At 48.1% G+C, this 72089-nt stretch overlaps 1 protein-coding gene across 1 annotated transcript; it reads right to left on the bottom strand.

Moving 5' to 3' along the window:
• Positions 1-300: 300 nt before the first annotated feature.
• Positions 301-31669, bottom strand: LOC115385517 (glycogen debranching enzyme-like; the record flags this gene model as incomplete). The annotated part of the gene is made up of 19 exons (XM_030087581.1): positions 31616-31669; positions 30148-30358; positions 29857-30026; positions 29170-29373; positions 28080-28261; positions 26575-26686; positions 17831-17954; positions 17229-17331; positions 17054-17151; positions 16828-16961; positions 16554-16741; positions 10883-11006; positions 9835-9989; positions 9024-9125; positions 6104-6229; positions 3662-3731; positions 1540-1676; positions 728-861; positions 301-443 (listed from the first exon to the last, which is right to left on the bottom strand). Coding segments are annotated over exons 1-19 (2557 nt in total), but the record flags the coding sequence as incomplete, so codon positions are not given.
• Between the last annotated feature and the right edge of the window lie 40420 nt (positions 31670-72089).

Here is a 72089-nt window from a genome sequence, read left to right on the forward strand (position 1 = left end):
GCAGGCGAAGGCGCCGCTCCGACCAACACGGTCGCAGAGCTTCCAGCAGACGGAGCTTTAGGATGCTGCTTAGACTCGCCCCGTCGTCTTCAAGCTTCAAGCTGTACGTGAGGAAAGGAGCCGGACCTGGGGTTGGAAACCACAACGTGTTGCTGCTCCTAGGTCACCCAGGGGTCACCCAGAGGTCACCAGGGGTCACAAGTGACATTGCTGGAAGACACACTCAAACTGCGCAAGTGCAAAGGGGAACATTTATTGCTTTGAGCAGCGCCATCTGGAGGGAGGACACAGAACACCCACCTGCTGCCAGGGACACGCAGCTCTGCAGCTCCACCTTCAGGCCAGGGGACAGGTTGAGCTGAGTCCAGCTGTGACCTGGTCCACACATCTGCACCGAGCCCAGAGCCAGCTGTTTGACCAGGCTGGAGCCAGTCTGCACAAAGCTGTGGGGCGGGACAGCAGAGGACAGGAGAGGACAGAAGAGGACAGACGTCATCGGTGCTGATTCCCACACCTCAGCACATGAAGCCAGCCATGGATCCTCACTGAGCTCAGTCTGATTTCAGTTCTGTTGCTGTTTTAACTCATGTCTTAAACATGTTGTTGTCAGATCTTGGTGTTCTGTTGGAGTGTTAATCAGTGGACTGCAGAACAAAGGAATAACCAGCCACAGGTGATGTGAGTGTAACTCCAGCAGGTCATGGAGGGAGTGAATAAAGAGGCCCACCTGGACATTCTGGAGAACACGGCGTTGAGAGCAGTGGTGTAGGCTCCCTGGACAATGGCGTCAAAGTACGACGGCACCAGGTCACGAGGAAGACGCTTCAGGTAACCAAACATGGCCTCGAACCAGAGACCCACCTGGAGGGGAAGACAGGTCCAGCACAGTGAGTCCAGCCAGACCTCCAGACTGAAACCATCACCTCTGCAGGGTCCGGGCTGGACAGGACCGGGTCTCTGATATTTAAAACGTGAGCTGCCAGAGGAACCCACAGAGACAATAAATGTACTTTATGTGTACTTTAATGTGTTTGACTTAAATCGTCCCAGACATGATAAACTGGTATCCATGAATTCCCTCGTGTAATGTTTATTTGATCTCCATAGCCCCAAGCTCCACCTCCAGACCAATCAGACAGAAGAGGTTCTCACAGGGGAGCTGAGCTTCAGAAGATCTGGACATTTAAAACAGTGGAACTCAAATACAAATCATGAATTACTCTCGTCATTCAGACCACATTTGATACACCATAACATCCAAAAGAAAATGTCCTTCTTATTCAAAACAGCAACAAAAATAGAAACTTAATCCATTTAAATTTTGACATAAATTAAAGCAAAATAGTTGAATAAAACAAGAAACGATGGTAGTCGTGTTTCCTAGTCCAGGGACCTGGTGAGTCTTGATTTTGTCGAGTTGTGTTCAGGCCGTGATCAGTCTTTATTTGATTTGGACAAACTCTTGAGTCTTTATTTGATGTGTTTAGGTCTACACATGATGGATTTGCCTGACTTGTTGTGACTGTGGCGTCCGCCCACCTCCGCCACAGGGCCCCCCTTGGCCAGCAGCCTGCTGACGGTGTAGTCCAGAATCCAGTCTCCTCGCCTCAGGTTCAAACAGAACGGATGATGAAGATCATTGTGAGGACGAATCTCTGCCATCACAGACATCAGCCCTGAAAAAGAGGAGAAAACAGGATGAATGACTGCTGGAGCATCCTGGATCCGGTCTAATCACATCTGATCTCAGTCCACAGGTGGTCCTGGACCCAGTACAGAGACTGAGGAAGATCAGCCTTCTCTATGAAGTCCTCCACATGGTCTGCTTTGACCCCAGGCTCCTCCCACACCAAAGCAGATGTAGAGTCTTTGCAGCAGGTCCTGGACCCGTCTATAGGCCTGGACCCAGAGAGTCTACCTGGTAAACCTCCAGTGGAGACCAGCTGAGGGCGGAGATGACCCAGAGTCCATGATCAGGTGGAAGTGGAGCAGAGTGGCAAACTGCTGGACTGGTGAAGAGCACGTCCTGATTAAAAGTCTTCTCTCTTCAAACATCATGATCCACCTCCCCAAAAGTCAAAGCCACCTGAGTCCTGTACCCAGAACAGGAAATGCCCCAGACCCTGTTCCTATATGGAACAGGTCAGATTGAGGTGAACCTGGCCTCCATGAAGTCCCAGTCTACCTGCGTGAACCAGGCCTACAGAGGATGCTGATCATCTGGATTTCAGATATCTGCCCACAGCTGTATGTTCTGATCTTTAGATTTCTAGAAAAGAGATTCTGACCAGAAAGATCCGTCTCAGCGATGAAACCTTTGAGGATCTTTATGTAAAACGAATCTCACAGCGTTACTCCATCAATTACAACTCGAATAAACTGCTGTGTCATTTCTTCTTTTTCAGATTACAGTAAGTTATCAATGATTGAAAATGGAAGTGTTTCTTAAGTATTTTTAGTATTTATGTCAGAAATTTTTGTTAAACAACACTGAATTTTCCTGTTACTGGGCTATAAGACATTTCTCTGAATCCAATTCTCCTTCCTTTACTCCGACTCCATCGCCTGTAGGGTCAAGTCAAGTCACATTCAACTCCTGGGCAAGGACAGGGTCCTACTGGACAGGTCTGCAGTCCATCACAGGGTCCACCTGGACAGGGTCCTCCTGGACAGGTCTGCAGTCCATGCACAGGTCCACCTGGACAGGGTCCTCCTGGACAGGTGCTGCAGTTCATCACAGGGTCCACCTGGACAGGGTCCTCCGGACAGGTCTGCAGTTCATCACAGGGTCCCCTGGACAGGGTCCACCTGGACAGGGTCTGCAGTCCATCACAGGGTCCACCTGGACAGGGTCCTCCTTGGACAGGTCTGCAGTTCATCACAGGGTCCACCTGGACAGGGTCCACACTGGACAGGTCTGCAGTCCATCACAGGGTCCACCTGGACAGGTCTGCAGTCATCACAGGGTCCACCTGGACAGGTCTGCAGTCATCACAGTTCCACTAGACAGGTCTGCAGTCCATCACAGGGTCCACCTGGACAGGGTCCTCCAGGACAGGTCTGCAGTCCAATCACAGGGTCCTCCTGGATAGGGGTCCACCTGGACGGTCTGCAGTCCATCACAGGGTCCACCTGGACAGGGTCCACCTGGACAGGTCTGCAGTCCATCACAGTGGTCCTCCTGGACCGGGTCCTCCGGACAGGGTCCTCCTGGACAGGGTCCTCCTGGACCGGTCTCTGCAGTCCACTCACAGGGTCCAACCTGGACAGGGTCCTCCAGACAGGTCTGCAGTCCATCACAGGGTCTCCTGGATAGGGTCCACCTGGGCCGGTCTGCAAGTCCATCACGGGTCCACTGGACAGGTTCCACCTGGACAGGGTCCACCTGACAGGTCTGCAGTACCATCACAGGTCCTCCTGGACAGGGTCCTCCTGGACCGTATGCAGTCCATCACAGGGTCCACCTGGACAGGACTGCAGTTCCATCACAGGGTCCACCTGGACAGGGTCCACCTGGGACAGGGTCCACTGGACAGGTCTGCAGTCCATCACAGGGTCACCTGGACAGGACTGCAGTCCATCACAGGGTCCACCTGGACAGGACTGCAGTCCATCACAGGGTCCTCCTGGTCCCTGGTGGATGACGCGGTGCTGTTTTTACCTTGCAGGCCTGCGTAGATGAGGGGGGGACCAGCAGGGGACGCTGTAGCATCCTCGTCCGTCCTCCCTCTCTCCAGCATCGCAGCGGTACAGCAGCATGTTCATGTCAATCAGACTCAGCCTGGACAAGATCCTGAGGAGGGACAAACACGGATCCGGTCCAGACTCAGTGTCCTCACTGCAACATCCTTCCTGACTGTGCTGTTAGGGTGAAAGAATCGATTGAACTGAAACATCCTCCAGCATTCATCAGCTTTAGATCAGATAAAGAGCGAGAGGAACGGCGGTGGCCTGACTGAAGAATCATCGGCTATTCAGTGTGGAGCCAACAAAGCTATAACACAACGATAAACAGTGGATATGCTGTCCAGAGTGTGTTCTACAGAGAACTGGGCTCCCTAGGAGGAGGATTAGCATTATGCTCTTATTCGCTTCAGTCCAGCTGACCAAAACTGACTCCAAACATTGATGCTGCCGTGAAAGCTACTGACCTGGTTTCTTTCAAACGAGCCTCAAAGTCGTGCGTTGTGCGTGTGTGTGTGTGTATGCTACCTGAACATAATGAATTTAAAGGTACACTCACGTCCTCAGAGACTGGGACAGCACAGACGGGGGGGGTTCTGTTCAGGCAGACTCTCAGTCTGGTACTGAGGACTGAACTGAACCAGCTGGTGTCTCAGAGCCTTCACACACTGTTGGATCTTTGAATCCAGAGCCACCCTGGAAAGAACAGGCCCAAAACAGGTCAGATGAAACAGGACAGCAAAGCTCAGAGTCCTGTTCAGTCATCTTGATATTACCTGAAGATGATCACATAACCTGGAGGTAACTTCTCAAAGTTAATCTCTTGATTAGAACTCTGGTGGTTTCTCGTTCTTATCTCCACTCTGCTGTCCTGCAGCTGTAAGAGATCACAAAATACTCTACCATGTAATCTGGATTAGTAAAGATTGTTTTAAACCTCACATGTGATCATTTTGAGGAGGATCACTGAGACCCCCACGTTACCTGATGTGCTCTCTAATCTCTATCTTCCAGTTACTGAATCCGTTCTCTGTGCCAACGTTGTGGTCGACGGTCACAGCTTCTATAGCACCTCTTGGATTTGGCCTGTGACCAGGAGGTACAGAGGAGGTCAGTAAAGCAGATTTCTGATGGTCGAGGACCAGGATCTGTTTGTTGGACCATCACCTGGGATGGAGATGGGTGGAACGTCAATGCAGTGCTGCAACTCTGGACTCCTGTCAGCCCTCCGAACCACAGCAACCACAGACTGATGGGAACTGGGACAGTGTCTGGTCACTACGATCACGTCTCCACCCAGCTGCCTCACATCCACCTGCACATCCACAAAGATGACACATTGGACAGAAAATACCAAGAGAACCACTGAGGGTAAAGCCTCAGCACCGAGGGTAAGCCCTCAGCACCGAGGGTAAGGCCTCGACACCAAGGGTAAGGCCTTGCACCAAGGGAAAGGCCGTGGCACCAGAGTAAGGCCTCAGCACCAAGGGTAAGCCCTCAGCACCGAGGGTAAGGCCTCGACACCAAGGGTAAGGCCTTGGCACCAAGGGTAAGGCCTCAGCACCGAGGGTAAGGCCTCAGCACCGAGGGTAAGCCCTCAGCACTGAGGGTAAAGGCCTCGACACCAAGGGTAAGGCCTCGACATCAAGGGTAAGGCCGTGGCACCAAGGGTAAGGCCGTGCAACAAGAGTAAGGCCTCAGCACCAAGGGTAAGCCTCAGCACTGAGGGTAGGCCTCGGCACCAAAGGTAAGGCCTCGACATCAAGGGTAAGGCCGTGGCACCAAGGGTAAGGCCTCAGCACCAAGAGTAAGGCCTCAGCACCAAGGGTAAGCCCTCAGCACTGAGGGTAGGCCTCGGTACCCTCAGCACTGAGGGTAAGGCCTCGGCACCGAAGGTAAGGCCTCGACATCAAGGGTAAGGCCGTGGCACCAAGGGTAAGGCCTCAGCACCAAGGGTAAGGCCTAAGCACCGAAGGTAAGGTCTCAGCACCAAGGGTGTAAGGCCTCGGCACCGAGGGTAAGGCCTCGACATCAAGGGTACGGCCGTGGCACCAAGGGTAAGGCCGTGGCCCAAGGGTAAGGCCTCAGCACCAAGGGTAAGGCCTAAGCACCGAAGGTAGGTCTCAGCACCAAGGGTAAGGCCTCGGCACCAAGGGTATTGTTCTCCGTGTTCTCCATTGTTAGAAACTCTGTGGTTTCATTACTAAAAAAAAAACAAAAAAAACAACAGCACCAACCAGTCCCCCACAAGGAAACAAAATTTCTTTCCAGTGGTTCTGGAATCTTTGTAGACACAGATAATTTTTAGTGTTGCCATGGAAACGAAAACTTTAAATATGAAAACAATGCATTTCCAGGAGAGTCATTGTGGTGCAGGAGGTCTGAACCAGAGACCTGAGTGAAGCCCTCAGCAGAGAGCTGCTGGTGCAGGGTGTTCAGAGCCAGTCTGGCAGCCAGGATCCCGGTTCCCAGGTGGGTGTGGTTCTCTTTGGGGGCAATCACTGCTCCAGCAGGCGTAGTGAACAGCTTCTCTCCTCCCAGAGTCCTGGAACACAGACAGAAGAAGGACACAGCTGAAGGATCTGAGGGTCGATGAGGGAAGCATGGACTCAGAGGTTAACAGGAAGCCTGTCATTCAGTGTTTTCCACTGTCACAGATGTATTCAAGTATAAACTCTGAGCAAACACCAACAATGCTGGGAAATTTTGGCCTGATTGAATTTCTTGAAAGACATTTCACTGGAGGAAGCAGAGGTGGACTCATCCATCTACAGGCTCAAATCACTGGTTGGACCTCAGTACCTCAAGTCTCAGGATGTGCAGGAAACGTCTTTGGCTGAAGTATCTCTGAACATCGCATGAGGGACATTGCATTGGTGACAGTACCTCTGCTCTGGTACACTGGGGTGGTGGGTCACCTTTTGAAAAGGGGTGACCGCATGGTGTGCTCCAACTACAGAGGGATCACACTCCTTAGCCTCCCCAGGAAAGTTTCTGGAAAGGGTTCTCGAGAGGAGGTTTGAACCGATAGCCCAACCTCAGATCCAGGAGGAACAATGCAGTTTTCATCCTGGTTGTGGAACCCTGGACCAGCTCTATACCCTCCATATGGTGCTCGAGGGCTCGTGGGAGTTTGCCAAACCAGTCCAAATGTGTTTATGGATTTGGAAAAGGCGTTGTGGGGGGTGCTTCGAGAGCACAGAGTCCGGGCCCCTTGTTAAGGGCCGTCTGTTCTCTGTATGACCAAAACAGGAGCCTGGTCTACATTGCTGGCAGTAAGTCAGACCTGTTGCCGGTGTATGTTGGACTCCAGTAGGGTGGTTCTGTTCATCATTTTCATGGACAGAATTTCTAGATGTAGCCAGGGGCCTAAGGGGGTTCAGGGGGGGGTTCAGGGGCCAGAGGGGTCCAGTTCAGGGACCAGGGGCTTGAGGGGGTACGCTTCATGGACCAGGGGCCAGAGGGGGTCTGGTTCAGGGACCAGGGACATGAGGTTTGGGGACCACAGGATTCCATCTCTGCCTTTTTCAGATGATATTGTCCTGATGGCTCCATGGAGCCTGGACCAGCATGCACTGGGGCGGTTAGCGGAGAGTGAAATAATGGGGATGAGAATTAGCACCTCCAAATCCGAGGCCATGGTCCTGGACCACAAGAAGGTGGTCTGTCCTCTCCAGGTCGTGGAGAGACTCTGGCTCAAGTGGAGGAGTTCAAGTATCTGGGGTCTTGTTCACAGTGGGGGGACGGATGAGGTGAGATTCACAGGCGGATCGGTGCAGCGGCTGTAGTGATCAGTCATTGTATCGGTCCGTCGTGATGAAGAAGGAGCTGAGCTGAAAAGCGAAGCTCCTAATTAACCGTTAAGCTACGTCCCCACCCTCACCTATGGTCATGAACTTCGGTTCAAGACTACAAAGGACAAGATCCCGGATACAAGTGGCTGAAATGAGCTTCCTCCGTAGGGTGGCTGCGCACCTCACTTATGCCGGGTTCACACTGGATGCGTTCCAGCTGCGGTCCGGAATCACCGCAGCACTGTGATTGACACCACCTCCAGTCCCTCTGCAGTCCGCTGGAGGAGGTTGCCCGATCTGTCGCTCTCCCTCGCAAACAATATGAAACCCGTTTAAATGCAATAGAAAGCAGCCCAAACCGCCATCTCACTTGAAAAAAGCATGTTAAAACCGAAAAAAACTGTATTTGTATGATAAAAAAACTCGTCATAAACACAAAACCATTTCATCAACTCGTCCGACGTGTTCAATAAAGAAGTTGATTTGGCAGAAACCCGCCCAACCTGGCAACACCGAGCCGCTCTGGTCATAGAGCTGTTTTGTGGCATTTTGGTGTCGTTTGACTTTCCTGCAGTGATGAAGTACAAAACCGTTCATTCTTCTAAAGCGTATGACTACATCACGTTGTTTGTTCTGTATTCTACCAGAAAGTAAAAAAAAATAGAATATTAAGGCAAATACACAACTCAGATTTTATTTTGAAATCACTTATTTTGGAACACGTATCGCATTTCCTTTCGGCACCCGACTTGCTTCTGTCTGGATTGACGCGGTAGGGCTGTGGCATGCCGAGAAATAGGATCCTTGTGGAAAGTTACCCGAGACCCGAGCTTCCCAAGGGCTCCGCAGCCTGACCGCTGCCGGACCGCAGCTGGTGTGAGCCTCAGCATTGATTTTAATGACTACAGATTAGCTGCGGTGTCCGTTCCGCAGCCGGACCGCATCCTGTGTGAACCCGGGGCTACATCACCAGGGAGGAGCTCATAGTAGAGCCGCTACTCCTCCACATCCAGAGGAGCAGCTGAGGAGGCTGAGCATCTGTTTAGGATGCCTCCTGGACGCTGCCCTGGGGAGGAGTTTTGGACATGTCCCACCCGCAGGATTCCTGAGGAAGACCCAGGACATGCTGGAACTGGCCTGGGAACACCTCAGGATCCTCCAGGAAGAGCTGGAGGAAGAGTCTGGGGACAGGAAGTCTGGACAAGCGGTCCCAATAAGCGGTTGATAATGGATGAACGGACATTTCACTATAGTGTGTCTGGCATGTAAATCAGCGTCCGCACTAAAGAGAGATGCTTCTACCTTGTAATCATTGTTTTTCTTCTCAGTCTATTGGGGAGAAAAGTGTGAACATACCATGATCATAACTACATATGCAAATTTATCCAGAGATGGAGAGACCCTTCTGTTCCAGAAAACCCTGACCAATCAGTGCATCACGCAATTTGTTCTTTCCAGTCCTCTGCATAACAAATCTCCAGAGGACAGATCGGGATGTCTCCTCACATCAGTTCGGTGTAAACTCAGGTGAAGAGCTGGTCTCACCTGGTGGAGCAGCAGCTCGTCGTATCCTCTGGTGCTGCCTGTAGCGCAGCACGCCATAGAACCCAGGGTGGAGTCCACCATGATGTTGTACACGGAACAGTCCTGAAACAAACACGGCATGCCAAAACCCTCCATGAGCAGCCAGCCTTGATGCTGGACATGTGCACTCATTGTTCATTACATGTTTTCTTTGGCAGTGGGTTTGAGTCAATCAGCTATTTCTAGCTCAGCACCATTCCAACCACGTGAGCACGGTAGAGCCACCCTGTTCAGAGTCCTGAGCAGTCTGTCCCGGGTCCGTTCCCGTCTGAAGGTTCACAGCTTTCACAGAGGGGAACCGAGACCCGAGCCGAGTGCTGCAGCAGAGGAAGCTGCTTCCTGCCAGCAGCATGGCGAGAGCCTCATGAGCGGCGCTGACAGTGGAGGAGGTCTGAACCAGGCCTACTGGGATTTCTGTTTACAAAGAACTTATTTCTATTTTTAATGTTATGTAGGAATGCTGCCTTATTTCACCCTCTGCATTCAAACAAAGGGGATGAATCATCATTTTATGTTCAGAGGTTTCGTCCGGGCCACTGGAGAACAAACCCAGCTGCACTGAGCTTCAGGCTAAAAAGACTTTGATCCTCTGCAGAACATTCTAAACATCTGATGTTGGTTTGACATTTGACTGCGAACTAGACCGAGCCACCGGCGGTCGGCTGCCAAGTTTAAAAAGGGAATCACGAGTCTGAGTGTCTGGATGGAGAGCAGGGTGACGACAGCCCGGCACATGGCTCCGGAGTCATCCTGTTACCTGAAACACTCCTACCTTCATGGGTCTGGAATAGTCCGGGATGATGTCCTTGAACATGCTGTGAGCGGCAGCCGGGGTCAGAGGTCGAAGGCTGGGCTGGACAAAGGCACCGATTGGCTCTTTACCGAAGCAGGAGAGCCAGTCCTCCTCACTGTGCCGGTCAGCCACACCTGCAGAAGAGGTCCAGGACCAGAAACCCTCAGGAACGTTCATGAAGACGAAGACACACGAGGCTGCAGCGTCCCCGAGACCACAGACACCTTCATCCACGTTCACAGACTGTCTTCATGATCTCTGCCTTCAGCCCAACATCCACACAGCTTCTCTTCGCCCAGAGGTCAGATACTGTGAATGTGTGATTTCATGCTGTCATCACCGGCTGGGCTGACTGGACCAGAGCTGAGTACCTTCAGGGCCCGTTTACACCGCATGATTTCAAGTAAAACATCAAGCTTTCACTGTTTGGCTGACATCAAGCTCAGAGTCACTGGAAACTGAAATGTCTGGACACACTCTGTCAACGGAGAGACCAGAACCTCTGCTCCTGGTCCCGTTCCTGGTCCCAGTGCTGGTCCTGCTCCCAGGTTCTCCTGGACTTGTGGACAGTCAGCGTAATGACAGTTCAACTTGGTGTTGTGTTCATGAGAACATCTGAGTTCTCCACTGAGAACATAGAGCTTATTGTTCTCTGCAGTGTTTCATTACAGAAACCAACAGCACCATCCAGTGGAACAACATGAGAACTACACTGTTCTCAGTGTTTCTGTGTGAAGGTGAATCTTTCTGACTTGCTGTGTTTTCTCCTGAAACCGGGTGTGTAAACGAGGCCTGGACTCCAGCTGCAGGGTAGCTGGCTGGATGTGCTCAGTGCTGAATGCATGAGGCAGCCGACAGCTCTTCACACTGCACCACAGCCAGACTGAGTGTTCGCTGCAGCTTCAGGCGTGTTGCACACAGCAGAGCGGCGAGGCGGCATGCTTCAGACCGGCATCACCGACACACACGTCCACGTCAGGCACGCCAACAACCCGGCGAGGAGACGGCGGCGGGTCGGAGTCGGTACCTCGCACCACGCTGGTGATCCCCAGGCGGTTCACAAAGACAGAGTCAGTAAGCTGACTGCCAGCCTGCAGCTCAGCCATCACATAGAAGTTAGGCCTGAGGGCTCTGGCTGCTGCAAGCATCGCCTACAGGGACAAAACACACACACACACACACACACACACACACACACACACACACACACACACAGAGTGAGCAGTTAGCGAGGAGGAGGAGCAGAGCGGCCCTGCTTCATCCTCACACTGATCAGAGGGAATGAGCTGTTTCCACGTCCCAGAGTTTGTTTTTCGGTGGATTGAAACTCGACTCAGGGCCGTTTGTCTGACAGCATGACGGAGCTGGTTTGGAACTATGAGTCCATAAGCTCCAGTCCCCGTTCACCGGGACTCAGTGAAGATGGTTATCAGACCAGGTTGGAAGTGCTGCCATTTCTGCATGTGCACCAGGGAAAGGTTCTGAAACATCTGACGGACTTTTCTCTCCGTTGGTTTGGCTCATTTCCTGAAACAGAAACTACATTCTCAGAGCAGCATGGACACAGTGCATCACATTGGAAATGTCTTCGTCTATGTCTCAGTGTCTCAGAACACCTCTGCCAATGATGGAGCACAGTGAGGCTGGATTTAGCTCCAAGTGAAGAGATCCAGTTGATCTAAAGTGATCGAGTGATTCTCAGTCTCATGGTGGTTCTCTCCTCATGTTAGCTTCATTTCACTGTATCAGTCACCACCTGATCAACAGTCTGACCAGCTGTCAAAACCAGTCAAGAACACACTGCAGTACCATGGAGACCGAGACCAGACCAGGAGGACCAGGGGGACCAGGGGACCAGGAGGACCAGGGGGACCAGGGGGACCAGGAGGACCAGGGGGACCAGGGGGACCAGGAGGACCAGGGGGACCAGGGTGACCAGGGGGACCAGGAGGACCAGGGGGACCAGGGGGACCAGGAGGACCAGGGGGACCAGGGGACCAGGGGGCAGGAGGACCAGGGGGACCAGGGGGGGCCAGGAGACCAGGGGGACCAGGGGACCAGGGGGACCAGGAGGACAGGGGGACCAGGGGAGGCCAGGAGGACCAGGGGGAACCAGGGGGACCAGGGGGACCAGGGGGACCAGGGAGGACCAGGGGGACCAGGGGGACCAGGAGGACCAGGGGGAACCAGGGGGACCGGGACCAGGGACCGGGGACCAGGGGGACCAGGGGGGCCAGGAGGACCAGGTGGGACCAGGAGACCAGGGGACCAGGGTCCAGGACCAGGGGGACCAGGGGGCCAGGAGACCAGGGGGACCAGGGGACCAGGGGGACCAGGAGGACCCAGTGGGACCAGGGGGGCCAGAGAGGACCAGGGGACCAGGGGACCAGGGGGACCAGGAGGACCAGGGGGACCAGGGGGGCCAGGAGGACCAGGGGGACCAGGGGGACCAGGAGGACCAGGGGACCAGGGGGGACCAGGGGACCAGGAGGACCAGGGGGACCAGGGGGGCCAGAGGACCAGGGGGACCAGGGGACCAGGGGGACCAGGGGGCCCAAGGATGACCAGGGGACCAGGGGACCAGGGGGACCAGGGGGACCAGGGGGACCAGGGGCCAGGAGACCAGGGGGACCAGGGGGAACCAGGAGGACCAGGGGGACCAGGGGGGCCAGGGGACCAGGGGACCAGGGGGACCAGGGGGCCAGGAGGACCAGGGGGACCAGGGGGACCAGGAGGACCAGGGGGACCAGGTGGACCAGGGGACCAGGGGACAGGGGACCAGGGGGACCAGGAAGGACCAGGGGGACCAGGGGGGCCAGGAGGACCAGGGGACCAGGGGGACCAGGGGGACCAGGAGGACCAGGGGGACCAGGGGGCCAGGAGGACCAGGGGGACCAGGGGGACCAGGAGGACCAGGGGGACCAGGGGGACCAGGAGGACCAGGGGACCAGGGGACCAGGGGGACCAGGGGGGCCAGGAGGACCAGGGGGACCAGGGGGACCAGGAGGACCAGGGGGACCAGGGGGACCAGGGGGACCCAGGAGGACCAGGGGGACCAGGGGGACCAGGAGGACCAGGGGGACCAGGGGGGCCAGGAGGGTGAGGAGGAGGATGACGTCAGCAGGAGATCTCTGGTTTTGAGCTGAACTGGAAGACTTTTTGACAAAATCTGAGGCTACGTTCAGACTGCAGGGCTTACAGCTCATTCCGATTTGTTTTGTGAAATCCGATTTTTTTGCGAGTTCGTTCACATTTATAATAAACTGTGACTTGTATGTGATCTCCTCTGGACTTAAATACCATCCAAAAGTGTCCCGCATGTGCAGAAGAGGACAGAACGACGTCATGCAGCTTTTCCAGTATCAACTATTTATTTAAGAACTGATTTTTTTACAATTGAACACTGAGCAATCATTTGAGCGCTGCGCTTCTAATCAGCCACTCCTTCTGTGTGTGTGTGTGTGTGTGTGTGTGTGTGTGTGAGTGAGAGAGAGAGAGTGAGAGAGAGAGAGAGAGAGAGCACATGTGGATATTTTCTTTCCTCTCCGTTGTCCTGGGTTGCAGAGTTTAGCGGGGCGGGGCCCCGGACTGAAAAGGTCTGGCAGAAACCCTGTTGTCCGACCGGAGCAGCACATTTACAACCTGATTTTAAGAAGAAGGTTGAGAAGGAAGAGAGCCAAGTTTTGGGCCATGGCGTTTTGTGGGGCAGTGGCAGCAATGTCCGTCCAGAGAGACGCAGCCAGGACGGGTGGGACAGTGATGTGAGAAGCTTTAAGGATACGGAGTTCATTAATAATTTTCGAATGGCAAGAACTACCTTTATGTAGGTCTTTATTAACACTCTTACGGAAAGACACGTCTTCGGCCCCATATTGTGACCTGTAGGTTGGATAAATGCGACCTGGCCGTTCAGACTGAAGTCGCATGGCAAAACATCAGATACGTATCGGATTTAGGACCGCATGTCCAAGTGGCCTGGGACGCATTTGAAAAAAATCGGATCTGTGTCGTTCAGACTGTCGTGAAAAGACCCGATCCAGGTCGCACGGGGCAAAAAAATCACATTTGGGTCACTTCAGCCTGCAGTGTGAACGTAGCCTGAGAGTTTGATGGAGGAACAAACCAATGCAGGAAGGCTGTAATGCTTTCAACCATGAAGGATGGAAAAGAGAAGCCAGTCTGTCTCCTACGGTGGAAGAAAACTGAGCTTTGGTCAGGCTGGACGTTCCGTCCTACAGCGTCATGCGTCAGTTCTGATTCATGTTTCTGCTGTGGACACGTACAGCATCGCTGCGTTATTAAAGGAGCAGTGGAGCTGATGGACAGTCAGCTCAGAAACCCCGGGGTCCTGTCCATCAAACAGCTCCTTTGAGACACCATCGTCCTCCATGCAGCAGACGTGTTGACCATAGATGAGGGACGTTCTGTCCCGTGGTGACCCAGGAAGAGGGACGTTCTGTCCCGTGGTGACTCTGGATGAGGGACGTTCTGTCCCGTGATGACCCAGGATGAGGGACGTTCTGTCCCGTGATGACTCTGGATGAGGGACGTTCTGTCCCGTGGTGACTCTGGATGAGGGACGTTCTGTCCCGTGGTGACCCAGGATGAGGGACGTTCTGTCCCATGGTGACCCAGGATGAGGGACGTTCTGTCCCGTGGTGACCCAGGATGAGGGACGTTCTGTCCCGTGGTGACCCAGGATGAGGGACGTTCTGTCCCATGGTGACCCAGGATGAGGGACGTTCTGTCCCGTGGTGACCCAGGATGAGGGACGTTCTGTCCCGTGGTAACCGAGGATGAGGACGTTCTGTCCCGTGGTGACCGAGGATGAGGGACGTTCTGTCCCGTGGTGACCGAGGATGAGGGACGTTCTGTCCCGTGGTGACCGAGGATGAGGGACGTTCTGTCCCGTGGTGACCGAGGATGAGGGACGTTCTGTCCCGTGGTGACCCAGGATGAGGGACGTTCTGTCCCGTGGTGACCCAGGATGAGGGACGTTCTGTCCCATGGTGACCCAGGATGAGGGACGTTCTGTCCCATGGTGACCCAGGATTAGGGACGTTCTGTCCCGTGATGACTCTGGATGAGGGACGTTCTGTCCCATGGTGACCCAGGATGAGGGACGTTCTGTCCCATGGTGACCCAGGATGAGGGACGTTCTGTCCCATGGTGACCCAGGATGAGGGACGTTCTGTCCCGTGGTGACCGAGGATGAGGGACGTTCTGTCCCGTGATGACTCTGGATGAGGGACGTTCTGTCCCGTGATGACCCAGGATGAGGGACGTTCTGTCCCGTGGTGACCGAGGATGAGGGACGTTCTGTCCCATGATGACTCTGGATGAGGGACGTTCTGTCCCGTGGTGACCCAGGATGAGGGACGTTCTGTCCCGTGGTGACCGAGGATGAGGGACGTTCTGTCCCGTGATGACCCAGGATGAGGGACGTTCTGTCCCGTGATGACTCTGGATGAGGGACGTTCTGTCCCGTGATGACCCAGGATGAGGGACGTTCTGTCCCGTGATGACCCAGGATGAGGGACGTTCTGTCCCGTGGTGACCGAGGATGAGGGACGTTCTGTCCCGTGATGACTCGGGATGAGGGACGTTCTGTCCCGTGGTGACCCAGGATGAGGGACGTTCTGTCCCGTGGTGACCCAGGATGAGGGACGTTCTGTCCCGTGGGGACCCAGGATGAGGGACGTTCTGTCCCGTGGTGACCCAGGATGAGGGACGTTCTGTCCCGTGATGACCCAGGATGAGGGACGTTCTGTCCCGTGATGACCCAGGATGAGGGACGTTCTGTCCCGTGGTGACCGAGGATGAGGGACGTTCTGTCCCGTGATGACTCTGGATGAGGGACGTTCTGTCCCGTGATGACCCAGGATGAGGGACGTTCTGTCCCGTGATGACTCGGGATGAGGGACGTTCTGTCCCGTGGGGACCCAGGATGAGGGACGTTCTGTCCCGTGGTGACCCAGGATGAGGGACGTTCTGTCCCGTGGGGACCCAGGATGAGGGACGTTCTGTCCCGTGGTGACTCTGGATGAGGGACGTTCTGTCCCGTGATGACTCTGGATGAGGGACGTTCTGTCCCGTGGTGACTCTGGATGAGGGACGTTCTGTCCCGTGGGGACCCAGGATGCGGGGAGCGTCCGTCCTTCCTGCTCATGGCTGAATGTTGCTGCTGGGACCGTCTTTCCCAGCCGTCCAGCCAGACAGCCGCTCTGCAGCTCTCGGTATGAAGAGACGCTGCTGCGGCTGAGTTCTCGGTGGAATGAAACACTGAAAGCTGCTTCATGACGGAATTAATCTAAATTCCTGGATTGTAAATACTGACTTTACTTCGGAGAAAAGACTTATTTATGAGCTTTCTTACATTAGTAAAAATGTAGTTTATGATGCTTTTCTTTTCTTTCTCCAGAGTTGCCTCAGGGGAAGACTGTACTGAATTCAGTCCATCCAGACGTATTGATCAGCAGCACCATGACGAGGGGCGTCTGGCCCAGCTCCACCCGTCTGGATTCCTCTCTGGTTTTCTAACTTCCTGAAGGTGAATTTCCGCCTCTAGTTTTGAGCGTGGATCAGCAGAACTCCAGTCCAACAGGAACATTTACATACAAGCAAAGCCATTGCTCCGAGGATGGAAGCTGAATTCCCTGTTCGCCATGCTCAGCGGGCTGCGGGCAGTGAGCGGGTACCTCCGTCACGTGCAGAGGGGTGGAGGAGCAGTCGACCACGCAGACGCCAGAGAAGACCCTGGCAGTGAGCTCGGCGTAGGCCCTCATGCGGGCCCACAGCTGGGGACAGTCCTCGGGCGTCTCTCCGTAGCGCAGCTTCACGTCGTTGCCTCGAACCTCCAGCTGTCGTCGCAGCAGCTTCTCTGGGTCTGCAGCACAGAGACAGGACAGATCGGCAGCGTCTCAGATCCTCCGCGGTCTGAACCCGGGTCGGCGGACGTCCTCGGCTCAGTACCGGGTTCGGCGGACCTCCGCAGCGGGTCTCCCCTCAGGAAGGTGTCGTAAGCCAGGACGCGGCCGGCCGTCTCCGTCTGCAGCAGCTGCTTCTCCTCAGCAAGGCTCAGCTCTCCGAACGGGAAGGTGAAGTACCTGCAGCAGGGACCCGCCTCAGAACACACCCAGCCTCCCCTTCACCCCATGCAGTCCTCACGTCCTCCGCAGGGACGGCGCTGTAGCGCTACCTGGGACAGAGGGGACGCTCCCTGGAGACCACGGCCAGCCGGGGACCGTCCACTGCAAGACGCTCTGAACGCACCTGATCCAGCACGCTGTCCAACACCTGGAGGAAGGATGGGGTCACACACTGGGACAGAGACACACACACACACACACACACACACACACACACACACACACCTGCTCTGTGCAGAGACTCATCTTCCTGTATTCTTCCCAGTTCAATTCTTCCAGTTTCTTCCTCAAGCGGCAGCAGGACTCTTCGATGTCTGCTGGCTTGGAGCTGAGGCCAGGAGACAAACAGTCCCTTCAGCAGGACACTGAGACATGCAGTGTCTCCACAAGGAGCATGAGAACTGATGTCTTCGTTTGTCTATGTGGACAAAACCTTTAAACCAGCTAAAGTTGTAACAGAAAGTCAGACGAATACACTGAGGGATGTTTCTTTTTGCCTCTTTAAAGCATTATTTTGCATATATATAAATACATAATGAGATATATATATATATATACATATATATATATATATATATATATATATATATATATATATATATATATATGTATGTATGTGATGTTGTTAGATATGCTGCAGCCCTTTGTGAACATCAGAAAGAAGCAGCTTTCAACAGGTCTTTCAGAATGGAACAATGCTGACATTGTTGGACAGTTGTCCATTATTAGACTGTCTTGAAACACAGAGTATCAAGAACATGTCCCTGAGAAGCAGGTTGTGAGACTTCCAGAACGTCTCAATCGTCCCGTCAGGACCGATGTCTCACCTGAGAGGTGAGAACGCGAGCACGGCCGAACCCAGGTCCACCGTCCGTCCAAAGCGTCGGCACTGTGGATCCTGGAGCGTCTTCAGCTCTGTGGAACCAGCCGGAGGACGGATGCTGACTGCACCTGTCAGAACACACACACACACACACACACACACACACACACACACACACACACACACACACACACGTTTGTATTTCTATCCTTGTGAGGACACTCATTAACATAATGCATTTACTTTTTTTTTTTTTTTTTTTTTTTTTTTTTCCCCTTGTCCTGTTCGGTAGCTGGGGCGTGCAATATTGTATGATTGTAGCCTTTTACTATCCGAACAGATTTTAATATTAGCAGCAGGATGAGACTGAGTCTCCTCCTGCTGCTGCCTTTATTTAAAGCTGGCATCCGGCATGGCTACCGGACAGGACCGGGACGGAAACGCTCAGAGAGCAGGGACAGAAAGAGAGGAAGATAAAGAGAGGGAGAACGGAAGGGGGGGGGGGGGGGGTGGGGGGGTGGGGGGGGTGGGGGGGGTGGGGCGGCACAACCTATGTACAAAGTCACAATACAAAACAGTGTTGTCGACGCACCACACGCAACCTAGAACAATCCCAAACCCCAATCTAGACAACACCAAAACAGAGCCGACAACCAACACAGAAAATTACAGAACCATACATACATTTTTTTTTTTTTTTTTCCCCCTTTTTTTCCAAACCATATTAGTGAACAGACCAGGCCACAAAAATAAAAGGAGGTGTAGGGGAGGAGGGAAATGCAAGGACACCACAAACCGTATTTTTTTTTTTTTTTTTTTTTTGAATATAGCTAGTCGTAACTAGTAGTAAACTCGGGGCGTGCATCAAGAGAGGTCTGCTACAGATCACCATTATTCTAACCACCACAGGAAGACAAGGTAACCCAGTATGTAAAGAGTGATTAAAGATCAACGTGATCATGTGAATATGATGGTGACAGTGATGGTGATAGTGATCATGCATATATGACCTCTGACCTCTGAGAAGGCCAGAAGCAGGCCAGAGAGGCCCTCAGAGCCCAGACAGCCGGCGGACATCACAGAGCCCGGATCCAAGCCGCCCCCCCAGGCAGACGCCCACGCTCCAGTCCAGAAACGGGGCAGAGGAAAGCCCCGGCCGGGGACCCCGGCAGTCCCGGGGCCCGGGCCCCGCGGAGCCATGACCGGCAGGAGCCGGTCCACCCCGGGCGCCGGACGCCCGGGGCGGGCAGAGCCGAGAGCCCAAGGCCCAAGAGCCCAGGAGCCAACCCCCCACCCAGGCGAAGGGCTATGACCCACCCGGGAGAACCAGCCCACACGGGCGGCTACCCACCCCGGGCCAGTACACCCCCCAGCGCTCCGGCCACGCACCCCGAGATCCAGGGCATCACCCCCCCCCCCCCCCCCACCCACCCCACCCCACCCCCCCCACCCCACCCCACCCCCCACCCCACGACCCCCACCCGGAACCCACCCCCCCGCCCGTCCCCCGCCCGGCCCACCCCTCCACCCCCTGTCCTCTCCCGCCTCACTCCCCCCCCACCCCAACCCAACACTCATACCCACTCACTCATACTGACACACACACATGCACACACGCACACACACAACCACTCATCCCTAAACCAAACGCACACACACACACACTCACATTCCAACACACTCACACCCTCTCACGCACACGCACACGCTAACAAGCACGCGCACGCACACGCACACACACACACACACACACACACACACAGACACACAGACACACACACACACACACACACACACACACACACACACAGTCCATCCTACCCCAAACACACTCACATTCCCGCGTCATCCAACTGTCACATCCTGTGGGAGACACCCCCGGAAGGCAAGGGAACACCGAACCCCACATCCAGAACCCCCCGCCACCCACAACTGCCGCCCCCACCCCCCCACCCCCCCGATGCAGACAGGTATGCACCCCCCTGAGCCAGCAGCCCCCCAAACCACAGCCGCTCCAAACCCCCGGCCTGTGGGGAAAACAACAGCCCCCCCCGCCCCACCCCCCACCAGAAGGAACCTGGAAACGGGGCGCAGAAGACCCCATTGCCCTCCCTCCCCCCCCTCCGTCTCTTGGGTGTTGATGGGAGTATATGTTGTTTGCGATTAAAATTTGAGGGTCAGTAACCACACCGTGCCGCGAGTGAGGCCAAACGAGCAGTCTCATCCACCTGACCAGCCCCACCCCCGACACAGCGCGCCAAGACCCCCCGATGTGTGTGTTTGTATGTATTTGGTCGTGTTAGATGACTAAGTGCAATTAAGACTGAGAGGCGAGCCACTGAAGGGTGCAGTGATTGGGGCCACTTAGATGGCCCCCTCCACCACACCCAACTTGATAAGCCCGCCTCCCAAAGCCCTACGTGTGTGTGCATGAGAGCGGGGGGGAGAGGGGGGTCCGGGGATGCCGCAGCACCCCCGTCACCCAGGAGCCCCCCGATGAAGGACAGGGCCAGGAGCGCCACCCCCCCCCCCCCCCCCCCAGGACCAGGGCGGACAGCGACCATGGCCAGAGAACCACCGACCCAAGAAGCACACACCCATCATGCATCAGGAGGAGTGAAGGTGAGGACAGACAGGGGGCAGCAGAAGGACCCAGACCCAGGGCCCACCGCCCCCAGGCCCACCGGGGCCACCCCCCACAGGACACCGCACTCTCTCATACATAGCTCCAGTCGCCCACACATATACACACACGTACAGACATACATACATACTTACAGATACACACCCTCACACACATACATACCCCGCTCACAGATACATACCCACACACACATACATACATAGTCATACACAAACATATCCAGATACACACCCACACACTCACATACACCTACATAAATACCCACACATACAAAAACATATATACATACTCACACATACACACCCACACACATATACACATACACGTACATGCACCTTCCTCAACCCCCTAACCCCCACAGCCCACCACCCCCCTATCTACCCCCCATCCACCCCGCCCTGTCCCCCACCACCCACCCACCTCCCCCGCCACCCCCCACCCATCCACCCCACCCCCCTGTCCCCCACCACCACAACCACCCACCCCGATGCCCTGGATTCCGGGGCAGCAACCAGACACCAGGGCGTGCACCGACCCAGGCCGCGGCAGCACGCCCGAGCCGACCGGCCCCCCCAGCCAGGTCGACCCCCCCACCCTCACGGAAGGAGAGAGCCCCCAGGCACCAGGGCCCAGGGCCCCCAGCCACACCCGCCCCAGGACACCCCGGCCGCCCGGACATGAACCGGCACCCGCCGACCCCGGCCCCCCGGGGCCCCCGCCCCACCGCCGCCAGACAGCCCCAACAACCGGCGGCCCCCCCACCCCCAATCCAAACCAAACACGAAGACAGCCCCCAGCGAAGCTGCCCAGATCCCGACCCCAAGACAGTGCCAACCACCTGCAGCCATCAGGCCCCCCCACCAACAACCGACCCTCAAAGTGGAGAGGCCCTCATCTTCCCCTTACATTAAGTGATGGAGCTGATCACAGGGGACCAGAGGGAACCAGATTCAGCTGATTGATCCTCTGAACAGACAGACATCGTCTCCAAGCTGATATGATCTAATAGAAGATTCTTAAACTGCCCGTTACTCAGATTATTTCTGGATTTCCAATTTACAAGGATAGTTTTCTTTGCGATGCACAAGATGGTGAGAACCATGTAGACAGAGTTTATCGACATGTTAATTTCACCCAGATCACCTAAAAGGCACAGTGTGGGAGTTGCAGGGATATTGCAGTGAACCATGTTGACAGGTCTTCACACACCTGAAGCCAGAACCTCTGCACTGGTGTGCAGGACCACAAGGCATGGAGGGAGCTGTCAGTCATGTTATCATTGCAATGTGAACAGATATCAGATTGTGATAGACCCATCTGGAACATCCTTCGTCCTGTGTAATGAATTCTATGCAGAATTTTGAATTGTATTAGTTGTATATTTGAATTCTTTGTCATTTTGAAAGTATTTAAACATATTTGTGACCACGCATTTTGGTCAAAGTTGTTAGATAAGTCAGCCTCCCATTTTAAGGTCGGAAGGAAGATTTCATCTTCTACCTTTGATAATATTTTATATATCTTTGATAGCAACTTTGGGGAACTGAGGTTTAAGAATTCTTCGACCCTGAGAGGTAGCTGTCCCTGCAGTTGATTAAAGGTATACTTTTTACCTATGATAGATTTAAGTTGATGATATTCTAAAAATGCTGTGCTGCTGATTCCATATTGTGAGATGAGAGTATTGAATGATAGAAAGTTGCCGTTTTCAATGATATGTTCAAGCTGGCTGATTCCTTTATTTCTCCACTGAGTGAAGTTGATCATCTTTTTGTTTTGCACGATGTCCGGGTTGTTCCAGATGGGTGTGAGTTTACACGGGATCAGAGAAGATTTGGTTAGCTTTAGAAAGTCCCACCAAGCCATTAAAGAGGAGCTGATGTTGACACTTTTAAAACACCGATGGGATTTGATGGTGGGACTGATGAATGGCAGGTCAGAGATAACTAGATCCTCACATAATGCTTGCTCTACATCCAGCCATGGCTCATCTAAATTGTTCGGTTTAAGCCATTTGGAGATATATTGCAGCTTGCTGGCTATAAAGTAATTACTGAAGTTAGGCAAGTCTAGTCCACCTCTGTCTTTAGTCTGTTGTAGCGTCTTTAAACTGATACGTGATGGTTTATTTTTCCAGAGAAATTTAGATATGTATGAGTCCAGTGATTTGAACCAGCCAGACGATGGTTTGGTTGGTATCATTGAAAATAAATAGTTAACCTTAGGTAAAGTCATCATTTTAATGGTGGCAACCCTCCCCATAAGAGATATAGGTAAGCGTCTCCACCGTAAGAGGTCATCCTCTGTTGATTTCAGTAACGGAACGTAATTTAGTTTTAAAAGTTCTGATATCCTTGGAGAAATGTTTATGCCTAAATATCTAATGTTTCCAGACTGGATTGTAGCGTTGGGTATACTTTGTAAATCACAGTTTATAGGCATGGCTGTAGTCTTAGACCAGTTGATAGAATAGTCAGATATTAGTGAAAATTTGTCAATAAGTGTGATTGTCTGGGAGATAGAAGATGGAGAGTTCTGCAGGAAAAGCAATACATCATCTGCATAAAGACTTATTTTATGTTCTATCTTATTGTTAGCCAGGATCCCTCTGATGTCTTTATTTTGTCTTATAGCAGCTGCCAGAGGTTCGATAAAGATGGCAAACAGTGAGGAGAGAGTGGACAGCCCTGTCTGGTTCCTCGCTGCAGACAGAAGCTTGGAGAAGTCTGCTCGTTAGTCTTCACACATGCAGCTGGGTTGTTATAGAAGATTTTAATCCAATCTATGAAAGACGTTCCAAACCCAAATTTGGTTAATATTCCAAATAGAAATTTCCAATTTACTCGATCAAAAGCTTTTTCAGCATCTAAAGAGATAATTATGGATTCCAGATTGTGTATTGTAGCGTAATCTATTATATTAATTAATCTGCGCATGTTAGTGGATGAATGTCTACCTTTAATGAACCCTGTTTGGTCAGGATGTATTATGAGCGGGGTTACCTTTTCTATTCTTCTGGACAGGGCTTTGCTGATTATTTTGAGATCTACATTTATTAATGAAATAGGACGATAACTGGACGGAAGTGTGGGGTCTTTCCCTGGTTTAAGTATTAAAGTTATTTTGGCTAAGTTCATATTTGAGGGTACTGTTCGTTTATTTTTTATTTCCATTACCATTTTATGAAAAGTGGGAGCCAACATGGTCCAGAATTCTTTATAGAATTCTGCTGGATAGCCATCTGGACCTGGAGCTTTATTGTTGGGCATATCCTGCAGAGATTTATGGAGTTCATCCACTGAAAGAGGAGAATCCAACACTATTCCATTTTCATCTTTCAATTTTGGAAGGTTAATCTCATTAAAAAAAGTATTAATTTCCTCATCTGTTGTGTCTATTTGTGATCGGTATAATCCTTGATAGAAATCTCTAAAGATATTATTGATCTTGTCTGGGTCATGGCTGATGTTTCCTTCTGAATCTTTAACAGCTGAAATCGTGTTTTTCTCCTTGTTTGTTTTTAACTGATTCGCCAGGAATCTTCCAGATTTATTACTATGCTCAAAGTTCTCTAAACGGAGTCGTTGGATCAGGAATTGAGTTTTTTTATCTAGAATTTCATTCAGTTCAAGTTTAGCTTTCCTTATATCCTTCAGTATGTTCTCTTGTGGGGAGACATGATAAGCCTCCTCCAGCGATTTAATTCTTAATTCCAATTCTAAAGTTCTTGAAGCTTCTTTCTTTTTCTTGTGTGAGGAGAAGGAAATTATTTTTCCCCTCATCACTGCTTTCCCTGCCTCCCAAAGAACACATGCTGAAGTATCTGGCAAGTCGTTATTTTCTAAATATATAGACCATTCTCTTGTTAGATAGCTAATAAACTCTGGATCTTTAAGTAATGATGTATTAAATCTCCAGTTTCTAGTTGGTGGTTTATTCGTCTTATTTCTGAGAGTAAATGAAACTGGTGCATGATCACTTATGACGATGGGATGAATTTTGATTTCTGAGATGTCATTCATCAGTGTGCTGCTAGTTAAGAAATAATCTAATCTAGAGTAGGAATGGTGAACTGAAGAGAAGAATGTGTATTCTCTTGCAGTGGGGTGGTGAGAGCGCCAGGCATCGCAAAGACCAGAATCCTTCATGTACTGTTTCACAGTTTCTGAGGATTGCCAAAGTCGTTGTCTTCCTGTGGTACTCAGTCTGTCCAATTGCAGGTCAGAAACCATGTTGAAATCCCCTCCTATAATCAATGTGTGACCTGAATGATCATCCAGTGAGGAGAAGAGGGAGTGAAAGAAGGAGGGGTCGTCAACATTAGGTCCATACACGTTAGCAATGCAGAATTTAACATTCTGGATAGATAATGTGATAATAACAAATCTGCCTTCTGGATCTATGATTGAACTGTCAGTAGAGAAGTTTAACCTTCTACTGATAAGAGTTGCTACTCCTCTTTGCCTGGAATTGTAACAGGCTGAGTACACGTGTGGAAACTGTGTTGATCGGAGAAGATCTACTGATGAGTTTGTTAGATGAGTTTCCTGTAATAAGACAATGTCTGCCTGCAACTCCTGAAGCCGATGGGTAACTTTTAATCTCTTTTCCCTTGTACCAGCCCCACGGATATTCCAGGAAACGAAACTGAGAGTGTTCATGACTAGACAGCTATGAGTGTTACATGCATTTCACTAAACCTGGTGTCTGAATGGAGCCCGTTGTTTACTGGTGTGCACGCGTGCATGTCAGCTGAGTGTGAATCTGAATCTGTCTATCAACATGCTGAGAGTGCGCGTGAACCTGTACAGTGATGTGTGTCAATAAGCCGATGTCCCGGTGCGCCCCGCGTGTCGGGTTACTATGGTAACGGGTGCAGCTACAGTGAAGCGTGAGAGGGTGAGAGTGAAAAAGGGTGAAGAGAGAAAAAAGTGAGAGTGAAAAAAGAAACAAATGCTTAAAAAAACACATCCACGGTGAGCAGTGCAGTGGAGACGGGCAGTGACTTACTATTAATTAATTTATGGCTGATTTATGTATCAATATTTACGGAGTGATTATGGGACAGTGAGAATGCAGCACCTGAGATCAGTAGAGCCACGGAGTGATGTTTGGGTCACGGAACATAATGCATTTCCTAGCCCCTAACCCTGACCCTGACCCTTACCCTGACCCTGACCCTGACCCAGACCACAACACAGCCTAACCCTAAAGAAATAATTTTTGACCTTTTACTTTTTCAGTAACAACATGGTCAAGAAAACACTGTTTCCCCTCATTAGAGCCGGAAAAAGGTCCCACAAGGCACATCGTGCAGGTTTTCCTATCCTTGTGGGGACTTTTGATCCCCACAAGGATAGGAAAACGTGCGCGCGCACACACACACACACACAAACAGACACACACACACACACACACACACACACACACACACACACACACATGCGGACTTTATGTGAGGATTCTCAACATCCTGAACCACCTCGCCAGTTATGTATCTTGTCACTAGTTTCCACTGTTCACATGTTTTTCTCTTCTCTTCCACCAGAGGATACAGTAGGAGACACGAGACACCGAGACACGAGACACGAGACACGAGTCCTGCTGATGAACGAATGAACGGAGCATTTCGTGCACTGGCATTAAAGACGTGGTTCTAGCTCCCGCAGTGGGACCGGTCAGCTGATGAGTGGACAGGGGGTCCCAGACAGACTTCGGGATCTGACCGGCATCCTGACTGGTCTACAGGGAGGCTCTGCTACACTTCTCCTCTCTGCCTGTGGGTGGAGCTAAAGGGTCGAAGACAACCAACCTGTCACTTTCTTGTGTGGTTGGGTTTGTGGATGAAGGACCAGAACCCTAACCCTGACCCCCTCCTCCAAGACTGAAACAGACCTAAAGATCCAAAACCGAAGACTTCAAGGTCAAACCAAACGGTCAAGGACAATGAAGGAAAAACAAGCAAAGAACCAGAGGGACAGCAAGGACACAGCAACAAGACACGAGAGACCAGGACAGAGCGTTGTCCCTCAGTTATATTCCAGCAGCTCTTCCTGTTCTGTTGCCATGGCGGCGATGTCCTGGGTTCCGCTGTGTGGTCTCACCTTTCTGCAGAGCTTGTCTGAACTGATCCACAGCCTCGTCCACATTCACCTGCCCGAACTCCCAGAGGCTGAGCCTGGAGAAGACCTGCTGCCACAGGACGCCTCGCAGAGCCTGAGACACACACACACACACACACACACACACACACACACACACACACACACACAGAGCAATACATAAAGTGATTTTACATGAATAAATATTCTTTACAGGTTCTTTTATGATATTTAGCTTCAGTCTAAGAGGATCTGCAGTCAGGTGACCCGGGAGCAGGCAACCTGAGGACCGCCGCCATGTTGGAGTGAAAACAACCAGTGAGACACGGTTTCATCCATAGAGAGCAGTGCACACTCGGTGTTCTTTAACGTTGAAAATGTCGACTGATAAGGAGAGCAGGGATGTTGTTGTGTTGTCAGATCAAGTGGACAATCTGGACGTAACACACAAAGACCGGTACCGGGAGGAACTACGGATTTCAGGCTGCAGCAGGACCCGTATCCACAGCTGAGACACAAGAACTCCTCGATCTGGACTTGTTCATCCTGGAAGTCATTTAACCTGTTCGGCCCGACGGACCCGGTACCGGGTCCAGCTGTCTGCTCCACTTGACTAAAATGCTGTGAGGATGATTTCTTTACATTGTGTCTCAGACCAGAAGCCTTCATCTCACTGACTGAGGCTCCAGCTGCTCTTTGACCACCGAGTCTTTGTTTTAGAACAACTTTAAAATCCAGATGCAACAATTGGACACGCCCCCCTCACCCGAACCTCCAGACACAAAACACTACAGAAGCAGACCCGTCTGCTCCAACATGCTGGGTCTCATGAAACTAGAAAATCTTTAAGAGACACTTGAAGAGACAGCAGGCAGAATCTTCTCTGAGCCGACCGCCTCCCGTCAGCGGCAAAACAAACCCAGAACTCACTCATTTCACCGCAGCAGCTCAGATCATGTTTCTCACACACTTCTTCACCAAATCTCAAAGCTGTTCACTCCAAACACAACATGTTTTATGTCCTTACCGTTTTGTGGTCATTTTCCATCTATTCGCGCTCCTCTGACCAAGATTAACCTCATAATCCTCCAGAATAGTGAAAGAGCGTCAAACGCCTGAATGTTTGTTTTCACTCCAACATGGCGGCGACTACCCAGCGTGCATTGTGAGGCCGGGTGTGTGACGCCAGCTGTAAATATTGTCTTGGCGAGCCGGTGCATCTGGTTACCATGGTAACGGCCGGGGGGCACGTGATCAGCGCTGAGGGAAAAAGTAGGGAGCTGCGCGTCTGAATTGCCAACGGATTCAGGCTCTATAAAGTCCACTATGTAGGGACCGAGGGGTCAGGGGACAGGGTGGACAATCGGACACAGCCCGTATGTTTAGCACTAGCTTGTGGCTACTTGTTTAGTATTCACGTTTGAAGGTGCTGATGTGTTCACAGTGACTTCCTGCTGACAGATTGGGAGAACCACTTTGTGGTTGAAAGGAAGAACATGCAGACTCACGGTCATGTGGCGCTCGTCTTGAATGAGTGCTGGTAGTCCTTGTTTGGAGAACGTCCCATCAGCCATCTGGCAGCTGAAGTGCCACAGGGCTCGGTCCAGGAGCCACGCCGGCCTCAGCTCCGGGGAGTTCACCAGGTTGTAGCCACATTCAGGGTGCAGCAGGATCCAGGCTCCGTCAGCCGCTGTGGGCCACAAGAGGATCAGCACAGGAAACCAGAGCAGCGCCGGGTGGACGAGCAGCAGGCTCAGCTGCCAGGAGGACGGACATGGCTTCAAACAGATGATGCACTTCTTTGTTGGCGGTTAACAACATGTAGAAATGCACAGGATTCATATTTAAAACATTGTTTCCTGAGTTCAGTCGCTGGCAGACATTAGTGATGAATGGGTGAAGCTCCAGCTGACTGCGGGGGGGGGTTACTGCTCCACAAAACATTTGACCTTCAGCATGGAGGGGGCTAAATGTCAGAGAGCAACCAGGGAAGGTGATCCAACAGACAGAGCGGTGTGTGTGTGTGTGTGTGTGTGTGTGTGTGTGTGTGTGAAGAGTGAATCAGTTTTGTTTTGTTTTTGGAACATTCTTCAGTTGTCAGTGAGTGTGTCCCCTGTCTTCTAAAAAGGTTCTTTGAGTAAAGTTTGCTCGACTTCACATTAATTCAACCTTTCAGGAAGAAGATGCAAACTTCAGATCATCCAATAAAACATTTTCAAGCACACTACGTGGAACTCTGTCTGTTTTTATCAAACATGTCAGGAACACTGGAAAGAAAAGAAAATCAAACCAAAACAATCAATGACAGTCAAAATGTTGACAAAAGGTGTGAAAACAGACGAGTAGCCCGACTGAAGACTGACTGCTGTCCTCAGAGACCCTGTCCAACAGAAAGACTACAGCTAACAGGAAGGATTTCCACAGGACAGAGTAAAACTAATCAGTTTAATGTAGTCGACTCAGAGTGACATGAGCTCAGTCAGCATCACTTTCAGAACATCACCACGGAAACCACACATCACGGTCCTGGACCTGAAGGAGCAGGCCGGGAGCACACAGCTGCTCCCCCCATCAGTCCTCCATGGGATCCAGGCCTACCTGTGTGATCGTAGACCACGTCAGAGATGCAAATCATATTCCAGTCCCTCCTCAGCGTCTCCACGAGGCGTCCGATGTCCTCCCAGGTGCAGCTCTTCGCCCCTGCTGAGAAGGCCGGGTTCAGCTCCAGGTGGTCTGAGATGGAGTAACAGAGTCCAGACGAGCCCAGTCTCTGCAGGGGGGTGAAGTGGATCATGTTGTATCCTGGACAGATGAGAGACTGAGAGTCAGGGACAGAAGAAGTTAGAGGACCTCATTTAGACCTCTGTAGACCTGTGACGGGGGTTTTAACTGTGGGTCTATGAAACTGGTTCTGGGTCTACGGAGGCCCTGACTGTAGCTGGTTCTGGGTCTACGGAGGCCCTGACTGTAGCTGGTTCTGGGTCTACGGAGGCCCTGACTGTAGCTGGTTCTGGGTCTACGGAGGCCCTGACTGTAGCTGGTTCTGGGTCTACGGAGCCCCTGACTGTAGCTGGTTCTGGGTCTACGGAGCCCCTGACTGTAGCTGGTTCTGGGTCTATGCCGTCCTATTGCAGCTGGTTCCAGCTGTGACTGATTTACACAAAACGTTGTGGTGAGAATGTCTCCTGAATATAAGTTGCTTTTTATTCGTGTAGCTCTGGATGCGTGAGTCTCTGCAGTGCAGGTGGAGTCTGTGGAGGGTGGGAGGTGTGCAGGTTTACCTACCGGTTTCCTTTGCAACCCTGATCCTGCTGAGCCACGTGTCCACTGGACCGAGACCTTTGGCCAGGTACGTCTGGCTGCTGATGCGGTCCAGCGGCAGGATGTCATTGCTGGCTCCGACCCTCAGTACTGGATCTACCACGATGTACCCACCACTGACCTTCTCCTTGTCGCTTCAAGAAATGGAAACGTTGTGGAGTTGGACACATGAGTGAAATACGCAGTGTGAGCTGCTCAGGAGTAAAGGCGTGCTCATCTGGAAGAGTCGTGGTAAAAGCTGGTAAATCGACTGACCCACAGGAGAAGTAGTACTGGTAGGACCCGGCCACCGTCAGGTCCAGCCTGCAGTACTTATCGCAGTCATCCTTTTGGCTGTTGGGGTAAACCCAGTCCAGTGGATGGAACTGCAGGCGGTTGAACTTGTAGCCGTTGGTTGGGTAGTTGGTGTACACCCGGACTTCTCTACCCTGGAGCGTCGGGCCCAGACGGAACTGCAGCTCAAAGCCTGCAGGAGTGAACAGTACGTCTACGTTTGATACCAAGTGGTCCGACACACGGTCACAGGTGGTGGAGCCAGTTCCAGGAGACCCACAGAAACCAAACCAAAGTACCCTGAGAGAACCAAGACGTGCCCCAGGAGAACCACGTCCACGCAGACCCAGGGCCCTGCCACTATCAGACAAGGGTTAACTTTACACAGCAACTGTTCCGAAAACAATGGCTGCTCACACAGAAACTCTGAGAACAGTGTAGTTCTTATGCCAGGTCATCTGTTGGCGCTGTTGTTATATGGATGTCTACACAGAGTTGGGCATTTTCAAAAAGTTGTATTTTCAGTGGCTCTGAGCACTGCTGTTGTATAAACGGATCCCAGAAAAGCCAGAAAGCTGTATGTTTTCACGAACCCCATTCAGCGTCCAAAAATCCTCCTTAGTATTGAATCATGGGGTCAAAGGGACAGTAAAAGTCTCATATAAACCCTGAGTGGATCGGACAGAGGTCAGACGGATTTCAGATCAGGTTGTCAGGTAGTCAATCCTGATTATTTCTTCCTACAAGTATAAACAGCTGAAGACTGAGCAGAACATGAACCAACTTATTTAGCGTCCATGGATACCAAAGTAAATGTAACTGTTACGTGTTACTAACCTCTGTTTCCCCCCTAGTTTATAATATCTCTCTCCTGTAGTCTCTCTCTCTCTCTCTCTCTCTGCTGAGTTGACTGGAGAATCCCTTCCCCCGACTGATCCAAGGTCTGGGTCCCTGACAATCCTCCTCTGAGTCTGGTTCTGCAGGTCCCTTCGTTTCCACAGTCCTTATTGCTCATTTGAAACGGGTGTTTTTTCTCTGTAAAACTGCAGTGAGATGACTGTTGTACCTGGCACTACATAAAGAAAGCTAAATTCAGTCATTTCAGATTAAAATCGTACTTGTATCTTACATCATTCATCATACTTTTATTTTACAGCTGAGCCTAGATGTCTTCTCCTGCTGCAGTTTTGACATGATAACTCCACTGACACTGCTGGTGAATGAGTGAATCCCTGCTCAGCCTGCCAGACCACTGAGGTTTTCTGAAGGACTGGATCCTGTAAAGCACCGAGAGCACATGCTGGCAGAGCAGGAATGTGGACAGTCACAGACTCTGTGGAACCCTCATGGTGTGGAACCCTCATGGTGTGGAACCCTCATGGTGTGGAACCCTCATGGTGTGGAACCCTCATGGTGGAATGTGTGCGGTGCTGTTGCAGAGTTCTCGTACCTTGTTCCAGGCAGAACAGCGCTCGCTCCAGTGTGTCCATGTCGCCTGTGCTCTGTCAGCTGGCCGGCTGCTCCGGTTCTATTTATGTGACATAAAGGGAGTGGAGAACCTCACATGCCCGGTAACACGAGAACGCCGTGCTCTCCTCGGCCGGCTGCAGGGAGGAGCTCTTCAACCAAACTGACAGCCTGCCAGCAGGTGTTGAGGCAGGGACAGACCAGAGCCTGCTGGACAGGGTTCCCTCTGCAGGACCAGGGCTGGAACAGAGCCCAGAGCACTTCACACTGTGTCACATTCACCCATTCACCCTCCAGTGGAAGGTAGAAGAGGCAGGCAGCGGGAAGACACAAAGAAAAGGGTTTTCTAGAAACAGATCCAGATTTGTCACATTCATTATAAACAAACTCCCTGACAGGTCTGCAGTCCATCACTGGGTCCACCTGGACAGGTGCTCTGTCTCAAAAGTCCCTGTGAACATCAACAATAACTGTACTTGTGCTAAACGTTGAGCAGGGAGGCCCAGCTGGAGCAGGTCTCGTCTCTCTGGGTTCTGCTGCTCTCAAGGGGACAGACATGTTTAATCAGGTGCCTCGAGCAGGACCGTCATGTCCAGCAGTCCTTCAGTGAATCACCTGCTCCCAATTATCACTCCCGATGGAGCTCAAATGTGTGTTTGGACTGCGCTACGAAACCAAATGCATCTACAGGAAGAACATGCAAACCCCGGCCAGCGGAGCTCTGGCTGTGGAGCGGATCATGGAGATGGCTGAACACTGCTGGATAGATGTCTGGATGTAGAAGGCAGAAAGGCAGCGGCACAGCGACGGCACGGCGGCGGCACGGCGGCACAGCGGCGGCACACCGGTGGCACAGGCTCATGTTCACCACTGGCTGAATGTTCAGAAGGACGATGGAGACATTTGGAGGTCGTCTGTCACGATGACAGAGCGACGCTCCGGTTCAGACGCAGTGGAAGGCAGACCGTCTGCGTTGTGCGCTCAGAAGCCCTGGAGTGGTGGAGGTCTGGTGGAGGTCAGGGTGAAGCCATGGGCAGTGTTGTGCTAGTTACTGCAAAATACACTGCTCACAAAAATTAAAGGAACACTTTAAAGAAACATATTAGATACATCAGATCTCAATATGAAGTTGAATATCTAGACAAATAACGATAGGGCAATGTCTTAGGAACAAAAGGATGCCAAGTCTTTTAATGGAAATAAAGTTTTCAGCCTACAGAGGGCGCAATTGTGTAGACACCCTAAAATCAGGGTGAAATGAAGATGTGGCAGGCTAGTCAATTTTTTCTAAACTTAATTTCTGCAACTCAAAATGCTTTTCACTATTTTGTGTGGCCCCCACGAGCTTGTATGCATGCTTCACAACGTCGCGGCATGCTCCTAATGAGACGACGGATGGTGTCTTGTGGCATTTCCTCCCAGGTCTGTGTGAGGGCATCCCTGAGCTGTGGTACAGTCTGAGGAGCAACCTGGCGGCGCCTAAGGGACTAACACATAATATCCCAGAGATGTTCTATTGGGTTAAAGTCAGAGGATCGTGAAGGCCGTTCAGTTGTTTCAATTCCTTCATCCTCCAGGTACTGCCTGCATACTCTTGCCACATGAGGCCGGGCACTGTCGTGCATTAGGACGAAACCAGGACCTCCTGCACCAGCGTAGGGTCTGACAAAGGGGTCAAGGATTTCATCTCGATACCTTATGGCAGTCAGAGCACCGTCTTCTAGACAGTAGAGGTCTGTGCGTCCCCCCATGGACATGCCTCCCCAGACCATCACTGACCCACCACCAAACCTGTCATGTTGAACAACGTTGCAGGCAGCATAACGTTCTCCTTGTCTTCTCCAGACCCTTTCACATCTATCACAGGTGCTCAGGGTGAACCTGGTCTCGTCTGTGAAAAGTACAGGGCACCAGTGGCGGACTTGCCAATTCTGGTGTTCCTGAGCCAGGCGAGCTCCACGGTGCTGGGCAGTGAGCACTGGGCCACTACAGGTCGTCGGGCCCTCAGAGACTAGGGATGAGCCGAATACTCATTTTAAACGAGTACTCGTTACGGATAATGCATTTTTTCCGAATCCGAGTACAGCCTGAGCATTGTCCGTCATTATTCGTCCTCGTGCTGATGGGAGATCCTCATTGGTCCTTCATTCTGCTCCGTGCTCCACCGAGACGACAGGATCCTGGTGAGAGAAGCCAATCGGACCTGATAAATCAAAAATGCAGTATTTTATTTCTTTGTAGCTGCATTGTGCCTGAAGAACAAGGTCGAAACGTCAGGCGATTGTGCACGCTCGGGGGGTTTTTTTTCGGGGGTTTTTAAGTTTTGTTTTCCCTCGCGTTTTTTTTTTTTTTCGTTTTTTATCTTCTTTTTCATAATAATCTGGGCTTGTGCTCCACTGGGAGGCTGTGATCTGTGGGAGAGAGGAGATAACTGGACCGAGGTCCACGTCCCGGTCATGTCCTGGCACTGCAACCGCGGACAGGACCAGGAAGCTCAGCAGGGGGGATGAGAGGTTTCCCTGGACGCCGGGGAGATTCCGGTGGAGATCATGGGGGGGGGGCATTCATACAATTAAAATATTCATGTTCTGACTCAATAAAAAATACTTGTTCTGTAAATAGATCCTTTACTATTGTGACCAAAAATATTCAAACTTTATTTCTGAGGGTTTTGTGTGAATAAATAATCATTTATATAACTTCAAAAATATTCATGTTCTGACTAAAATAAAAAAAACAAAAATCTGTACATTGTATCATTGAAACGGTTCTGTAAATAGTTTTCAAATGAAGAATCAATATAGCAACTTCTGAGCAATCCATATCAATTTCAGACTTAAAGCTGGTGTCCGGAGTTTCCGTTCGTTTCCAACGTTTGTATCATTTTTCAACAGAGCTTAAATGTGTCAGTCTGGTTCGATACTACAATATGATATTAGCATAAAGCAATATAAAAATGTATTTATGAGCCCCGCCTTCGTCTCATAGACCCCCATGTTATCCGAAAAAGCGCCGGTCAGCGTCAGCCAATAGAATGCGAGCTTCCGCATTCTCGTGCTGTCAGTCAACATGTGGAGCAGCCAGACAGCACGGCCGCTCGCCCAGCAGAGGAGAGTTAGCTCTGCAGCAGATATATCCACTGTCTGCTGAACATCCACCGTAAACAGCTCAACATGGAGGATGCTGCAGGACTCAGAGGCTCTCATTTTCACCTGACAGATAATTCGCGTGCACAATTAAAGGGGCGTGGCTTGGTCGCTCATGAAAGCAGAGGGAGGGTGGAAAAAACCTCTCTTTCAAAACTCCAGACACGAGCTTTAAAATAGTGGACCAATTTCTGCCCCATCCCGTTTCCAGTTAAACCACGCCCACTTCCGGGTTAGACCACGCCCCCTCCGAGTACAGATACGGATACAGATAATTTGGATGGGTAAACAGATACAGATACAGATACAGATAGTAGTGTACTCGCTCATCCTTAGTAGAGACATTCACACCAGTGGCCCTCTGGAGGTCATCCTGTAGGGCACGAGCAGTGCTCAGCCTGTTCCGCCTTGCACAAAGGAGCAGGTATCGGTCCTGCTGATGGGTTGAGGACCTTCTACGGCCCTGTCCAGCCCTCCAACAATAACCACCAGTCTCCTGAAGTCGCCTCCATGCTCTGGAGATTGTGCTGGGAGACACATTAAACCTTCTTACTGCAGCATGTGTGGATGTGCCATCCTGGAGAAGTTGGACAACTTGTGCAACTTCTGTAGGGTTGAGGAATTGCCTCATCCTGCCAGTAGAGACAATTACTCAAGTCAAAACCAGCATGAATGGAGAACCAGCCAAAAAAGATCAAGAGGGAGAAACTTGAAATGACCGCCACATGTAAAAGCAGTCCTGTTTTGAGGGTTTCCTAATTGTTGCTGTAGTGCACCTGTTGTTAATTCCATGAACAACAATGCAGCTGAAAGTGATTAACGACGCCCTCAGCTGCTGAACCAACCACAAAATTATCACACAGCTTTAATTGATTTCATGCCAGGCCCAAGTGTGCCTTTAATTTTTGTGAGCAGTATAGTAACTAGTTACAGTTAATAGTTACTTCATGAAAAAAGTAACTCAGTAACTAATTTACTTAAACAAATCAGTAATGTGTTACTGAAAAAGTAACTTTTAGTTACTTTTGAAGGTTTTTCCAGTGCTCTCAATAAATAAAGGTTGCCTGGTCGAACTCCCCTGTGGCCCTGATTCCAGTCTGGACTGATGCTACATTACAACATTTCAGCTCATTTCATCCACATCACCGAACGAACTACTAACTATCCATGGAATATTCTCCACTGTGCACCAACACAAACACCTAAGTAATTTTTAAATACCTATTTATTTTATTCAACAACAGCCTGCACAAAAATTTAAGTGGCTTAAAGCAAATATAAACATTCTGATATAATCTATTATTCAGAATCAAGCTGAGGATGGGGTCCGGAGGGGGTCCGGTTCGGGGACCACAGGATTTCATCTCTGCTTTTTGCAGATGATGTCGTCCTGTTGGCTTCATCGAACCCAGACCTACAGCATGCACTGGGGCGGTTCGCAGCTGAGTGTGAAGCGACAGGGATGAGGATCAGCACCTCCAAATCTGAAGCCATGGTCCTCGACTGGAAGAAGGTGGCTTGCCCTCTCCAGGTCAGTGGAGAGACTCTGGCCCAAGTGGAGGAGTTTAAGTATCTTGGGGTCTTGTTCACAGTGGGGGATGGATGGAGGTGAGATTGACAGGCGGATCGGTGCAGCGGCTGTAGTGATGCGGTCGTTGTATCGGTCCGTTGTGGTGAAGAGGGAGCTGAGCCGAAAGGCGAAGCTCTCGATTTACCGGTCAATCTACGTTCCCACCCTCACCTATGGTCATGAGTTTTGGGTCATGACCGAAAGGACAAGATCCCGGATACAAGCGGCCGAAATGAGTTTCCTCCGTAGGGAGGCTGGACTCCCTTAGAGATAGGGGGAGGAGCTCAGTCACCAGGGAGGAACTTGAAGTAGAGCCGCTACTCCTCCACATCGAGAGGGGCCAGCTGAGGAGGCTCAGCATCTGGTTAGGATGCCTCCTGGACGCCTCCCTGGGGAGGTGTTCCGGGCATGTCCCACTGGGAGGAGACCCCGGGGAAGACCCAGGACACGCTGGAGAGACTATGTCTCTCGGCTGGCCTGGGAACGCCTTGGGATCCTCCCAGAGGAGCTGGAGGAAGTGTCTGGGGACAGGGAAGTCTGGGCATCCCTGCTGAGACTGCTGCCCCCACGACCCGGCCCTGGATAAGCGGAAGAAAATGGATGGATGGACATTTCAATAACGTACAGTGGTAACGTAAACAAAGTAAAGTGCTTTATAAGAAAGCTTACATTTTGCAAATGCCTCCATTGTTCGTGAAACCCAAAATGCCTGTATTCCCAAGGTTTCTCAAACCCTTAGTACAGTGCTATTAAATGTGACCATATTGTCACTGAAACCAAAATTGTAGTACTTCACAAAATGAACCCTATTGTCACTGGAGGCTCAAATTAAGTTTTAGAAAAATCTGATATTTGGGGAAAATTATCATATGGGGTAGTAATATACAATTCTGACTTTTTTGAGAGAGAGACCGTCACATGTAATGCATTCTGGGATGTTGCACATTTGCAACATTGACTGAGCAGACTGAATATGACATGAACACTAACTTTATTACAATGTAACAAAGTCGTCTCAAACCCACATTGAGAAGACCATGTCTGAAAGTCACTTTTTCATTTAGTAGTCCAAGAAATAGCTTTTGTCCTTTGTAAAGCACAAAAGTACTTTGCGCTTCAGGCAGGCCGTTTGCCTGTAACCACTCTTGCACAGTCTGCATCATCCACATTTGTCAGCATGGTTGGGAAAATAATCGAATCGGTCAAATCTGACGTCAACTGATGGTGCAACAATCCTCTGAAATGGAGGTGGAGGTGAGGTTGATGAGACATCTTCCAATGACGGTCTTCCTCTTTTCCTGCTGTTCAAGTCAGCCTGTTTGCCAACCTTGATGACGGTATCTCCAAATTGAGCACGGAAGTCAAGAAGCGGCATATACTTCTTCTCCTGCTTCTGGGTGATGGCAGTAGAGGAGCCAGCTATTCACCAGGTCAATCAAGTAGTACAAGATGCGCAGATACCAACGACGTGAGCAGATTTCAATGCGAACATGTCCGCCAAGTCTACTCCTCCCATGTTGTTATTGTACACCTTGACAATGTGGGGTCTTTCCACTTCCGCACTTCCACTCTTTTGACCCAAACCTAAACCATCTCAACGGCTTCCTTGAGTGTATAAAATCTTCATCGGCCTGCGATACTGCACTGCAAATCCTGCAAAGATTATATTCTGTAAGTATACTTTACCAAAAAAAAAGCGTACAGGCAAACAAATATCTATACTGCCATAGAATTTAGGTTACATCAGTTTTCTTCACTGCACAGTCAAATGAACATCATATTATGCAATTGTTTTTGATCAAATTTGTCTCTGAGTTTGTAACTTCAGTCCAAATTATTGTCCAAAGTCCAAAGTCAGTCCTGGAGGGCCTGGAGGGTTTTCCATGTCTCCCTGCTTCACCACATCTGAATCTCATGATGATTCATGGCAAAGTCCAGCAGACTACTTTCTGTCACTTTTACAAGGACACTTTCTAAAACTGTTCTCTGCCTTTCCTTTGGACAGCCTGACTTTTCTTCAGACGGACAGCCAAACACAACCCAGGTAGGTACGACTATCACATACACTCAAATGCCCGGTCTTTTTTTTAAAGGTTACGTGAAGCTAATAGTGCATGTCTACATTTGCAGATGACCTGCAGAGTACAAAAATGGCGAAAACTCAAAAGAGACCTAGACGTTCAGACCAGGATAGTGCTAGTGAGAATCCAAGGGCTGCTAGTGTAGCTGGAGACAGTGACTCTGGTCCTTCTGGTTCAATGAATGGTTCGATGAATGCACCTGGGACACCAGACCGCGTCGACTTTGAGACTGATTTTGACTGTACTGACTCTGACTCTGACTCTGAATCTGAATCGTTGATCGCTGACCCTGAAGTGACGAGCAGCTTTGAGGAAAAACTAAGACAGTGGGCACTGGAACACAAATTGACTCACAGAGCACTCAATGGATTATTGCCAATATTAAAGGACCTATATCATGCAAAATCCACTTTTTTAAGGTTCTTAGATCCAAAGTTGAATTTCCTTTAAAACCACCCCCAAAATGTTATTTGCCTTCATCCAGCATGTCTGAGTAATCTCTTTCAGTCTGCTGCTCTCTACAGCAGCCCCTCCCTTCGTGTAGAAAACAGCTCGTTTGAAACTCTTCAAAGTATGTCACAAAAGTTTAACTCCTCCCACCACTCTTCTCCCACCCCACCCCCGCACATACAACACCGCACTCTCCTCTGACCAGCAGCAGCTGATTGGCATTTTCCACTGAGGAGAGTTTCTAACAGGAAAAGACGTTTTCGCGTGTGTTTGTGTGTAGAGAAGCTCGCGCTAAAGAGCTAAAGCTAACCCTTAGAGAAGCTAACGTAGCTCAGATTGGTTGAAGTACGCTGTCAGTCAAAGTCCACAGGGGGAGAGGCGGGATTTCCAGTGAAACTGGAAATTTAATTTTCTCTTCCGGGTTTCAGAATTAACCTCCGAAAATCCTTTATTTAACACAAAATCCTTAGTGCCAAAAATAAACTATTATCACGTTAATGCCAATAATAGGCAATAATGAGCTAAAAAAGCATGATACAGGTCCTTTAAAGGAAGCAAGGCCACCTATTGCCTTTGGATTGCCGAACACTCCTCGGTACACCACAGACAAGTGTGACAGAACCCAAATGTGGCAGCCAGTGTAAGTATTACGGGCTGGAGAAGGGCATCCTTCATTACCTGAGACATCTGGAAGGGCATGATGTGCACCTCAGTGTAAACATCGATGGTGTACCACTATTTAAAAGTAGTGGAGTGCAGTGCTGGCCGATACTGGTGAAGTGTGGCAAATTTGATCCATTTATTGATGCCATTTTCAGTGGATCAAAGAAGCCTAGCCCTATTGAGGAATATCTTCGAGACCTCCTGACAGTTTGCTCACCTCAAACAAGATGGCATAACTTTTGAAGGCCAGACTTACTTCGTCACTACGTCACCATTGACTCCTTGGTCTGTGATGCGCCAGCTAAGGCATTTCTGAAATGCATCAAGGGTCACACTTTGTATGAGAGCTGTGAAAGATGCATCACCGTGTTGAGGGAAGAGTAGTTTTCACTGGTCATGAATGCACTTCCCGTACGAATGATGGTTTCTCAAAATGGGAGTACAAGAACCACCAGTAAGGAGTCAGCCCTCTTCATTGCTGCCGGGGCGCCTTGCATTACCTCTTTCGTCTTGGACTACATGCACATGGTCTGCTTGGGTGTGGTGAGACGCATGTTGGTGTACTTGACGGGGCCCGACAACCTGCAAGACAAAAGGATACCATTTCTGAGAAACTGGTTGCTCTGAAGGGCAAGATGCCCAGCGATTTTGCCCGACAGCCCCGAGCTTTACACGAGCTTGACAGATGGAAAGCAACTGAACTAAGGCCGTTTTTGCTCTACACTGGACCTGTCGTGCTGAAAAACGTGTTGTCCCTGGAACTGTACGATACTGCTGGAGTCAGATGACAGGATTCGCAATGGTTATCTCCAGTATGCCCAAGACCCGCTCCAGCACTTTGTCAGGAACAGTGCTCACCTCTATGGTGAGACCTTCCCAGTGTACAATGTACATGGATTAATGCATCTCCACAAAGATGTTCACCACTTCCAGTGCTGTTTAAATGAAGTGTAATGTTTCCCCTTTGAAAATTACCTCCAGAAAATTAAGAAGCATGTCAGGAGTGGAAGAACAGGTGACGAGGCCTTTGGAACACTCAGACATGAGTATGAGCACTACAAACCCTAAAAAGATTGCTTCCATCAAAACAAAGGACTGTTGCTTTCTTTTGAAAGATCAGCCTTCATTCGACAGCAGAATGCAGATGGTTCTGTTGAATGCGAAATCCTGCACCAGCGTCACACGTCACCATTGTTTAGCCAACCCTGTAGCTCTGGGCTGCTCGATATAGTGTGCACAAGAAACGGACAGGTCAGGATGAGAAATGCACAGTTGCTTGAGCGGGACCTGTTTCAGAAGGTGGCCTGCCTACCTCAAGAAGCTGGTGGATTTGTCCTCATGCCCCTTCGTCACTCCCTGGAGCACTAAAATTGAAGGTTAATTTCTTTTATTCTGTTATCTAGAACCCACCAGAGATCACTGTTGATCACCTTTTCTGTTTTTTTTTTTCCTTTCTCGGTGACGGCTACCTGCATTTCCTTCATTTTATTTACCCTAACTATAAACCACTGTTCCATAACAGGCTTCACCCCCAGTAGCCCTCATCCGTATTCTCTATAAATTCTATTCATAGTCATTCATAATCACTGGTCATTTGTGGTTTTGTTACTCCTTATTAGATTCATTGTAAGTTCTGAGTAGTCATCTAACATTTTAACAATCATCTAACATTACAATTTGTGTTTTTGGTATGTCCTGCAGTGATTCTCAATGTGTCTAAGGTTCCCTTTGAATTCTTTGATTGGGTTTTTAATTCAAAAAATTTTGACAACTACTCTATTTGTGTAAATGTAGACGATAATCTAACTGCAAATGTGTTCTGCCCTTTCCAGTCATGTATGCGAGGGCGGTGAGGAAAGAGGGTGACCGGGAGGACGAAGGCGTGGTCCCGGAGAACTGGATAGACGTGGCAATAAGAATTGTTCGAGGGCCTTGCAGCTATAATGCAACAAACACTGAAAAAGCTATAAGGGAATGGGTGGAACCAGAGGAGGACTGGCTCGTCTTCCCCTTAGTCAAAATAAAGATGACCTCAGGCAAGTTTGGTTGTGGCTGCTTCTGTTAAAGTTGATTTGTCCAAGGAGACAAAGGATAACTTCTGCCAATTTTGACATGCAGTTGTTAATGCTCACACTACCCTGGACTTGTCAGTTCCTGAGAATATTTTTTTTTTCTTCAGCCTTTTCTGAGAGCCTGGTCATTGTAATGGGGGCAGAGTATGTTTACATTGCAAAAAAACATCTTAATTTATTCCCAATAACATCCAAAAGGTTATGCAACATCGGCAGACAACTAGCAAACAGCGAAATCTTTTGGAATAATATTTGGAATAGGCCTATATTAAGAAGGTTTTTATTTTAAATGAAGTCTGCCCCCATTAGAAAAGCTGAGATCTCGGAAAGGGCTGAGCAGAAAAGTGCAGCATCACCGGGTACTGACAAGTCATGGGTGGCGGGAGCAATACAATAGCATATTGAAATTGGCAGAAGTTCTCCTTTAAGCTTGTGTGTAGCTAGTCTGTTGGAATAAATATGACCTAGATGAATTAGTTTTCACAGATTTTAATGATGATTGTTTTGGTATTGAATCACAGCAAAGTGCAGAGAAGTGCTCTTTATAACATGACGAGCCAGGCCGAGGACGACGAGGAGGACAATGAGGTGGTTGCAACACAGAGGTGGCGGAAGAGGAAAACCATTCCGGAGGGCTTTCTAGAAAATGGTATGCATTTCATTCTTGACATTCGTACAATGCATGGAAGGCAGGCATTCATATGACATAGATGATTGTGTGGCAATGGGCCTCACATTTTATACAATGGGCTATATGCACAGCTCCATTACTTCCTGAAGTTCAGACAGCACCTTTATTTCCTGTGTTTCATGATAGGATGAACTGATTAATCCAGGTGTGTCTGACCTCAGTAAATGGCCCACTGACATTTTTATTATTCACAGATACTTCTGAATCCAACCAGGAAAGCAACAGAGGTATTATCTTCAATCTACAATGATTTTATCAAATGGTTCTGGAATGAAGCATATACATTTTTATGACGTTTCTGTTTTGCATGGGTTTTCGTAAATAACTATAATAAATAATTATTATTACTACTTGTATTACTAATAGGTGTAACCGTGTCAAGCTTCCCTAAGCCTCCAGCCAAGCTGCCTCCCCCTCTGTAGTGGCAGTTTAATAAGGAGCAGTTTAATAAATCTGTAATTTGATTTTCATGTTAATATGTTGATTTAAGAATTCATCTTGTGTGTTAAGATATTGACAGAAATGTGTAGTTGCTCTTTAAAGTTTTTTATGCAGAGACAGTTTTTTTTTTTGTTTACTGCTGTGCTTCCGGGTTGTCTGCCCGTGCTAGAGTGTGAGAGGAGCATACAGTTTTCTTACCTGCTGCGTTTCTGCAAAAGATACAGTTAGTGTATTAGCCAGCCACTTTTCCTGTTTGTGGAACTAATTTTGGAACCAAAAATAAATGGAAAGTTTATATTTTTTACTTCATCTTGTCCGGAGTGGATTTATTGGATCGAGGCTGGATTAATTGGACACTGCCTGTGGAAGTATCTTTTTGCTGAAGACACCCAGCGTAAGTGATATCATTCTCTCACAGACATAAACCTCTACATTAGTAAGAAAACTCGCTCGACGTTGGAAAAGAAAAAAGGGGAAAAAAGGAGCATCGGAGAGGTTGTGTGGAAGGCGAAGCACGGAGTTAACGAGGCTCGTTAAGTCCGCTGCGTGACTGTAATGAGCGCATATGGGAGCCGTCTAATTTGTGGAAGGTGTGATCGCGGCAATGATGTCTGGGACGGGAAAGGAGGAGACAATAGAACTGAATGTGGAGGATAGTAAAAGAGTTGTTAAACCAACACAGAAAGGATTAGAGCATAATCTGCAAATGAAAATATCTTCAAGAAGAGCCTTGTTGGGCCAGCTCACTGAGAAGAGGAATGAGCTGCAGGCTTTAATGGATGATGATGCAAACGCAGAAAACATAAAAAGTGAGCTGTTAACTAAATATGAAGGACTGATAAACGAATTCAGTGAGATAAATGTGCATGTTAAAGATTTGTTTTGCCAGGCAGGATGTGAAGAGAACATGAACACAGATCAAAGGGATTGGTTTGAGCCAAGAATTCATGAGCACACAAACTCTTTGAAAGATGTAAATGCATGGTTACAGGCAGTTAACCTACGCCAAGAGGAATCCAAGAAGATCTGTGATGAGATAAAACCTGAAGATAGTGTGTCTGTCACATCAAAGAAATCGAAAAAATCTAAGTCTGTCAGCTCTGCATCAACAACATCATCAGCTCGTTCTGAGCGCCTAAAGATTGAGCTGAAAAAAGCTGAGCTGCTGGCCAAGACGGCTACATTGAAAAGAAAACAGGCTTTGGAGGAACATGAGTTGCAAATAAAGGCTGAAAAGGAAGAGTTGGAGTTACAAGCCGGGCTTGATGCAGCTGATGCTCAGTTGGCTGTACTAAGAAAATATGAAGGTTCTGAAGCGGCAGGCAGAACCAAAGGAAGTAAGGTGGATGTTTTAACATCTATTCCATTGAAGAAAGTGAGTCACAAGGGTGATGCAGTCAGCAGCGGTAGTCAGCAGCAAAAGGATGCAGGTGATTCCGTGATACAAGCCCCAGCGTACTCTGTGGACGAATCTCTTTCTACAGATAATTTGGTTACAGTCATGCAACGCCAAAATGACATCACCGAAAGTCTAATAAAGCAACAGAAGCTCTCTACCTTGCCACCTCAGAACATTCCTGTTTTTAAGGGAGATCCTACAGAGTATCGCCTCTTCATAAGAGCTTTTGAGCACGGTGTAGAGAGCAAGACTGAAGATTGCAAGGATCGTCTCTATTATTTAGAACAACACACGAATGGACAGCCTAATGACATTGTGCGCAGTTGCTTTCATATGGATGCAGAACAGGGCTATTGGAAAGCAAAGAAGCTTCTGAGAGAACGTTTTGGTGATAAATTCAAGATTTCCATGGCCTACCTTGACAAAGCTTTAAACTGGCCTGTCATAAAAACAGATGACGCCAAGGCACTTGATTCATATGCCCTCTTTCTCACAAGCTGCTGTAACGCGATGTCAGAACTCGATTACTTGGATGAGATGGAAAATGCTGCCAACATGCGCACGATCATTGCAAAACTCCCATACAGACTGAGAGAGAGGTTCAGGAGTGTTGCCATAGATATCCAGAAGAGGGAGGATCGCCGGACAAAGTTCAAAGATGTAGTCACTTTCATCAACGCGCAGGCGGAAATGGCATCACACCCCGTCTTCGGTGAAATCCCAGGGCACACGAAACGCCATTCAGACACCAAGACTGACAAGTTAAGTGGAAAGAAAAACGTCACAATACTAGCCACTGAAGTAAGATCACAGAAATCGGAGAAAGGTGTCAGCAGTGGAAGTGGGAAAACACAAGAGAAGGGAACACACAAGGCCTTCATCAAACCCTGTATTTTCTGTCAGGGAGACCATGTTATGGAACAGTGCAAGAAGTTGCAAAAAATGTTGCATAAAGAAAAGTTGGAGTTCCTCAAGAGCAAAGGACTTTGCTTCAGTTGCCTTACAGCGGGACACATGAGTAAGGACTGTGGAGAAAAGAAGAGCTGTCAGATATGTTCAGCAACACATCCTATGCTCCTACACATAAAACAGAAACCCAAAAGCTCACCAAAGGAAGAGACTTCAGAAGGGGGTTCTGAGAACGAGTCCCAGAGAGAAGAGCAAACTGTGGTCAGTGGATTTGTGGATGCAGGAGACACAAGCTCCCAGACTGGGGCTGGGGGTACAGATAGCATCCTTGCCATCGTTCCCGTGAGAGTAAAGGCAAAGAAAAGCAACAAGGTGCTGACTTGTTATGCGTTCCTGGATCCAGGGAGTAATGCTTCTTTCTGCACTAACAAGCTGGCCAATGACCTTCACCTGCAAGGAAAAAACGTGAACATTCTACTCACCACTATGGGAGAACAAAAGCCAGTATCCTGCAAGGCCGTACCAGAACTCGAAGTGAGCAACCTTGAAGACAATAACTTTATTGAACTTACTGAGGTTTTTGCTCAAAAGACTATCCCTGTGAGTAAAGAGAACATTCCAACTCAAGAAGATGTGGATAGGTGGCCACACCTGCGAGGTGTACGTATCCCTTCGATTAATGCAGACATCGGTCTTCTGATTGGAACCAATGTAGCAAAGGCTTTAGAACCAGAGGAAGTGATCCGCAGCGTCAAAAATGGGCCATATGCAGTACGCACAGCGCTGGGATGGACCATAAACGGACCCCTGCGTGACAACATCAGACGCCAGACAAAACATGGATTCCCACTGATCAAGACGAATCGCATCTCTGTGGCTCGACTGGAAGAATTATGGACTCAGCAATTCAGGTGTGACTTCCCTGAGAATGCTCAAGGAGAATGCTTGGAGATGTCAAAGGAAGATCAGCTGTTCATGGACAGAGTCTCTGAATCAGCCAAGCTGGTTGATGGTCACTACTCGATTGGTCTACCGTTGAAGAACAAAGACGTGAAAATGCCCAACAACAAAGCCGTGGCAGAGCAACGAGCGCTCAGCTTGAAGAAGAAGTTGCAAAGAAACCGAACATTCAAGGAAGACTATGTTAACTTCATGAATGAAATGATCTACAAGGGCCACGCCGTTAAGGTACCAGATGAAGAATTAAACCGAAGCGATGGGAAAGTGTGGTTTATCCCGCATCATGGTGTCTACCACCCTAAGAAACAGAAAATAAGAGTGGTTTTCGACTGTGGAGTCTCGTACCAAGGAGCCACACTCAACGGACAACTCTTACAAGGGCCCGACTTAACGAGCAGTTTGATCGGTGTCTTAACAAGGTTCCGTCTTGAGCAGGTAGCAGTCATGGCAGATGTGGAATCAATGTTCCACCAAGTCCGAGTCCCTCCAGAAGATGCTGATCTTCTCAGATTCCTGTGGTGGCCTGATGGCGACGTCTCTCAAAGGCTGCAAGAGTACAGGATGCAGGTCCACTTGTTTGGTGCCACCTCCTCCCCAAGCTGCGCCAGTTACGCATTGAGGAGATGTGCTGAAGATAACAAGAACAGGTTTGACACAGCCACAGTGGATACAGTCTTACATAACTTCTATGTTGACGACTGTTTAAAATCAGTTGCCTCGGAACAAGAAGCAGTCAAGCTACATCAAGACTTGAAAGCCATCTGTCAGTCAGGAGGGTTCAAACTAACGAAGTGGATGACAAACAGCCGGAACGTGTTGGCGAGTATTCCTCAAGAGGACCGGGCAACAGAAGTAAGAGACCTTGATCTTGATCATGATGCGCTCCCCATTGAAAGGGCCTTGGGGGTTCAACGGTGTATTCAGTCAGATGAGTTCTACTTCCGTGTTAACATCCAGCAGAAGCCTCTTACCCGAAGGGGAATCCTGTCAATGATGAGCTCAATTTATGACCCACTCGGGATGTTATCCCCCGTCATATTACTTGCCAGAAACATCCTGCAAGAACTATGCAGACTGAGAACTGGATGGGACGATGCAGTGCCAGACCATCTTGCACAACAGTGGTCGAGGTGGATGGAAGAGCTTCAGCATCTCACAGACTTCGGACTGAATCGGTGTTTCAAGCCACCAGAGTTTGGAGAAACAGTGGAGGCTCAACTACATCATTTCAGCGATGCCAGCGAAACAGGCTATGGTACTGTCACATACCTAGTCCAAAAGAACAGCAGCGACCAAATACACTGCTCATTCGTCTTGGGAAAAGCAAGGGTGGCCCCACTGAAGTCCACAACTATCCCACGGTTGGAGCTGACAGCAGCTGCCTTAGCTGTCAAGGTAGATGTCATGCTGAAGAAAGAGCTACAGCTGCCACTGAGAGAGTCAGAGTTCTGGACAGATAGCACCGCTGTGCTCAAGTACATCGCAAACGAGAACATCAGATTCAAGACATTTGTGGCCAACAGGGTCGCCACTATCTTACAATCATCAAAAGTGAAGCAGTGGCGGTACATAAACACACAGTTGAATCCAGCTGATTTCGCTTCCAGGGGGCAAAGGGCAAATGTCTTCGTTCATAACAAAGTATGGATCTCAGGGCCCGCCTTCCTCAGCAAGTCAGAAGCAGAATGGCCAGACAAGCTGGATCATCAAGAGGAACTCACAGTAATCGATCCTGAAGTCAAGAAGAGCATACTCGTTACTGCTACAACAGTGAAAGAAAGTGCCGATGGAATGCAACGACTAACAGAGTACTTTTCTTCATGGATGCAGCTCAAGAAGGCAGTGGCATGGCTCACTCGAGTAAAGGGAATCCTGCTGAGCCTGTCAAAGAAGAGAAAGGAAATGTGTGAAGTATACAAGGATCAAGAACAAGTGAACAAAGAAATGGCAAGCTTCAAGAGGAGTCTCAAACAGGCTTACCTGACGGTGGATGACTTGAGACAAGCTGAGCTGATTATTATCCATCACTGTCAGCAGAGGAAGTTTCAAGAGGAAATATCTGCTCTTCGGAGAAAAGAGTCCATTAAGAGAAGCAGCCGAATTTACAGACTGAACCCACAACTTCAAGAAGGATTCCTTCGCGTTGGAGGGAGGCTCAGTCGAGCATGTATGCCAACAGAAGCTAAGCATCCGATGCTTCTGCCGAAAGACCATCATGTGGTTGATCTGATTATTCAAGACGCACACGAACGTCTGGGACACAATGGACGCAATCACGTCTTGTCTTACATACGTCAGAGATACTGGATTATAGATGCTCCTGCAGCAATCAGAAGAGTACTGTCCCACTGCACTGCTTGTAGAAGACAACATGGGGCATCAGGCACACAGATGATGGCAGACCTACCAAGAAACAGGGTCATCCCGGACGAACCACCATTCACAAGAAGTGGTGTTGATCTGTTCGGACCGTTCGAAGTGAAGCGTGGAAGATCATCTGTGAAAAGGTACGGTGTCATATTTACGTGCCTTGCAAGCCGAGCAGTTCACATTGAAATGGCGACGTCGCTGGACACAGACTCCTTTATTCACGCTTTACGTCGCTTCATTGCAAGGAGAGGTCAAGTGAAGGAAATGCGATCTGATAATGGAACCAACTTTGTGGGAGCTGACCGTGAGCTTAAAAAGGCTATGAAGGAGTGGAACACTTCACAGATTGAGAAAAGCTTGCTCCAGCGTGACATCAGATGGATGTTCAATCCGCCCGCAGGATCACACCACGGAGGGGTGTGGGAGAGAATCATCCGCTCCATCAGAAAAATCATGGCCGCCACGCTGAGAGAACAACGCTTGGACGAGGAAGGTCTTCAAACGTTCTTCTGTGAATGTGAAGCTATCCTGAACAGTAGGCCTCTTACTACACCTTCAAATGATGTTGATGATCTGGAAGCTCTCACACCGCAGCACTTGTTGCTGCTGAAGACTCAACCCATCTTACCACCGGGACTCTTCCATGAGGATGACATCTATGCACGAAGAAGATGGAGGCAAGTCCAGTACATGAGCGATCTCTTTTGGAAGCGCTGGACCAAAGAGTATCTGCCCCAGCTTCAGACAAGACAAAAATGGAACCATCCATCACGAAACTTCGTCCCAGGAGACGTAGTTTTGATCGTTGACGACTCAGCGCCGAGGGGATCCTGGCTGATGGGAAGGATCATCAAGACCATGGAGGATGAGCATGGAATGGTCCGCAAGGTTCGAGTCAAAACAAAGACTAACGAGCTTGATAGACCAATAACGAAGCTCTGCTTACTTCAAGAAGCAATTTGAGATGGACTGTTGTATGTACCTGAGTGATACCCAGATGAAAGATGTTCGGATAAGTTGTAATTGTTTCTACCCCAGAAAGCAATTAGGGGCTGGGTATGTAGTGGCAGTTTAATAAGGAGCAGTTTAATAAATCTGTAATTTGATTTTCATGTTAATATGTTGATTTAAGAATTCATCTTGTGTGTTAAGATATTGACAGAAATGTGTAGTTGCTCTTTAAAGTTTTTTATGCAGAGACAGTTTTTTTTTTGTTTACTGCTGTGCTTCCGGGTTGTCTGCCCGTGCTAGAGTGTGAGAGGAGCATACAGTTTTCTTACCTGCTGCGTTTCTGCAAAAGATACAGTTAGTGTATTAGCCAGCCACTTTTCCTGTTTGTGGAACTAATTTTGGAACCAAAAATAAATGGAAAGTTTATATTTTTTACTTCATCTTGTCCGGAGTGGATTTATTGGATCGAGGCTGGATTAATTGGACACTGCCTGTGGAAGTATCTTTTTGCTGAAGACACCCAGCGTAAGTGATATCATTCTCTCACAGACATAAACCTCTACACCCTCTTAATGCAGACATGACTGAACGTCCAGAAGCAGAAAGGGGTGCTTCCAGGTATGCTTGATGACATTTTTGTGCCTTTTTGATACAGTTGACTAACTTGCCGAATACAATGCAATCAGGGCTCTAAATTAACTTTTTTCATCACCAGCCAAAATGGCTAGTAGATGTTAATCTTACCAGCCAAACACACACTCACTAATGGTCAAAGTGGCGAGTAAGTGGCTCGCTCCGCCAGACGCCTGTCCAGCACTCCCTCCAACAGACGCCCGTCCAGGTCTCCTGCCAGACGCCCGTCCACATCTCGCTACGCCAGATATGGTGAGTTTAAATTCAATTTAATAAAATCACTGTGCAATCAAGTACTTTGTACTAATGCATGCCTGATTAATAGTACTCTTTTGTAGCCCAAGTCTGACAGTTTGTCCATGGTCAATTTCTAACTCAGCATTTCTGCTTTTTCAGATGTCAGAACCTGGACATTCCCGTTGCCTCAGGACGGTACGTCTTGTTTCATTGATTGTATCAAATGTTAATCATGCAGATGTGACTGCAGTAAAGAGTTTTAGATTAAAAGTGTGCAATAACCTCCCTGGACATTGATCTATCTCCCCCTACACAAACTACCTGTCATTTAACTCTTAATTATATTTCCATTTTGAGTCGTATTCTAATCGCTTTAATCTTGGGATTGTTTCAGTGTTTCAGAAAAATGTTTTAACATTGCTTCTTGAGCTTCGGGATAAGGATTCTCAGCACACGTCAACACACGTCTGTAGCATCGTCAGGATGGAGACCATGGAGCAATTTGATGAGGAGGAGGAGCATCTCAATGACAACAGTAACTTTGAACACATATTTTGCAAATCTGAAAATGTCTAGTCAATAGTGCTGAAGTGAAGAGGTATTGCTGTGCACTTAGCATGCATATTCCAACAGGCTCACCATCTGGCTAGAGTGGGAGGAAGGGACGCAAAGCAGTGTGTCCGAAAAGTCCTTGACAGGTGTGTTCATGCTGATGGCTGGTAAACATTTCGCACATTGAACTGATCTATACACCTGCTTCCTCACCATTGGGCGACAACTGCCAGCAACACAGCCAGCTATGTATTTCAAGTTGTTATTAGTAGAGTAAACTATACTAGAAGAAGCGCATATAATTGGCAATATTTAAGTAGCTGGTAGCCGTAGTGTAATGGTCAGGGAGCAGATCTGCAGATTGTCAAGTTGCATGTTCAAAATATGCATGACTGTAAATTTCTAACATGCTTGTACCCTCCAAATCTGTCAGCCAAATAGTATGACTTGTGTTCCTAATTTTTATTTTTTTTTTGTAAAGGCTGTTCTCAAACACCCTAATGGTCCAATTTAATATGATGGGCTAGGGCCAGAGGGGCAAAAGAGCTTTAAGGGGCACAAGAATCTTCAAGGCAATACAACGTAAGTCTATATCGGGATACAGTCAGGTCGGCACCAATCCGGGTCGGCCCTGCCCAACTCGGCACCGCCTCCGGGACACAGTCAAGTCGGCATCAAAGCCAAGTCGGCCTCGCGGGGGGGGGGGGGGGGGGGGGGGGGGGCTCTCAAGTAGCCGAGTTGGTCGGTGCCGACTTGACTGTAAGCTGCTTACCAACTCGGCCAAAAGCCTCTTTTTTTTAAATCACGATGTGGCTGCGGTGCGACGATTTGCAGTTTTTTGACGATGTGTTTGAACCGAGTAGCTTAGCTACGAGCGCTTAGCAGTTGACTGGTCATGTGGCATTCCCCAAGGCATTCTGGGAATCGTAGTGCAACGATGCCGGCTGCAGCGCGACGATTTGCACAGTTTTTTTCGTGCCGGCTGCGTCGCTTCTCCTCACGTAGCAGGCGGGGGACTGGAGGAAAAACTGTGTGATGATGGTGACTGACAGCTTAGAGGTGGAGAATGGACCTGGAGCTTCGTGTTTGACGTCTTGTTTGAACCGAGTAGCTTAGCTACGAGCGCGCAGCGCGAGCGGCTGTCTGGTCATGTGACCAGATCATGTGACCAGGCGACGTTTGATTAAACCAGTCGCCTTTCATTATAATTATAACTGAGCAAATCGTCGCGCCGCAGCCGGCATCAGCTCCAGGATTTGATCTCTCGCGGCAGCTCCGGTCTCCGCGGAGACGCGCTCCGTGCCGGCCGCTGAGCGCGCGGGGACCCGCTGCATAACCACAGAGGCGCGTGAAGCAGGCCGCGGCTGCTGGAGCTCTCCCGTCGCCTCCGTGGAGCAGCTCCGGGCCGTTTACCCAATCGGCCCCAACTCGGCCCCTGGAAGTCAGACACCCGGGCGCCGTGACAGCCAGGCCGACTCAAAGTGCTTCTCTGCTGGGGAGAGGAGCTCCAACGTTCCCATCCAAGCTAATTGTGGCTAAGTTAGCGAAAACTGTCAGCTGACCCACCTGAAGACAGTAGACGAGCTGACTTTATGATTACACTGGCGATGGACGAAGAAATATAGCCGAAATGAGCGATTTTGCAGAGATTATGTCCTTTAAATTAATAGCCCATCTTCAATGATTAGCATTTCTGTTACATTAGAGCAGGGGTGTCAAACTCGTGCCAGAAAGGGCCGAGTGGCTGCAGGTTTTCGTTCCAACCAAGCAGGAGCACCAGACTCCACTCATGTCATGAAGCTACACTGAAGAACTGATGACAGGATCTTTGCGATACTTTCCTTGCAAGAAATCACCAGATGAATGTTTTTTGAAGTATTGCATTTTAAAGTTTACAGGTACATTAGATAATTTATAGGACCAAAATATGCTGTTTCAAGTGTTTCTGTTGATTTTTGAAGATTTTAGAGGCCCAGTGCAAAATCTGTCAGTCAGTGTGTGAGGAAGCTCTAAGCCTGTCCTCACTGACCAGGTGTATTCTGCCACCCACATTCTATTCAGTACATTTTCATTTAGTTTCTGTCTTCACACATTTATTTAGGTGTTCATTTAGGTTCATACATTGCATTTCTTTTACAGATGGTTTTGTGTTAACTGAAGATTTGATCCTTATTCAGTTTCCACATCCATTTGTTTGTGTTGACTTCTCACCAGTTCTCTTTCTTTGAGGTGATTGGCTGGGGCACCGGCATGGAGGCGTGGCCATGTGAGTGCAGGCCAGCTGCACATCATCACCCTGATTGGACTGACCCAAGTGGAGCCCAAGGGAGGGGAGGTTTCACTGGGGGGGATTTGTAATGTTTGGTTTAAATGGAGCTGAAATGTATAACTTAAGATGGAGAAGATAGAACTGTTTGTTTTTGTACATAGAGTGAGTGTTGAATGTTGTAAATACGATACTTAATTGTAAATAGCACTAATTCAATAACTGTTAATGTGATTGAGCGTAACCCTCTGCACGCCACATCTGGTTTGGTCCCAGCTATATAAGGGGTTTGGGCACACACACCTGTTTCGCCTGTTGTCTGTGGAGGGCGGGTGCTGCCACTGTGTCCTGGTGTGATTAATAGATGGACGAGCTGTGGACGACTTTGGGCTGTTCATTTGTTGTTCTCAGATGTGCTGCCGTCCTGGGCTTGTAAGAGACGTCACAACAGCTGAAAGTCTTACACAGTGACAGAATTGGAAGTAGGCTGACAGATTCTGCATAGAGGGGTGTAACGCAGCCTAGGATAGACATGGGCAAACTACGGCCCGCAGGCCACATACGGCCCGTTAGGCTTTTCAATCCGGCCCGCCGAACTCGTCCAAATTATAGTAAAAACCTCATTCGTTTTCCCCTTTCCTGCAATGCCCATGTTTCCCCAATAGATGGCGTGCTCCAAAAACATTGACCGCTGTTGGAGTGGCGCATATTACTTTTTGTTTCACCTCGTTTCCTGTCGCCAGGAAAAAAAATGAGCGGACCAAAGAGAAGGAAAGTGGACAATGAGTGCCGAGTGTTTAATAAGAAGTGGACAACAAAATACTTTTTCATGATGTCCGATCAACGGCTGGAGCTGCGTGCTGCAGCATGGAGTGTAATGTATAGAGTAAGTTTGTGAAGTTATGCAACCAGGCCCGCTGACAGCCTTGCCTGGGCCCGGGACAACTAACCCCTCATGCACACTGGATGCGCTCCGTCTGCGGAACGGTTCGGACCGCGGCCGGTGTGCATCACAGCATTGATTTTAATGACTATGGATTAGCTGCGGTGTCCGGACCGGAGCCGTCCCGGAGCCGGACCGCATCCAGTGTGCATCGGGGGTAAGTTGGGCCCAGCCCCCCCCCCAAGCAGGGGGGGGGAAGTGCGGTGTGACGCACGGAGCATCATTGCGGCATGGTGCCTGCATGCGGTGTCGGACCGGGACCGGGGGGGGGGCACGGAGCGGTGCAGTGCCTGCATGCTGCTTCGGGAGCTGTGCGTGGGGGGCTGGATGGCCCCCCCCACCTTTAATTCTGGGCCCCCCCAACCCTGGGCCCGGTACAACAGACCCGTTTGTCCCCCCCAGTCAGCAGGCCTGCATGGTGCCAACTTTAAGTGTTTCAGATTCAAGTATCATTGATGTTGTTCAATCCAACATTGAAAATTATTCCGGACTCAGATCATGTTTTAATTTTTTTTTTTTAATGACTGAAGTGAACACATTTTCAAAGGAAGGATTTCATGGCTTTGATAACGATGTTTTCAAACATAATGGCTTCATCTTATTTTGCCAAAATACCACAAACACTTCATATCCCCGGAAAACAAAAACAAATAAAAACACGATATGTCACACTCACAAATACAGCTCGTTTCAGCAAATAACGGAGCAATAAAACATGACGAATAAAGTTCATCTTGTGCGCCTGTTCGACCAGCAGGGGTTCTTGTGACTTGGATGCCATTTTTACACTTCTCTCTGGCTCGTTTCATTCACCACTTCACACAACCCTCCTCTTCTTCTTCCCCTGCTGTCTAAATTCACGTCTGCTTACAGTCGCACGTACTTCTGCGTCACGCAGTCACATCACTTACTGTCTTTTAAACTCTACATGTAGATTTTACACATAAAAACATCTCAAAATACTCTTTGCCATCGCTCCAAACAACTGTATCATTAAACAAATAAAAGCAATATCGTGATCGTCGTCGTCGTCGTCATGGCCACCTATAAACAACACAATATAGCGTCCACTACAGAAAGACAGTCCTCAGAGCAAATCTGTTAATAAATCTGGTTATACATTTATATGCGTGTTCTCACTGTGCTATGAGGTTTGCACACACAACATGCAATACTTTAGTATATCTGGCCCAAACGGTCCAGATGCTTGTAGCCCGGCCCCTCTGTCAAATTTTAGAGCCATTGTGGCCCGCGAGTCGAAAATTTTGCCCATCCCTGGTCAAGGAACATGCTAGGGAGCTGGAGGTGGTCTCAAATGAAAGCTGCTGGTCTTCTAGGTGCTGTACAAGGTGTGTCAAGAATTTCTGTTGATTGTTGAAGATTTCAGAGGCCCAGTGCAGAATCTGTCAGTGACTGGCAGAATCGGACGTAGGCTGACAGATTCTGCATAGTGGGGTCTAACTCGGTCCAGGAACATGCTGGAAAGCTGGGGGTGGTCACAACTGAAAGCTGGGGATGGACTGGACAATATGAGAGTAGCCTACAACTCATTGTAAAAAAAATGCATAAATTACAGTACCTGTGTCAGTGTTTGGGTTTCTCTGGCTTGAAGAAGAAATGCAGTTGCATGTTTAGAAAGGTCAGCATTCATGCAACCCTCTCCTTGATCATCGCATTTTCAAAATGTATTAAGTCCAAATATATTTGCTTTTTATTTATTTGCATTTTGTTGTTGTGTTATGTCATAACTGTGAGAACAATCTCTTGCTAAAACATTTATTTTGAAATGCTGATCGGTACACTTTCTCCCATGTCCACCAGTAACCAGTATCTCCGTCTCTAACGTAATCGTTGCAGGTTTAGCCCATACAGTCTGTGGTTCAGCGCCACATCTGATCTGCCAGCAGATCGAGCTCATAAGGTGATGTTACGTATTTTAACCACAGGGTGGCAGCAGTGGTTAGAACAACTGTTTTAGCTCAGCTCAGCAAATGTGGATTTTTCCAGCTGTGCCATGGTTTTCCTGTGTCTCAATGCAGGATTATGGGGCAGGCTGTCAACAGTTCAGTGTATAACTACAGCTTCGGGTGACTGTGGAAGTCCAAAATCTTCACAAAACAACTTTACAAATAGGCTTGTGTAGTGGTAAATTTGAATATTCCTTTGTTTTCGCCACTTGAGATGCCTCCACACCATACTCTTCCCAAGATATCAAATTGCCTTTTGTTTGCTGCCCAATTGTGTATTTTAATGTCTAAACCTTGATATTCTAATTTCAACCTCTCTGTATTTTACCCAGCCTCCCACTTTCTCACCAACATACCAGACTTTTAAATGTGATTGTAAATTACAAAAATCCTTTGCATTCTAAGTTGCTGAGACACCCAACCTCTCACTTTCTGATCAATATTCAAACCCCTTTATAATTTAAATTGTGCCGTCTGGACCCCTCAATTCACACTCCAGGATGCTGGTGCCAATACCTGTGAAAGATGAGAAGGCTTCCTGAGTCGGGGGCTGAGCCCACAGCAAACAGAAGACGTAAACACACCCAAGGGGTGAGCTTTTCCTAAGGTATAAATGTCCAGATTTCTTTATGTTCAAAGTCTTTCTTCATCTTGAAGCGCTCGCATGTTGACTGACCTTCCTTGCAAGGAAATAAAACTTTGTTGGCCGGCAAGTGTCTTTTTCATTTTTCACCAGCAAATGGCCAAAATGTCCATAACAGCTTGTATTAAGGTATGTGTAAGGTATGTGTAAGTAAGGTATGTGTTACGGCTATTCCTTCGTCCCAATGTCCAGCAAACAAAACTAATAATCGCCCTTTGAGGAGGAGGTCCCGACTTGCAGATACCAACAGGCACTCGCGGAGATATCTCTTAAACTCAAAGCTCCAGATTTATTCAAACAAACCAAAATGATGTCCGTGGTTGACTTAAACAAAATATAACAAACAATTCAGATCTTTCTATATTTTCTGTCTGCGCTTTCTGCGGTTGAAAAACTGTTTCTCTCCTTCCTCCTTCCACATTGCCACCCCTCCCCAGAAGCCCTCACACTGGGCTTTTATCCTGATTGCAGGGAGGAGGAGGAGAGACGCAGACTAAATGATCTACAAGACAAACATAATCCTTAATTCCTCTTCAATGTATATCAAATAAACAAATTAAATTTACTTTCTTAATTGGCTCCAACATTATGTGTTATATTTATGTGCCGATTTAATAAAACTATATACAAAACATCCCAAACCTAAACTTTCCCAAAGCCCAGTGAACCCCGAACCGCCAGAGACATTAGTCCTGAAGGAGTCCTCCTCCTGGACCCTCCTGGGATCGCCAGTGTCATTGTCAGTGTCAGGAGGAGGAGAATGGGATCCGGGGGGGGGGGGGGGTCCGCCCCTGTGGTGAAGGCCAGGATGTCCTCAAATGAAATGTCCATGTTGACAGAATCAGGAGTGTTTTCAGCACAGTTACTTTTTAAAATGTCTTGTCATTGTTTAATTTTTGAAAGAGCTAATAAAAAATATTGGAAAAGAAAAACAACTTATATAACACCCCATAATAATGTGCCCTGTACACACATTTCTGTCATAGAAATTGTAAAGAGAATTACAATAACGTGTTACATGGAGGTATAGAGACAGGGACAGGAATATAACTTGTGCAGTTACTTATGAATACTGTACATTTTTTTAAATAAACAAATGCTAAATTCAATATATTGTATAAAATGTACTCCTGAGTACTGCGTACCAACCTTGAATGGCCATGAGCCTCCATTCCCACTGGGACATCGTGGCTCCTGCTGCCTTCTGTTTGTCCCTTCTGGACTCCAGGAGACCTGAGGAGTTTGTGAATGCAGCTCCTTCTGAGTTTGACTCCGACGTTTGTAAAGACGGGCAGGAACTGTCTCCGGGAAGCCTTCGCCAACGACCACGAGTCCCACAGGCTTCCATACACTGTGAAAAACACAAAAGTAATTTTATAGGAAATATTCAGTAATTTTTTAAAGATGTTTCCTGTTTTCCAATAAAACAATGAAATGCCAGTAGATTTACAGATGATTTTTTAGTAATTTTAGGTGTATGTTTAAAATTACAGTTAATTAACCATAATGTAAGATTACATTAATATTGTTTTTTGTCATGACAATTTATTGTTTTTGTACATTTTTGTAAATCTAATTTTACATACAATTTTCTGCATGTTTTTACAGGTTTATCACCATTTCCCATACGACAATGTAATAACTGTAAATTAACAGATACTGGCAGTAATTTAAACATTGACCTTTAGATTTACATGTAATTACCAATAATATAATATTATTAGGTTTTCAAGGCAACTTAACATGTCTTTTTCATATTCAAATGTAATTTTACATCATATGTGATGGCATTTTACAAATCTTTCCTAATAACTGTAATGAAGAAATGTATATAAAATTACAGAAATCTGTAGTTATTTCCATAAAATTGCCGGTTATTTAGCATGTGCAGTTGAATTGATTTCATGTCTTTTAACTGTACATTACTGTAGAAAGACAATTTAAAATATTATTTTACAGAATATGCCCTTTAAAGGGGCTGTATCATGCAAAATTCACTTTTTGTATGTTTTAACCTTGTTATATAGTTATGTTCTCACCAAAAACACCCCAAAGCGTTTTTTTCCTTCGTGCCTGTGTGTTTGAGCTTTCCTCATGTTTGTGCTGCTCAGAGAGGCAGCCCCTCCCACCGTGAAAACGCTCTGTTTCCCACGTTCACGTCACACGGTGAAGATGCTCCCCTGAGTTTCAGAATTAGCCCCAGAAAATCTTTTATTTCACACAAAATGACTTTTCCTTAGCGCCAAAAATAAACTATTGCCATGTTAATGCCATTTCTAGGGTTTGGACGAGCTAAAAAAGCAGGATACAGCCCCTTTAAATAATACAGTTTTACAGAATCAGAAGTATTCTGTATTCTTACAGGTTTTGACTTTTTTTTTGTTTTTGATTTTCAAAAAAATGATGAAATGCTTGTAGATTTGGAGACATTGGGAGTAATTTAAAATTTTTCCATTAAAATTCCAGGTAATTTACCATGATTTACAATTATGCTAATATTATGTTTTCAATGGCAATTAATCATATTTAAATTTAAATTACATTAAATGTGAGGTATTCATTTACAGCTTGCTGTCCATGATAATGAAAACATACAAAATTACAGAAATCACCAGTCATTCATTGTGTTTTCCTTAAAATTGCGGGTAATTAATCATGTTTAAAGTGTATTTTTTAAAGGGCATTTAATGGTATTAATAAAACACACATGCATCATACATAAAAGTAATAAACTGAAAACTACTGTAAAAAATTCATAGAAAGTACTATATTACTTTCTAAGATGTTTCTGTTGAGTATAGTGGGATCATTGGTGTTTTTTTCATTACCATTACTGGTGAAAATCAGATTTGATGAGATATATCAGTTTCCTTTTGGGTTCTGGACTTATCGTGTCTGGGGACTGGACATAAATGCAGGACACCAAAATAAAGATGTCATTCATTCATTCAATCTATCTGAAATCAGTCATGCCAATTTAGGCGGCCTGCTATCAAGCCTGCGATATCTAATGTAATGCTAACAGAGAGAAGCTGCTCTCACTGACGTCTCTCTAGAAGACACACCAGCTACAACAGCAGAACAGGAAAAATCAGACCGGCTCCATATTTATGAAACATTTAATTAAATCGTCATCGTCATCAATTTTGCTGACAAGCAAAGAAACACCTCCCAAACATCATTAATATTGAAACAAAGTCAAATTTTCACAAAAAAACAAGCCAGGGTTAGTCCAAGGGGAGGCCTACAACTGAAAGCCCCTGTTTTAAAACCATCGACACCTTCAGAAACTTTGGTGGACAGAAAATGAATCTCGTTTACTGTACTGTTACTTTTTTCTTTTTTTTTTTTTTCCCAAAACAAAAGTCTAAATTTTTGAAACAAAGAAAAAAACGTTCTCAGAAAAGTCAAATGGAGGGTGTTCCTTCCAGGTTTTGTCCGGGGAAGGCCACTTCAAACCCCTGCCTCTATGAAACGTAAAACCATTAACACTGTCTTGTTTCCTGTGTCAAGACGTAACACAGAATACAAAAACTGACTAACTTGGCACTTTAACATGAATCAAAGAACTGACATTGTGCATGTGAGACTGCAAACCATGAAAACCTTCAGGAATGTCAGGATGGCAGTTCCCTGGGGTCCCTGACTTCTGGGTCTGTCTGGATCTTTTCCAGAAGTTCTCCCAGACAGCTGGTCCCATGCATTATCCTACAGGTAGACAACACATCTTTATTGAAATATGTCAGACATGATTGGATTAGATAACTTAGAAATGTAGTCCATTATTGAATACATATCACATGGCATTTTTTGTAATTAGTAGGTTACTATAATCCACGGGATTGCAAAAAATGTAACAATAAAGTGAAATTAAGCCACACTTTGGACCTCTTCTGTCTCTCCACCATGTTGTCGCTAGTGCCGGCTGCCTCTCCTCAAGCATGACGTCGCTGTTTTGCACTTGCCATCAGTAAGGGAATTTGTTAAGCATAAGACGACGTTCTGCTCACACTGGCCACATGCAGGCAGTGTGTCCTGGACTAAAGACTTTTAATACATGCAAAGTGACCATAAGCAACTCACCCATTAAGTACTCCATTCAAACTGCAATGCGGTTGATCGGGGTCAGGACTTTCAGGCTCACGGCATTGCTGTTCTTCTTTCCTGGAGCTCCACTTTGGAACCCTTGTCAGGATTGATCTTAAAGATGCACCTAGACATAGCAAAAAATACAAAAACTGTTCAACAAAGCATGATCTAAGTCAAGACCCCCCCCCCCCCGGCAGCCCCGTAACGTCTGATAGACCATTTTTTTGTAACTTTTTTGAAGGGTTAGTTTGATGTTTGATGCTTTCTGAAGCCTATGAAACATACTAGATGTCTGAGTATTTATTCCTCAGACCGTCATAGCAGTCATACTGATGGCTAAATATGAACAGCTGTTACAGACCAGTGTGGCCAGCTGTGGCTTTCACTACATGCAGATCAGGAGCGAGGAACAGAAAGAGTGTCGGGCATGGATGTCCGAACATTTTCTTCAACTAAACAGCAACAAAACAGAAGCCATCCTGGTTGGGACCACACATCAGACTCAGTCCCTCTCCCTCAGCTGTCTTCCCATTCTTGGTCATAACATTTCCCTGTCATCTGTTAAAAATCCTGGAGTCATCTTTGACCCTCAGCTCACTTTTCAAACCCACATTCACCACCTCTGTAAAATCTCTTTCTTCCATCTCAAAAACATTTCCAAACTCCGCCCCTCCCTCTCCCAGCCAGACGCTGAGAGGCTGGTCCCTGCCTTCATCTCCTCCAGGCTGGATTACTGCCATGCCCTCCTCGTCGGGATCCCTGCCAAGAGTCTGCAAAAGCTGCAGCACATTCAGAACTGTGCTGCCGGATCCTGACCAGGAGGCGCAAATTCGATCACATCACACCCAAACTGAAAACCCTCCACTGGCTGCCGATTCAATACAGAATCCACTACAAAGTCTGCCTCCTCGCTCACCAGGGCCTCCATGGAACTGCCCTGCCTATCTCCGCGAACTACTGACCCTCCACACCGCCACACCAAGCCTCCGCTCCTCCTCCTCCTCCTCCACCTCCTGCCTCCATCACCCCCGGACTAAACTCTCCACCCTGGGAGGCGGGGCCTCCAGGCAGCGGCCCCCCGGCTGTGGAACGCTCTCCCTGAGACCCTGAGGGCCCCGCTAAGTGTGGAAACCTTCAAGAAAGGCCTCAAGACATTTTTATTTAAAAAGGCCAACTAGATCCATTATGTCTCTATTATAGTGACTCTGAAGTTTCAAAATGATATTTTTGTTCTATTTTGTCTTGTATTTTGTGCCTTTGATAATTGTTTTTAATCTTGCTCTGTAGCGCTTTGAGATCTCTTCAGAAATGTAAAGCGCATGACAAATAAAATGTATCATTATTATTATTATTATTATTATTATTATTATTATTATTATTATTATGAGCAGAAGAGAATAGACGCTTCAGTAATTAAGCAAGGTCAGAATAGCCTAGATGTCGTTGATTTAGTAAACAGTGACATGTTAGATATAAACACCTTAAATTTAATTTCAATTAAATGTATTTAAGCGGGAGTTGCTGACCTCAACTGGGGATATCACAGGACGGTGGAAGGAATACTTCGAGGACCTCCTCAATCCCGTCGCCACGTCTTCCGTGGAGGAAGCAGAGGCTGAGGTCTCAGAGGTGGACTCGTCCATCACCCAAGCTGAAGTCACCGAGGTGGTTGGTAAGCTCCTCGGTGGCAAGGCACCGGGGGTGGATGAGATTCGCCCTGAGTACCTCAAGTCTCTGGATGTGCAGGGACTGTCTTGGTTGACACGTCTCTGCAACATCGCGTGGCGGTCGGGGACGGTGCCCCTGGATTGGCAGACCGGGGTGGTGGTCCCCCTGTTTAAAAAGGGGGACCGGAGGGTGTGCTCCAACTATAGGGGGATCACACTCCTCAGCCTCCCCGGGAAAGTCTATTCCAGGGTACTGGAGAGGAGGATCTGACCGATAGTCGAACCTCGGATCCAGGAGGAACAATGCGGTTTTCGTCCTGGCCGTGGAACAGTGGACCAGCTCTATACCCTCCATAGGGTGCTCGAGGGTTCGTGGGAGTTTGCCCAACCAGTCCACATGTGTTTTGTGGATTTGGAGAAGGCATTCGACCGCGTCCCTCGTGGTGTCTTGTGGGGGGTGCTCCGGGAATACGGAGTCCGGGGCCCCTTGTTAAGGGCCGTCCGGTCTTTGTATGACCGGAGTAGGAGTCTGGTCCGCATTGCCGGCAGTAAGTCGGACCTGTTCCCGGTGCATGTTGGACTCCGGCAGGGCTGCCCTTTGTCACCGGTTTTGTTCATCATTTTTATGGACAGAATTTCTAGGTGCAGCCAGGGGTCGGAGGGGGTCCGGTTCGGGGACCACAGGATTTCATCTCTGCTTTTTGCAGATGATGTTGTCCTGTTGGCTTCATCGAACCCGGACCTACAGCATGCACTGGGGCGGTTCGCAGCCGAGTGTGAAGCGACAGGAATGAGGATCAGCACCTCCAAATCCGAGGCCATGGTCCTCGACCGGAACAAGGTGGCTTGCCCTCTCCAGGTAGGTGGAGAGACCCTAGCCCAGGTGGAGGAGTTTAAGTATCTTGGGGTCTTGTTCACGAGTGGGGGACGGATGGAGCGTGAGATTGACAGGCGGATAGGTGCAGCGTCTGCAGTGATGCAGTCGTTGTATCGGTCCGTTGTGGTGAAGAGGGAGCTGAGCCAAAAGGCGAAGCTCTCGATTTACCGGTCAATCTACGTTCCCACCCTCACTTATGGTCATGAGCTTTGGGTCATGACCGAAAGGACAAGATCCCGGATACAAGCGGCCGAAATGAGCTTCCTCCGTAGGGTGGCTGGGCGCTCCCTTAGAGACAGGGTGAGGAGCTCAGTCACCAGGGAGGAGCTCAGAGTAGAGCCGCTTCTCCTCCACATCGAGAGGGGCCAGCTGAGGTGGCTCGGGCATCTGTTCAGGATGCCTCCTGGACGCCTCCCTGGGGAGGTTTTCCGGGCATGTCCCACCGGGAGGAGACCCCGGGGAAGACCCAGGACACGCTGGAGAGACTATGTCTCTCGGCTGGCCTGGGAACGCCTTGGGATCCTCCCGGAAGAGCTGGAGGAAGTGTCTGGGGACAGGGAAGTCTGGGCATCCCTGCTGAGACTGCTGCCCCCGCGACCCGGCCCCGGATAAGCGGCTGAAGATGGATGGATGGATGGATGGTATTTAAGCGGGATTAGGCCTATGGGATGAACAACAATGAAAATACAGTAAATGAGTCATCCTACTGTTCATGAACTCACTCAGATCACAAAGCTACTGTATACAGCAGTTAAACAGCTGCATTTTCCGCTCTGACTGGTGTGACACTGGGAGATCAAAAAGCTCATTAAGTGCAAATAAAAGGTTGAGCAATGAGAATGCTAATGAGGTGTGCAAGCTACATTACGTCATCTCCAGGTAGAACAACCGTAAAAAAGGTTCTGTGAATAGATGGAGTTACAGTACAAAATAGACAGACCCAGGAGGAGGGGGGGGGGGGGGGGTCACTGCAGCCGCTGGAACTTGGCTGGAAGACAGCAGCCATTCAGCTGGCCTTCAGCTTGAAGAGGAACTTTTGAGTTGCTACTACTGAACACACTCAGCATTCACACTCAAATATAACTGTGCAGGGGACCCAGCCTATCCATTGTGTCCACTGTACTGAAAATGTGTTTTTAGTCTCATCTTTTAACTCATTTGAGCTATGCTACTGATTCCTGATATGCTCTGTCACTCTCTCTTCCTCTCTGTGCCTGTCTGTCTTCCTCTGTCTGTCTCTCTCTCTCTTCCTCTGTCTCTCTCTCTTCCTCTGTCTGTCTCTCTCTCTTCCTCTGTCTGTCTCTCTCTCTCTTCCTCTGTCTGTCTGACTCTCTCTCTCTTCCTCTGTCACTCTCTCTTCCTCTGTCTGTCTCTCTCTCTTCCTCTGTCTGTCTGTCTGTCTTCCTCTCTCTGTCTGACTCTCTCTCTCTTCCTCTGTCTGTCTTTCTGACTGACTGTCTCTCTCTCTCTCTCTTCCTCTGTCTGTCTGTCTGTCTCCCTGTCTGTCTTCCTCTCTTCCTCTGTCTCTCTCTCTCTCTCTTCCTCTGTCTGTCTGTCTCCCTGTCTGTCTTCCTCTCTTCCTCTGTCTCTCTCTCTCTTCCTCTGTCTGTCTGACTCTCTCTCTTCCTCTGTCTGTCTGTCTGTCTCCCTGTCTGTCTCTCTCTCTCTCTCTCTCCCTCTGTCTGTCTTATCTGTCTTACTTACAGGTCCAAAACACTATGCTTCAGGGATATTACTTTCATTGCAAGCAGATTGTATGCAGCCAGTGGATAAAAATCAAGACACTGATCAGCATTGATGAAAGCATATCCCTTGCTGATTCTCCAACTTTGTGAAGCCCATACTCTGGCATGTAAGATGATGAGTGTGGTGTCACAAGAAAATACACATTTTTGTTTTCTTTCATCAGTATGAGCTCAAGTTGTCCAAATTCCACAGATTCATGATTCTTGAGGCACAGAAAGGAACCCTTTCTATAGAGAGTTCCCTGAAAGCGCACTTCTGTGGCTATAAAGTCAGGTGTGACCAAGCTCTCCTCAATAGCATTGCGTACCTTACTGCTGTACAACTCAGCATGGTAAGGGGAGGAATCCTTCACTTGCAATGCTGGAGGAAGGAAGGAGCTGGACTTCATGTAGGACTGCAGTAACTGGTGGTTGTTTGCAAGAGATTTACAAACATTTTGAAGTTTTGTGTCCTCCTCACACATCGTTTAAAGTACGAATGCTTGCTCTCAAACCTCATTGTCCACAAGCGAATGAGTGGGCCAAGTCTCATGATCAGAGATGGGTAGTGGAGGAGGTAGTGATGCTTTGGTTTAAGTTTTTCAGAGGGAAAGAGATGCTTCCTTGTTTCAAGATATTCTTGTATGTGGACCTGAAGGAAACTGACTTGGCCAGCAGATATCTTGGGCGCACAGACTAACTCAACCACTTCCTTTAGCATTATAACTAGCTGCCATACCTGGTCCTGGGTGTCTTTGATTCTGTCCCCAATAATGATGGGAAGAAGTCTCAGCAAACACCAATTCTCACCGCAACCAACATTTATTTCTGACATTCATGAGTTTCTAATCTCACTTTTCACAACATATTCTAACATTCTTGTTACTGGTGATCTTAACATCCACATGGACTCTCACACTTGCCGACTGGCAGCTGATTTTAAACAGGTGTTGGACTGTCTCAATCTTCAACAGCTGGTAACAGGTCCCACTCACAGCAGGGGGCACACATTAGACCTCGTCATCACCGACTCCCTCCCACTCACAGACCTTGAGGTTTATGATATTGGTGTTTCTGATCACTCAGCTGTTACTTTCAGAGTCCCCAAAACATCATTTCTCGCTAAACCCAGGCACCAGATCACCTTCAGAAACATTAAAAACCTTGATTCCTCTTCCTTCTGTTCTCATCTGCAACAGCTTCCCCCCTCTTCACTTTCAACTGTCAGTAACCTAATGGACTTCTACAGTTCATCTCTCACCTCTATCCTGGACATTCATGCCCTGCTATAAACACCGACAGTAACCTTCTCCCGCTCTGCTCCACGGTTCACAAATGAGCTGAGACTGATGGAGCGATCCGGCCGTCCTGGAGCTGCCTACAGAACATCTGGCCTGACGGTGCGTCAGTTGGCTTACCGGGAACATCGCAGATCATATGCAGAAGCCCTCTCCAAGGCCAGGTCAGACCACTGCTCCGCCCTCATCAACAGTAGCCCAGGTAGCTCCAAACAACTCTTTTCCACAATCAGCCATATTCTCAAACCGCAAATCACTCCTCATCACGAGCACACAGATACAAACTGCAACCGGTTTCTTGACTTCTTCACCACAAAAATTGACGACATCCGATCCTCTCTCTCACCTTCAAACAGCTCCTCCACTGACACTCCTTCAACACCGATCACTCAACAGTTATCACACTTCACACCCTCAACACAGCAGGAGGTCCAGGAAATCATCTGCAAATCCAAACCCTCCACCTGCCCCCTCCACCCTCTCCCATCCCCTCTGCTCAAAGTTTACAATCAATCCATCAGCCATCTCATAACGAAAATCATAAACCACTCATTAGCAAAAGGAATCGTCCCACCCACACTCAAACCTGCCGTCATAAAACCTCTTCTCAAAAAGCCACATTAGACCCTGAGCCCCTGTCAAACTACAGACCAATCTCAAACCTTCCACTCATTTCCAAACTCCGAGAAAAAGTTGTTTCCTCCCAGCTGCGTCATCATCTCAAAAACAGTAATCTCTATTAAAAATTTCAATCAGGTTTCCGCCCCTCCCACAGTACAGAAACTGCACTCATCAGAGTTACAGACGACCTGATGATGGCCTCTGGTTCTGGTTCCACTTCCCTCCCCATCCTCCTCCACCTCTCTGCTGCGTTTGATACAGTCGACCACAACGTCCTCCTTCACCGTCTCCAGCACTACCTTGGTCTCTCTGGTCCTGCCCTCCACTGGTTTCACTCCTCCCTCACCGACAGGACGGAGTACGTGGCTCTGGGGAGGCAGAATCCAGACCGCACACCGTCACTTGTGGGGTCCCCCAGGGCTCCGTACTCGGTCCTTCCCTCTTTACCATATACATGCTTCCCCTTGGTTGTGTCATCAGCAAGCATGGAATAAACTTCCATTGCTATGCTGACGACACACAACTCTACATCAAAATTTCATCCAACAGCTCTCCTACCCCCTCTGTTCTTCAGACCACCTTAGGGCCCCACAGACGCTGGGCGCTTTTAAAAAAGGACTGAAGACCTTCCTCTTCAGAAAGGCATACCAGCGATAATGTTGCTTAAAGTTTGCTGTATTGTAATATTTTTATGCAGTGCTTGTTTTTAACCCTGTGCCTCTTGCAGGACTTTGAGATTTGATTTTAAATGTAAAGTGTTACAAATAAAATCTATTATTATTGTTATTATTATTAATTCTCAGCTGCCTGCCCACCAACCTTAATGCCACGTTCACTGACCTCTGAAGGAACAGAACTAGCATCAGAACCAAGGTACTTGAACTGTTTGATCTGCCGGTTGAGCTGCCGGTAAGCCATCCATTTCTTTACCTTCACAAAGTACTGAATGAAAATGGATAGGCCATAGGCAACTACTCCTTCAAATATGTCATGGCCTATGCATGGTGGAAGGCCTGGCTGACACATGAAAATACTGAAGACCATTGAAAAGTGAGTCAAACTTTACTCCATTTACAGTTGTTGTCTCACTGTCTTGTAGTAGCTGCACTGCCTCTTTGTAACTCTCAACAGTTCTCACTGGAAACTTGTCACTCACTTTGTCCATGTCCTGTCTGGGTGCCAAGCAGTACCTACAACAGTGAGAGGAGGTACTGGAATTTTCAGCAAAACCTCCAATACAGTGGGATCCCAAATTGTCACCAACAATGCACAAGACTGTTGCTTGTACAGTATGACCTGAAGAAGTGACAAGCCCATTATCCTCGAGCTCTCTCAAGTCTGAGAACATTTTTGAAAACACTCTCTCATGTCCAAAGCATTTGAAATCTCGCTCTGTGCACAAAAGTAAGAGCTGCAGCTGATCAACACTTGACCGATAGAATGGCTGAAGGTTTGCAAGTGTGAAGTACACTCCCACTATCTTGTGCTTTTTCTTTGCTGAGCCAAGAGGGTTGACTACCTCAAAAGAATCCTGGTATAAAATAAGCTTTAAATTTACACCTGGCTGCATACACAGAGCATTTGTCTTGAGCACTGATCCATCACATACATCAATCAGCACCCCAGGAGGAGGGACATTTTGAGTCTTCCCAAATTCTTGCCATACAACAGAATCTTTTAGCATAGCTGTCAGTGTTTCTTTGCGAGGGATGTACTGTACATACCTGTCACGTCTGTTGTCATCCGTCCCTAGATGAATACACTGTGGGTGAACATAATTGAAGTTTTTGAAGAAAACCTGTAGAGAGTGGAGTACTGCATGAAGAATGCAAATCTGTCAAACTACTTAAAGCTTCATCAACATCAGAGTCAGAGAGGTTTGTTCTGGCTTTAAGTACCTCTTTGAATTGCTTTTTTGTGTGCTGACTGCAAATATCATGTAAGTCATTTATCTCTTCAACAATCATTTGTATAGTGGATGAAGGAATGAGATGTTTTGCCTGCAGTGTCATGTAAAACATACAGAGATTTTTTGTGTACAAGGCTCTCAAATCAATATCATCTGGCATGTCCACAGATTCAGGGGCATGTTCAGCTGTACCACTTTCCATCACATCAGATGCTGGCTCAGTACTCACCAACTCTACAGAACATGTAGCAGATACTTGCCCTGCTGTTGCATGTTTGTGGATCCTGGAACTATGGGAAGTAAATGAAGACCTTACTTTAAATGTTTTGCCACATTTAGCAAATGGACAATTTACTAACTCATTTTTGGAAAGATGTGACCTGACATGTGCAAGAAGGTCTTTGAGATCTGTGCACTGTTTCTGACAACTTATGTTCTCACATGTATATGGTCCTTGCATAATGTCAAATTCTGGCACAGAGGGGTTGTTATGGTGTCTATAACAATGCGTTTTAAAAGCACTGTATTTGACAAACACAGATTTGCAGTCAGAAACACAGCATGGGAATTGGGCAGTAGCCTCATGTCTATGTAGTATTTGGTGGTCTGCATAACGTTTTACTGATGTTAGCGAAAGGCTACAGAAGCGGCATGGAAAGACCTTCACCATTTTGAATTACACCAACATTTTAAGGCCACTAAAGGAATACTCCACCCAAAAAACGATTTGGCCTCATTTTCTACTCACCCTCATGCTGAGAAACACTCTGGAGCACTTTTTTGACGTTTCAAATGCAGTTGGAGATGTTTGGGGATTTTCGTTGTCAACAAACAGGGACCGACAGAGCCCGACAGAAAAAATGGTCCATAAAGTCCACAAAACGTTCCCATTTTCCTTCATACTGCTCGTCCGCTGTAATCCAAGTGTCCTGAGCGCTCAGGACACTTGGATTACAGCGGACAAGCAGTATGAAGGAAAATGGGAACGTTTTGTGGATTTTATGGACCATTTTTTCTGTCGGGCTCTGTCGGTCCCTGTTTGTTGACAACGAAAATCCCCAAACATCTCCAACTGCATTTGAATCGTCAAAAAAGTGCTCCAGAGTGTTTCTCAGCATGAGGGTGAGTAGAAAATGAGGCCAAATCGTTTTTTGGGTGGAGTATTCCTTTAAGGCCCAGATTTGGCTGCCAGTGTAAAAGAGTCCTAGGAGGTCATGTGTTGGCTGGCACTTGATAGTGGGAGTTGCATTTACTGGAAGTTTCTTTTTTTCTTTTTTCCTATTTAGTTTTTGTCTGTCTGATGGACATAACACACAAGACACTCGGTGAGAGTGGTCAGTTGACAGCAGGCCACAGCCAAATAATAGTTTACATTTTTTCTTTGCACAAGCAGTTGTGATTGTGAAAGGTTATTATAATTATTTGTTTTTCATATTACTATTTGGCTGACAGGGATATACGGACATTGCACATAAAACACTCAGAGTGGTCGGTTTACAGCAGATGTCACTGTCAAGTTTGTATTTTTCTTTGCACATTTGTTCAGACAATAAGCACCTTTTTGTTCAATTTTCTGCTTCTAAGGAATAAACCCAAGCCTATTTTAACATACTGAATGAATTGCCATCTTATTTTTTTGTTTGCTTAACAGATAACATATGATTAATTTTTTTGCTTCACATTGAACTGCATTTGATTGAACTGATTTATTAAATCACATCGCAAACAGGTGTATCACATCGTATCGGGAACAGGGTGAATCATACATCGTATCAGGATGAGGGGTGAATCGTATCGTATCTTATTGGGATGGAGGGTGAATCATATCGCTTTCATATCAAAAACAGGGATTAATCGTAAGTATCGTATCGGCAGGGATTCAGTGTATCGCAAATTATATCGTATCGTTGGCAGAGGCATATCTAATCGCCACAGTAATGGAGATCCACACCCCTAATACACAGCCTTAAACAACAGGAAGAAAAGAATCACATCTGTATGTTTAGCTTTCTTTAACATTCACCATGAACAAGTCTGACTGTGAATAAATTGGCTGAAATGAACCAAAAATTACATTAACATACTAATAGAGGAAATTCAAGCTGCAATAATACACACACAAATCAAGGTCAAGGTCAAGTTTATCTCTAAAGCACATTTAAAATACAGTTTCCACTGCCCAAAGTGCTGTACAAAACAATGACATACAAATTATAACAGACACACAGGGAGACATACGGATCACAATACATTCTCAGCTTGTGTTAAAGGCCGCTGCAAAAAGGTGGGTCTTCAACAGCGCTTTGAAAGCTTCAACATCTGAAACACAGCGAATACTCAAAGGGAGACTGTTCCACAGTTTAGGCCCAGCTACAGCAAACGCCCTATCACCCCTGGTCTTTAGTCTTGATCTAGGACGAGCTAAAAACTGCTGGTCACAAGACCTCAAAGCTCTTACAGGAGCATAGACAGACAATAACTCACTCAAATATACTGGGGCCAGCCCATTTAAAGCTTTAAAAAACAGTAATAACATTTTAAATTGAATCCTAAAAGACACTGGCAGCCAATGAAGGACTGCTGCAACGGAGTAATCTGCTCCGAGCGCCTGGTGCTGTCAGAAAGCGCACAGCTGCGTTTTGTACAAGCTGCAGCCGGCGGATGGAGGAGGCATCCAGACCAAAATATAATGAATTACAATAATCCAGTCTGGATGTAATAAACACATGGATATGACTCTCTCCAGCTGGTCTGATGGCAGGTAAGACTTCACTTTGCTTTTGATAAAAAGTTGATAAAAGCTGGTTTTCACCACTGAACTGATTTGCTTGTCAAACTTCAATGAGTTGTGACTCCAAGATTTTTTACTGATTGACATCTGTTTGAGGACGGCATCCCAGGAGTGGTAGAAATGGAATCAGATGTCTGGCTGTCGCCAAAAACAATAAAATCTGTTTTGCTTTCATTGAGATTAAGAAAGTTTGATTTCAACCAGTCTTTGATTTCAGCGAGGCACAGCTGCAGAGACTGACAGCTGTTTTCAGGCCTAATAGGCATATAAATTTGTATATCGTCAGCAAAACAATGAAAAGGTATTTGATACTTCCTAAAAATTGATCCAAGGGGCAACATATACAAAGAAAACAAAAATGGGCCCAAGGCGGAGCCCTGCGGCACCCCAGAAGTGAGAGGAGTTTTGTCTGACGAGAAAGGACCAAAGACCACAGAAAACTGTCTTCCTAGCAAGTAGAATTTGAACCAAGTTAGAGCTGTACCTTTGATACCAACATAATGTTCCAACTAAGCCAATAAAATATCATGATCGACT

The sequence above is a fragment of the Salarias fasciatus genome, unplaced genomic scaffold (assembly GCF_902148845.1).
Source record: "Salarias fasciatus unplaced genomic scaffold, fSalaFa1.1, whole genome shotgun sequence".
Lineage (NCBI taxonomy): Eukaryota > Metazoa > Chordata > Actinopteri > Blenniiformes > Blenniidae > Salarias > Salarias fasciatus.